Source organism: Perca flavescens, chromosome 12, assembly GCF_004354835.1.
Source record: "Perca flavescens isolate YP-PL-M2 chromosome 12, PFLA_1.0, whole genome shotgun sequence".
NCBI classification, from domain to species: domain Eukaryota; kingdom Metazoa; phylum Chordata; class Actinopteri; order Perciformes; family Percidae; genus Perca; species Perca flavescens.
The window spans coordinates 15,994,112-16,066,200 of record NC_041342.1 but is presented as its reverse complement, the minus strand read 5'-3'; the positions used below and the strand labels follow the sequence as shown (position 1 = coordinate 16,066,200).

At 40.3% G+C, this 72,089-nt stretch overlaps 3 protein-coding genes and 1 long non-coding RNA gene across 6 annotated transcripts; 2 read left to right on the top strand and 2 right to left on the bottom strand.

Annotated features, from left to right (window-relative positions):
* Window positions 1-5,940: 5,940 nt before the first annotated feature.
* On the bottom strand, window positions 5,941-8,602 carry LOC114565637 (uncharacterized). The gene is made up of 4 exons (XR_003693954.1): window positions 8,311-8,602; window positions 7,849-7,932; window positions 6,693-7,006; window positions 5,941-6,338 (listed from the first exon to the last, which is right to left on the bottom strand). It is a non-coding gene; the product is annotated as an uncharacterized LOC114565637 (long non-coding RNA).
* Window positions 8,603-9,438: 836 nt separating this feature from the next.
* Window positions 9,439-15,622, top strand: LOC114565636 (G2/M phase-specific E3 ubiquitin-protein ligase-like). Of its 2 annotated transcripts, XM_028593814.1 has the most exons (8): window positions 9,439-9,592; window positions 10,144-10,234; window positions 10,316-10,369; window positions 12,139-12,449; window positions 13,424-13,602; window positions 13,954-14,126; window positions 14,888-15,102; window positions 15,272-15,622. In XM_028593814.1, exons 1-8 carry the CDS (start codon window positions 9,442-9,444, stop codon window positions 15,520-15,522), a joined length of 1,425 nt encoding a protein of 474 aa, XP_028449615.1. In that variant the 5' UTR covers window positions 9,439-9,441; the 3' UTR covers window positions 15,523-15,622. The 2 variants fall into 2 exon arrangements, with proteins under 2 accessions (XP_028449615.1, XP_028449616.1); XM_028593815.1 differs by lacking the exon at window positions 10,316-10,369.
* Window positions 15,623-22,316: 6,694 nt separating this feature from the next.
* sntg1 (syntrophin, gamma 1) lies at window positions 22,317-56,383 on the bottom strand. 2 transcript variants are annotated; one of them, XM_028593158.1, is made up of 19 exons: window positions 55,808-56,383; window positions 46,014-46,258; window positions 45,297-45,346; window positions 42,978-43,112; window positions 40,457-40,513; window positions 40,199-40,256; window positions 40,070-40,113; window positions 39,644-39,685; window positions 38,256-38,358; window positions 37,563-37,645; window positions 37,143-37,273; window positions 34,648-34,777; window positions 30,929-30,967; window positions 29,083-29,199; window positions 26,413-26,484; window positions 25,655-25,807; window positions 25,377-25,469; window positions 23,379-23,489; window positions 22,317-23,240 (listed from the first exon to the last, which is right to left on the bottom strand). In XM_028593158.1, the coding sequence occupies exons 3-19, from the start codon at window positions 45,321-45,323 to the stop codon at window positions 23,058-23,060; spliced, it is 1,578 nt and encodes a 525-aa protein (XP_028448959.1). In that variant the 5' UTR covers window positions 45,324-45,346; window positions 46,014-46,258; window positions 55,808-56,383; the 3' UTR covers window positions 22,317-23,057. The 2 variants fall into 2 exon arrangements, with proteins under 2 accessions (XP_028448959.1, XP_028448960.1); XM_028593159.1 differs by having other exon boundaries at window positions 46,014-46,253.
* A 3,452-nt stretch (window positions 56,384-59,835) lies between these two features.
* Window positions 59,836-62,249, top strand: snai2 (snail family zinc finger 2). Its single transcript, XM_028593540.1, has 3 exons — window positions 59,836-60,065; window positions 60,253-60,774; window positions 61,178-62,249. Exons 1-3 carry the CDS (start codon window positions 59,987-59,989, stop codon window positions 61,357-61,359), a joined length of 783 nt encoding a protein of 260 aa, XP_028449341.1. The 5' UTR covers window positions 59,836-59,986; the 3' UTR covers window positions 61,360-62,249.
* The last annotated feature ends 9,840 nt before the right edge of the window (window positions 62,250-72,089 follow it).

The window sequence follows — 72,089 nt, the reverse complement described above, 5'->3', positions numbered from 1 at the left end:
CCGGAGTCCTTATGTTTCTTCTTCGCAGAGCTATGCTCTGCGATTCCCTTCAAACGCCCAGCCGCGTCCTGCTGCGTCTGCTGCACCCACCCATGCTCTGCAGCGCCACGTTTCATCCTGCAACATCCTGCTGTGACATTAACTACAACGACTACCTTCAAAGTCACTGTTCCACTATCTTTAATGCGACTATTATCGCCCTTAACACCCCCAACCGGCCCCGTCAGACACCGCCTACCAAGAGTCTGGGTCTGCCGAGGTTTCTTCCTAAAAGGGAGTTTTTCCTTGCCACTGTCGCAATAGCCACTGCTAATGCTTGCTCTTGAGGGAATTACTGTAATTGTTGGGGCTTTGTAAATTATAGAGTGTGGTCTAGACCTACTCTATCTGTAAAGTGTCTCGAGATAACTCTGTTATGATTTGATACTATAAATAAAATTGAATTGAATTGATGACCAAATGTCCTGAATCTTCCGACGACTTTGGCAGTGATGGTCCTTTAAGTAGACCAACTGCCCTTCTCTTAAGCCAGGGTCGCATGCATATTGATTATGATGTTGCTGGCTGTACTCTGCTGCTTCTTCCAGATTTCTCCGGGCCAGATTTCGTGCCAACTGGAGCCATTCCTGGTGCTGCTGGATCCACTCATCCCAAGAGCTGGTTGTTGCTTCAGATGTTTCTGTCCCCAAGAGAAAATCCACCGGAAGCTGGGGCGGTACCCCGAACAGTAGGAGATATGGGGAATGACCTGTAGAACGATGAGTGGAGGTGTTGTATGCCCACACCAGCTGAGAGATGTATTTTGGCCACACTCTCTTCTTCTCAGGGGGAAGAGATCTGAGCAGGTCATGGAGTGTCCTGTTAAACCTCTCACACTGGCCGTTTCTTTGTGGGTGGTATGGTGTGGTCCTGGATTTCTGAATCCCGTATAGTTAGCAGAGTTGCCGGATAAGGGCACTTTCAAAATTTCTCCCCTGGTCAGAGTGTATCCTTTTAGGCACCCCGAACCGGTTGAACCAGCTGTCCACCAGAATCTTCGCTACAGTTACAGCACTTTGGTCCTTAGTTGGCACAGCCTGGGTGTACTTAGAAAAGACGTCAGTCATGACCATCACATTCTCTCTTCGATCTGTTGCAGGTTCAAGCAGAGTGAAGTCAATGGCCAGTACTTCCAACGGCTGACTGGCCATGAGAGCGCCCTGGTAGGTTTTCCTTGTTTGGGGGGCTTTCCTTCTCTCCAGAAAACAAGGAAAACTTTTAGAGTTGGGTCAGTTCTCTGCAGGGTTACCAGTTCAGCCTAGGGCTGGGCGATATGGACCAAAAGTCATATCCCGATATATTTTGGCTGAATATCGATATACGATATATATCCCGATATTTTTTTCCGCAAAGTGAGAGCAAATGTTCAGTCAAAGCCAAAATCAAATATGACATGTCACAAGTAGTTTCATAGAGACAGTTGCAAAATCAAATAAATAATAAACCGGTTTCTTCACCTGGTTCATGATTAAATGCTCAGCTGTTCAAATAACAATAAAATGTAAACCTAAATACTGTATAACAGGAGTACCTTTTTTGAAATCAAAGCTCCATATTTGTGATTCGTTCCAAAGGTCAATTAAGCTTTTGATATTAATATAATCTACTTTGTTCAAAATGTAATGCCTCATGCCTGTAAGCCTAGGTTTATAGTCCCATTCTTCCACTTGATACTGCTTCCACTTAAGTAAACTAAAAGATGAACTATCGACTACAAAACAAAGAAACTAATTAATGTGTTAATACAAAGAATATTTATTATGATCGGTTCACAGATCTGAGTCCAAACGGAAACTTCACCCTTCTGAACTAAGAGTTTCTGCTTCAAGGTGAAGTTTAAAACAGACTGAAATGTCCAGGCTCATTCCTTCACTATTTATTTCTGTATGTATTTATGCGTTACATGTAATTTTAACGGGCACTGAGCTCCAGATCCTGTAGCCGCAGACGGTCTCTGCTGCCCCGCTGTAGCTTCTCTCCGTCCGCCTGCTGCCGGCAAACTTATTGGAACTTTCCGCCGATATCGACATACAAGTCGTCCTGGACTACGTGTAAGATCCTACCGATCACCACTCTGTCTTTGGCTGGTCCGATCTGGATCAGCGGGGACCGGCGCAGCAGCGAGGCAAAGCTGTGTTTTTCCCGGGGGAAGAGACGCTGCGGCCGGCCACGGAGCTCTCCGCCTCCCGCTGCCGCCGGAGCTCAGATTGCTGGTCGAAGGCGGCATACATAATCATAAAACACATTGTCACCTGTTAAATGTTATTCATTGCTGTTTGTTCTTTTCATTTCCTCTATCGAACATAATTAAGCAGTACAAAAGTCCGGCATCTTTAGCGTTGATCTGAATGCTTCGGACCCCTGTTCCAAGATGGCGGCGGTTTTGACGTATGTTTAGAACCTCAAGGCGACATCTGTGTATATATCTATGGGAGCAAGGATCACATTTGAACTATATCGATATATGCGATATGGTCTAATTCCATATCTCATTTAAAAATATATCGATATATTTTTAATATCGATATATCGCCCAGCCCTAGTTCAGCCCCAGATCAACTTGGAAAAGCTGCAATTTGCTGCTGTGTCACCACCTCAGATTCCTCTGAATCATGCTGGATGGCTGGAGGGCTCCTAGTCTGCTGGTCAGCCTCCTCACATTCTGCCTGGCCACTGTACTGCCGGGAAAGAGAGTCAGCATTACCATTGTTCCTTTCAGGTCGATAATGCACAGTGAAATCAAAGGCCGCTAGTTGGGCTGCCCATCGTTGTTCAGTGGCGCCCAGCTTGAGGTTCTGAAAATGACTTAGAGGGTTATTGTCAGTGTATACAGTGCACTTGCTGCCTAGCAGATATTCTCTGAATTTCTCAGATATCGCCCATTTAAATGCGAGGAACTCCAGCTTCATTGAGCTATAATTCTCCATGTTGCGCTCAGAACCCCTCAATGAACGGCTGGCATAGGCAACTGGCTTTAGCTTGCCCTGCTGTTCTTGTGAAAGGACTGCTCCCAACCTCTGATGGCTAGCATCAACCTCCAAGACAAAAGGCTTTGTGAAGTCAGCAAAGGCCAAGATGGGTGCACTTGTAAGCATAGTCTTAAGGCCACTAAAGCTTTGCTCACACTCCTCAGTCCACATACTGGTCAGTACTGCTGCTGGCCTTGTCCTAGCTTGTTTGGCTACTTTAATTACGTCAGCCACAAGTTGGTGCAGGGGGGCGGCTAACTGTGCGAACCTTTTTACGAAGCGTCGGTAATAGCTACAGAAACCAAGGAATGACCTGACCTCTGTGACATCCCGGGGCCGTCTCCAGTTCTCCACAACAGAGACCTTCTCCGGATCAGTTGCCACTCCCTCTATGGACACACGGTGTCCAAGATACTGGACTTCCTTCCTGAAGAAATGGCATTTGCTCAGTTTGGCTTTCAGACACTTCTGTTGAAGCCAGCTAAGTACCATCTCCAGCCACTGCAAATGCTGCTCAATGGAAGAGGAGAAGACAATGACATCATCCAAATACAGCAAAACTGATTGGAGACTCTGATCACCAAATATCCTTTCCATGAGCCTCTGAAACATCCCAGGAGCATTACATAAGCCAAAAGGCATTCTCTCAAACTCAAACAGGCCAAATGGTGTACAAAAGGCTGTCTTGGCTTTGTCTCCTTCAGCTACAGGGACGTTGATTGTAGCCATTTGCCAGGTCGAGTGTAGAAAACCATTTAGCACCAGCAAGGGCATCTAAAGACTCTTCGATCCGGGGCAACGGATAGGCATCCTTTCTCGTTTTGGCGTTCAGTAGTCGATAATCAACACACATCCTTAGCTCTCCCGTCTTCTTCCGCACCAAGACAATCGGTGATGCATAAGGACTGCTGCTCTCCCTAATCACTTTACTATCCAGGAGCTGCTGAATACGATCCTTTACTGCCTGCCACTGTGTTGGGGGAATTCGGCTATACCTTTGACGGACTGGGACCTCATCAATGAGTGGTATCTCATGTACAATCTCACTAGTGCACCCTAGATCTCCCTCGTGTTTGGCAAAGATGTGATTATACCTCTCCAGAAACTATTTTGCCTGTTTTTCTTCTACAGGGGAAAGTCCTGGCCAGTCTAGAGCTGCAATAGCCTGTGCGCTTACTACGGTCACCTGGGCCACCTCCTCATTCCCTTTCTTAAAACACAACAGCTCTTCCTCTATTCCTTCTACTAAATGCAACATTCCCAAAACCTGTTTTGAGTGAACAGTAGCCCCTGTGGCTCCCACATTAACCACAGGTACATAAGCCACGCCATTGTTGACGGTCACAAGACAGGGGGACAACAACAGGCCAGGTGCTAGATCTGAGCCACCGGGCTCCAACAGCATTGTGGTGGGTGGGATGTATGGAACTTTTGGGCAGGTAACCTTAACAAACTTAACTGACCCAGCTGGAATAAATTCCCCGGCCCTTTCAAAGACACGGACACGACCCTCTGGAACACATGGGCAAGCCTCTATCCTGTGACAGTGGCGGAGCGCTTGCTCCCAACCTGCCTCTGCCTGAATGGCCGACAAGGTGGCAAATAAGGCATCCCCTTGCTCGGCAAACAGCTCTTTGTAACATTCTATGATTACATTCATTCCCAAGAGCCCCGGAACAATGTGTTGCTGTGATGTACAGGGAGTGTCTTTCACCACCAAAACCCCACGACCTGGAATCTTTTTACCCAGCACTTGGATGTCCAACTCCAGATATCCTACATAGGGGATGTCTAAACCATTTGCTGCCTTCAAAGCCAACCACCCACATGATTGAAGTTTCGGGGCACCCCATTGCTGGAACACTTCTTTGAAAAGTGACTCAGTAATGGTGGTAACCATAGAACCTGTATCTAGCAGACATTTCACCCTTGGCCCACCCATCTCCACCTCAACTATAGGACATCTACCTATGAGGGGTCGTGAAGCGTTTGAAAGAGGGGGAATCTGCATAGAAGGATTATTAGGGCTAGTCTCATTACTACCATTTGCATTGCTGACAGAGCCCATACCTGAAGGTCCTGTAGAAGCTGGAGCAGGGTTTGCATCCAGATGGATCCCGGGCATGCTGGATGTTGGTTGCCTTGGCCCCTGGCGACACTGGCGAAGGACATGTCCCGGCTTCCGACAACGGAGGCAGATGGGCAAGCCTTCTGTAGTGAACTGATAATTGGGGTTACGAGAGCGAGAACCAGCCTGGTCAAGTGCAGATTCCATTTTAGATAGACTTATTATAATGGTTTCAATCTGTAACTGTTGTTTATTTAACTGTTCTTGCAAAATGGAAAATTCAGATCCCTTTCCAAGTCCTACTGTATGACAGGCCCCCTCAACATTTACATCAACCCCACAGTGGTGAAGTCCAGCTCGAGTTTGCCTAGAAGATCCCTCACCCTCTTCCACTCACATAATTGCTTCCTGTCGCAGGGCTAAGAAAGAAATTGAGGGACGTTGTCGTAAGAGACTCTTTAACTCCCTCCGCAATGACACATCACGCACATGTTCAACAAACTGATCTCTAACCAGAATGTCCGTGTCTGTCAACCTATCAGGGTAAGCATGCTGAAAATCTTCAATCAATGCCCACAAAGAATGGGAGAATTCCTTTAAAGACTCCCCATCTTTTTGTATGCGATCAAAGAATTGTTTTTGCAGGCTTACACAGGAAACGGAGGAACCCTAGAGCTCTTTCAAAATTGCTAAGATGGTGTCTGGATCCTCTCGCTCTGCCAATGAGCGATATCTGATCTCTACTTTTGCGTCCCCTTCCAAATGATCATACAGGAAGAGGGCCTTCTCTCGGGTGGTCATCTGCCTATCTCTCAAGCATGACTTTACATTTTCTATTCAATCATAAATCGTTAAATCAGAAGTGAGGACACCTTCGCTCTCTTTGAATGTACACAAAACGTTCTGCTTGTGTTGTAAGCAAACTCTGTGGAGCCAAATTGTCTCTAGGGGTTAGCCCATTAGCATTAGTACTAGTAGTAGCAGAAGCAGTACCTGTATGAGAGCTGGCGCCTCTTCCTTGACTGAGTTGTTCATTAGCCACCCGTAACCTCTGTACCTCCTCATGCAGAGCAAACAGTTCCTCCACTTCCCCATCCACACTCATTTCAGCAGCTTAGTTCACACTTTAAAATTTAAAAAAATTAAAATACAATAGAGGGAGAAGAAGCAATGAGAAATTTGTCATCACAGGCCTTTGGTTCCGATCACAGGTTCGTCTCAGCAATCCATCCTCTCCTGTAGTCCAGCTCCAGCCACTGTTTCTATTCCAACAAAAAATAAACAAACAAAATACATACAAATACTCATGCCTCATAAAAAAGAAATCCTGCCGACAACGCCAGAAATGTAGTGCCGGAGCAACATAAAACCTTTCAAACCTGACAACGCCACCTCTTATTGAGGGTTAGGAGGAACCCTTTGAACCCTTACTATATTAATTAGTATGTTGTGTGACCAACTCTGGTTTTCCCCTGACAGGGACAATTTACAGGAGGCAAATATTGTACAAAAATAAGTTTGGTTTATTACAAAGAGTTTAAAAGATTTCCAATTAAAATGGCAATTTGACAGAATAATAAAACAATAAATTAGATGGCAGATACATATGGTCTTACTCTCCTCAAAGTAGGAAGGTCGGGTCGGCACGCGCACACCACTCCGGGAGACGACTGCGGGAGACAGAAAGAGGAGACAGAAGGCCCAGCACTGACAAGGACATGCACTACACGCTTATTTCTACACAATTCACTACAAAGTATCATGCAAATCACTACAAAATATCATGCAAGTCACTACAAAATATCATGCAAGTCACTACAAAATCTACAGTGTCGAGGCTACATACACACTGTAACCGAGTGTCACCCAGTGCAGTCTCACCACGAGGAGGCAGTGTGTCGACACGGACCCAGCCTTGTACAGGATCAAGCTGTGAGCATACATAAATTGAGGAGAGAAACCTATGTCAAAACTTCCATAAAAAGTATATCTAAAGACCACTTGTAAATGAAATCACAAGAAAATAATCAACCAAGGAAAATAACCAAAAAGAAACAAAATGGTAAAATAACCGTAGAAAACAGTGACTGGACTGGTCCCCTTTGCAAGGACACAAACTCCTATAGCACACTTAATGCGGGAGGAGGAGTATTTTCCGGAGCTCTACAGCCACAGCAGCTCATTTGTCAGTGGTAAACGTCAATCTGCCCCAGTTCACTGGAAAATTTTAAATATTCCATATTTTAAAGCATCAATCTGATGCATTTTGAGATGCATTTTTTGCCAATCAACACTGTAATATTTCAATATGCACTCATTAAAGTTAATTTGACTGGCAAAACAGTTAAAGTCCTTCTGACATTACACAATAATAAAAGTCTAAAAACTAAAAAGTTTTGGATACATTTTTACTTCTTCCAACCATATGTTAAAGAGTCAATGTGGATATACATAATTGCAATAATATCATAATCCTACAATGAATCATTGTGAAAACTAAACTTTACTACTTTGGCCAGGTCATCATCAAAAAAGAGAATTAGTACATTCATGATTTTGTCCATGTTGATATTAGCTGCTTTATTTACATTTATTAAAAACGTTGCATTGTTTATCTTTTCATATAGCTAGACGTATAGACTCTGGGACAAGGCCGTTATGTTTAAATACCTGCCATGCTGATTCCAAACAGACAGCTTTGTCAAGGAAGTTTGGGCTTCAGATCAGATGTTCAACAAACTAAAATCACCTCACCCTTCATGTAACACCTACCTGCAGCTCTGCAGTGCTGGCTCTCCCTGCATCACCCTCACCAGTTTCACCACTGTTAGTTTCCAGCTGAACTTCATCTGATCTCTAATATGAAAGCAGTGGAAATAAATAAGGTATAGAAAAATACTGATGGGAATGTCAAGAACAAGTGAAAACCCATACAGACAGACTAACTCCTTTCTAAATGTGGGAGATGTGTAACTTTACTCGTTTTCAAGTTACATGGGTTAAGTTAATAGAAAACTCATGTTCTTTTACAATCATCTTAAATACTGTTGTTAGTGTCAAATCGCTGCCAACGTTGGCTAAGTAACGTTACGTTAATAGTAACAACGTTTACCTAGCAAGAGTGTACTAGTTAGCTAGATGTTGAATCACAACATCAGCTTTACATCAACAAGTCTAACGTTGGTTAGACAGAAAATATAATTATCTTCCTGGACAAAATTATTACCAACTCACATTTCCCTTCTTTCTTTTCTTCCCCATGAGAAAGAAATCACTTAAACTGAGCTGCTGCTGTCCTTTCATCTTAACTTCTGACTACCTGTCGCCACTGCCAGCTGCAGACTGCGCTTCCCAAACAGTCTGCCGTTGAGGGGGCGGGCCGGTGGCAAGACGCTGTATTGCGCTTTCAAAATAAAAGCATGCGAGTTAAATATTTCAAAATAAAATATTTGTCTCCTCCGCGGTATAATTTTTGGGTGGGACAAATGCGACTGTCTCCAATATTGGAGGGGACACGTCCCCCCCGGTTCCTACGCCCTTGCCTGGCTATCAACCTGGAGAATCAGGAGAATCCTATGGGGTTCCATTTGTGCCAAAATTAAGTCGACATGCTACCTGTCTATGCTTTGTGTCGTCTTCCATGTCTATGTGTCTATTATCTGTCTATGTCTATGTCTGTCTGTCTATGCTATGTGTCGTCTTCCATTTCTATGTGTCTATTAACTGTCTATGTCTATGTCTGTCTGTCTATGCTATGTGTCGTCTTCCATTTCTATGTGTCTATTAACTGTCTATGTCTATGTCTGTCTGTCTATGCTATGTGTCGTCTTCCATGTCTATGTGTCTATTACCTGTCTATGTCTTTGTGATTGCCCACATGACTCAACTTTTGTCTGTGTCAACTCAACTTACTCCTGTCGTCTGTCCTTGTCGTTTGACCGTGTCGTCTTGCTGTGTCAATGCTGCATGTGTCATGACAATGTGTTGTTTCACTCTGTCGTTGCTATGCGTCGTTGCTATGTGTCGTTGCTATGCGTCGTGTCACTCTGTCGTTGCTTTATGTTGTTTCACTCTGTCGTTAGCAAGAGCTAACGTTAGCTAGCAAGAGTTCCGGCAGTTGATGTCACGCGATCCCAGCATGCACCAGTCAATATCAAAACACTCACTGCCATCGGAGCTGAGCCAGAGTCAGCTAGCTACGTTACTAGCTAGCTAGTTGCACCTATTGTAGATAGCTAGCTAGATAAATGGATCATTTATTGATCCCAAGGGGAAATAATTTGCTGCCTATTTCAATAAACGCCTTGATTCAGCATGGTGGATAGCTGCTGTGCGCCGGGATGCCAGAACCATCGGAAAAAGATAATGGATAGCATGAGATTCCTAGCTAAAGATCCCGAGAGAAGAAGTAAATGGATTGCTTCCATAAAACGTGCTAGAAGCAGACGGAACCAAACCGAGCCATGGGAGCCCACAAACAATGGATTTCGGTTATGCTGTGACCACTTCATATCAGGTAACTTAACAGAAATATCTTATTTATGTAGCTAGCTAACGTTAGCTAGCAAAAGGCTAAAACGGTTTCTAACCGTTGGGGCTAGTAGGGATACAGCTAGCTAGCTACGTTACGTTCCTTTCCTTTCTAGCCACAACCGTTCGTTATTACGAAAAGGCAAGTTCTACCTATGCAGTATGGCATGGATTTTGTGTGGATTACAAAGGCTAACGTTGGCTAACCTCAAAGAAGCACTGTATTCATATTTAAATCATAAAATCTCAGACTATACTGACTGATATTGCACATTTCCTTCCCTCGCTTTTGTATATTTTTTGTTAAATGGTAAGTTCTATTGTATTGTTATACTGTACACTTAAGAGTATTTTTTTTTTTATATATATATTTCTTACTGTCCTCTGTTTTTATTCTTTATAAGTTAAGTGAGTGTTGTAGCCTAGCCTACTTTAGAGCAAAGATTAACCAGAGTCAAATTCCTTGTTTGTTTACTCAAACCTGGCCAATAAAGCTGATTTTGATTCTGATGTTGTTTCTATGTATTTATGTTTTAGAGAAAAAGAGTGACAACCCTCTGTCACCTGACTACGTTCCTTCAATCTTCAATCATGTTCCATCCCAGGAGAAGAGAAAAAGAAGAATGAGGTTAGATGTATTCAACAGAAGAGCAAACTTCAAAGAATAGAGAATCTGATTGCAAGCTAATAATGCCACTTTCCTTGGCAGATCCATGACTTTGCTACCCAGTAATGATACATTGGATGAGGCTCTCACCATCGAGTAAGTACAAATTAACACCACAAATTTCAGGGTTATTCCATGTGTAATCTGACAGAATTCAGTAAAGCGATAGCAGCAACATCTCAGTTTTTTTTTTTTTGGGTCTCAAAAGTAAGGGCTCACCCACTGCAGGCCTCCAGTTTTCACTTATTCATTGCACCAAAACTGTTGTGACATTTCGACCACCACTACTCTTCGTTAGTATGGAATAATATACGAAATAGTAATGGCCAAATGTGGTCTTAACAGTGAAAGTCTTTCACGATGCCTCGGAAGCTTTGGAAGAAGTGATGAGCGTAGCTTTGCTAACTGGAGTCAATTGCACACAGGTTGATTGATTTTGCCCTGAGTCAGTGTTCCTTTTAAATAGGGTGAGAAAGCACTGCCCTATTTCTATTCCACCAACCGGTCTTGTGTGCCCTGATGCTGGACACACAAGTACATAAGTGAGTTATTCTTTAATATTTTGTTTTATAATGGCAACTTGTAGTTCCACTTGTGAGTAATCCCCAGTCTATATCCACGACATACCACTTATAGGGTTGGTCAGGTGCTGATGGAAATTACGCCTGATTACGGTCTTTTCGGCTGGATGTCCGTCCCCTTCCTCTGTCTTTGTTGGCGTTCTAACGTCCGGTGGATTTCTGAGGACTATTGTTAACTGCTCCTCAGATCTCTGCAGGGTAAATTCAGACAGCTAGCTAGACTATCTGTCCAATCTGAGTTTTCTGTTGCACAACTAAAACTACTTTTCAACATGCACATCTCCCACCCAGACAAATTCCTTTCTGAAATTATTTTGCAGAGGCTGCCCATGCTGATTGTGATTGTTTTAAAGAATTGCCAATATACCAGAGCATGTTTTTCCACCATATGGGAATGCTGTGTGGACTCTGCAGCGCTGTGGAGAATTTCCCTTGTTGAACTGATGTAGTGTTTGTTGGAATACTTAACTGTGAACCAATGAGTACTTGAGATGATAATTAACAGGATTAAGACTAAGTACAGTACATGAAACTTTACTTAGGCTGTAGCATTGTTTCTTTTAATAAATGCAGACTTGAATACTAGAAAATATAAATATTGATATGAAAAATAAACTACCTTTTTGTGGAATATGCGGCCACACTTATATTACCTCATGTCCAATTTGTGATGTCCTTACACTTCTGCCCTCTTCAATTATTTATACCTTTTTTAAATCATACTAATTGAAATGATAATGGGCTGGAACCATAGGGGCTTATGGTTTTAACATTCTCTGTATAGAGGTCTTTGTTATAAAGACATGATTTGACCAATCTCAGATGTTGCTGGCATGATGCCAAATTCTTCAAATTGGCATGCACTATGAATGTTGATACTTGCATTGGAGAGCCGTTTTTCAGTTTGTCTATGATCACGGTCTGTCCCTATAAAGTAATTGTACCAATGCATTACTACAGAATCCAGTGTGGCTGAGGCATGAACCCACATCAGTAGTGACTGTAATAGGACAATATTGTGAAAGTATCCTATTGAAAGGCTTACCTTTTTAGTAAAGAAATGAAAGTGCATGTATATTGACAGCGTCTTGGAGTTTATGCACATTGTTTTTTGTCTTTTTTTCTCCGCCTGTTTTTTGGGAGTTGGTCTATTTTTTTATTTATATTTTGGATCACAATATGTTATTTCACACGTTTGTTATTGTAGTAGTAGTAATAATAATAATGATAATAATACACTTATATAAAAGTATTTCATTGTTGAAAAAATTTTATGTTTTGCAGGCCTGATTTGATATCTGTCTTAAAAAACATCACCAGCCGGCTTGACAGTGGAGTGCCTCCACGGTCCAACAGTGTGAATGTCATGAGGGAGTCTGTACTGGAGAGTGCCTTCAGAGCATTCAGGAGGCCAAGGTTTTCTCCAGATCATCGCCTCAATGTTGTGTTTGTTGACGTTGATGGCACCACAGAGGGGGCTGTAGATGACGGCGGCCCTAGCAGAGAATTCCTCCGCCTGCTGGTCATGGCAATCAAAGACAGCATGTACTTCACTGGACCAGAGGACAAGAAAAACGTGTCTTTGATATCCCGTGGTATGCAACACTGATAAAGCAATTATGTTTTTTAATATATAACAATTATGTTTTTTTTTAATTTATGGTTTTTGCCACTGATGTGATCAGATTAATGTCCCAAGTGTCTGACAACATTATGGAAAGGAATCCTCTGGAGGTTGAGCTTTCTGTTAGAGTAAGATCCATTTTTTTCCTTAAACATTTTCTGAAAAAAAAAACACACCAGACTCCATGTAAGTAAACACATTTTTTGCATCATAAAATACAAATTCAAAGTTGACAAACAAAATGGAACTATGAAAAAGCTGTTCGCCTTTCCCATCAATCACTCTTGTTTTGGTTGAAATTAACAGATACTCTACTGATTGAAAATAAGATGGATCTTTACATGCTAAAATTACTGTTTATTAATTTGGGTTCTGGTGGGTTGAGCCATACCGATCTATGAGGTTTCTTGTTTTAAAAAAAGCTGATTTTACTCTAAAGAAAATCCTCTCTGTAGGGATCCTTTATTTTATGTTGGCAAACACTTAGAAGAATAAGCCTGTCCTTTGAACTGCTGCAGCTCTGAGAGCTGGGGTGTTTGTAGGTCTGTCTGCTTCGCTGCTGCTTGTCCTCTCTGTCAGCATGGCTTACCTTTTGTGAAATGCCACTAATAACACTTTGCTTTCATTAGTATAAATTACATTTATAATAAACATTCAGTGCAATTCATTGAGAACATACTGTAGGGCTTTTTATTTTGTAACACAAGGGAATGTGAGTTAAGAACATGCCGTTATTTCTCATAGCCTATGGTCAATACTACGGAATAATATAAACCAAATATCTTCATATAGTCATAATGGCCAGCGTGTGATTTAAAATTTGTTTTACTTTTTTTTTTTTTAAGTGACAGCTTAAATACACATTTGCCTAGGTTTGGCACCTGTGAATTTAAGTCCTTGACTTTGTTTAACTTTTTACTGTTGTATCACAAATTTCTGTTTCAGCTTTGGATTCTGGAGAGTACAAATATATTGGAGAAATGCTCGCTTTTGCCATTGTCCACGGAGGCATCAGGCCGTCCTTTTTTTCAGAGCGCCTCTACTGCATGCTTGCCCATTGTCCAACTCCACCAATTAAGATTGAGGAGGTGGATGACATGGAAATTCGGGAGAAGTTGCAAAGGGTAAATGGTAGCACACCTTGTATACCAGGGTGCAGTGATTGCAGACATTCATCTGGTTAATTAAAAACAAACTGAATATTTTATAAGCAATTGATTTGAGAAATTTGTGTATGGCAAGTTCATAATCCCAGATTTTAGCAAACTCAAATGTATGCTTATGTTAGAATGTAGCGTATGCCAGATGTCAATTTTATATTAACAATAAGGTGTCACATTGCATTTATTGTGCCCTTAAGGACTTGGTGTAACAAAACATTGCTAAATATACTTTTATATTTATATATATATGTATATATATATATATATATATAAAATTGTGTTGTTTTTTTTTTGTTTGTTTTTTTTAAATAGATAAATGATGCAGAAACACTTCTGGATGCTCGTGAGGCACTCCTAGAGGCATCAGGCATTTTTTCTCTGCTTGGGTGCCCTGGCTTCCTTCACACTCTAGACCAAAGACAAGCCCTTGTGGAGGAAGCGGCAAGGACCTACATTGAGGGCCGAACCCACAAGGCTGTGGAACAGTAAGTAACAAATGACCAAAGTTTCCCCTTCCAAACCCAGTATCAGCTCATGTAAGATTTGGCAAAAAAGACTTGCATTAAAAAATAACTAAACACTGCATTTTAAAGAGTTAAAATAAAATAGTACAGTGTATATTTAGTGCCGGTCTATGTACCTGGACTTAGAATAACAAATGCCTTTACTGACGTGGTTCCTTGCTTTATAGCTGCACTTGTCCTTGTAATAGTACCCTTCTTAACAAAGTAATGCATAAGCCCGTTACATTTAGTTTTGACAAATATTTTGAACAAGGGCAACTCACCAGGGCTCCACATGAACGTTTTTCACTTGTATCACTGATGCTCCCTACTGAAATGTATGAGCACCAAACTTAATGCAACATTCAAAACTACACATTTAGTGCATCTAAACTATTATTGTAGAGTAATTTTGTATAATAGACATGAAACTAAGAGCCAAAAATAAGTCCAGTGGGGCTTTAAAATAATGTAAAATGTTAGGTTTTAATGTCACTGTATAAATCTGGAAGTGAAAATATAAATAAACATAAGTCTAAAATCTGAATCGTCAAAACTCTATTGTAGGGATGACATCTGTGAAAAATCTAGCAAATGAGGACATATGGCCCAAGATCACTCTGCCCATCAATCATGTGTCCAAGATAAGGTGGAATGTGTGCAGGTAGTGGGAATGTTGTTTGGCTGTTAACTTTTGAATAGAAACACTGCATTTTCTGAGTATAATACTTGTGTTTTTACAGGTTGGAAGCGGGACTTCAGCAGTTTGGAATTGCTGAGGCAATAGCAAAGCATCCGGAGGTAATGAAACCTCTTTTTGTTGGAGGCCCCAAAGGTGTTGATATGGAAGACCTTCAGAACCTCTTCACCGTAACTTTTTCTGAGCCAGGGAGCAACAGGCGCAGACATGAGAACCAGGCTTTCATGTTCTGGAAAGACTGGCTCCTGGAGGTGGATGGTATGTTTTGTTTTGTATTATGCTATCCTCAAAATTGGTCAAATAAATGCTAATGGTATAGTTTTAAAGTCAATATTACACATTTTACCATTTAAGTTTATTGCTTAACATTTGCGCCGTTTTAAAGTGATGGCATATTAATAACTTTATTTTTCTGCTTCTCCTTTAGAGGGAACTAGACCTGTGACCCTGCAACAAATATTAACATTTGCCTCAGGGGTAGACACCATTCCACTGCTTGGGTTTCCCTACCCACCACAGCTGGAATTCTTGCATGGCGACAATGACAGTAGGAGAGTGTTCCCAGAGGCTAACACTTGTCAAGTTGTCTTAAGGCTGCCTCTGCACACCTCTTATGACAACTTTATCCATTTCATGGAGTCTGGGATACTGCAGTCCCCGACTTTTGGAGTAATCTAGTCAATATATATACATATACACGATGTACCACTTCCGAGTTTGTGCTGCCGGATTTCATTTTTTTATTTTTTTTTTCTCCCCTTTTTGGATGCCTTCCGTTTTTTTTGTTGTAATTTTAAACTCTGCTCGATTTATGAGGACTATGGTTAACCTTTTCTCAGATCTCTGCAGGGTAAATCAAGACAGCTAGCTAGACTGTCCAATCTGAGTTTTCTGTTGCCCAGCTAAAAATACTTTGGAATGTACGTTTCACCAAAACAAGTTCCTTCCTGAGGATGTTTTGCAGAGGCGCCTTTGCTCTGTATGGCGTTTAGTGCCGCACCACAATGATTGTGATTGGTTTACAGAAGTGCCAGTAAACAAGAGTACTTTTCTATGCTATTAAATATAACTACTGTAATACTTATTTGTTGTCATTGATCGCCCTAGAACAATGAATCCTCTGTGGTTTAGGCATCTTACATTCACCAACACTGTACCAACAGTCCACAGTATTACGCTATACGCATACATAGCAAGTTGCACATTGGCACCAAACTACTCAATACAGTGTTTGAAAAGCTTTGAAACGGTGGTCAAATCAACGTCAAAATAATAAGCCAAAAAAATCAAAAGAAATTAATTCTCATCTTAATCAAAGCCAGCATGTACTGCTAAAATGTTAGGGTGGACTTGCATTTTAGATGGAGAGCTACTAAATGAACACTGTCATTAGTAGTGAATATATTTGTAAACCAGTGAGGATATTAACCTTTTTATCATTGTTTTGTAGATTAGTCTAATAATACATTTTATTTATATAATATACAGTAAAACCAGCACATATAGCACATTAAAAAAAAGATAAGTAATAAAATCCAACATATAAAACAAGCCTATTAATAGCAATTAAAAACAATAAAACCAGTAACTATCAGGTGAGAAATATGAGTACTTTTCTTTAGTTGGATGATGTATACAAGCAACGTGATCAAAAACATTGATTTGCCATTTCTATAGTTATGTTTTGCACCTTTTTTTTTAAATCTGAAATTTAACAATGTTTACAGATATGAGTAATTGGGTTTGCAACATTTATTTTTCTGAAACTCAGTTAATTAAAAACAAGGTGCTTATCTTTTCTCACGAGTTGTAAAACTTGATCAAAATACAACAGCAAAATATTTGTGCTGCTGTGGTTGTATTTTAAGAACTCGTTCTGGTAAATAAACTATCAATACTTCCCATGTTACACTAAAGCAGGTATGCTGAAAAATAAATATTTCAAACGGGGAGATTTGTATTTGTGTCAAATCTCCTGTAAGTGAAGTAAAGATGGATAGCACTGGTTATCATGCTACCTATTATCAGATTTCTGCCTTGTTTAAATGGTGCAACATCAATGCAACAAGTTCCAACAAGTAAAATCTAGATGTGTTTAAATGTCACATTATCGACAAATACATTATGACAAAATGCATGCCAAATATATAGGCTTTATCGAAATACACCTCATCTGTAAAGACTTATAAGAAACCAAAAACAGAAGTAAGCACATGTAGCAGTTTGTGAGAGCAGCAGTTTTATTTACTTAACATACTGATGTAGTTTTCCAAAAAGAGCACTAAGGCATGGTACTGAATGGGGTTTTTTACATTGAGGTTTTGTTGACTGTTTTAATGACTTGTCAGATCAAAAACCTAGTAGCGCTTAAAAGGTGAAGTAGGGGTGGAGTGTTAGATTCTGGTCAATACACATGTCACTTTATTAGTTAGTGGCGATTTCTTCTTCGCTTAGCAAAGGGTGGGTGACATCTGTTTTTTACAAATTAATTCTCATCTTAATTAAAGCCAGCATGTACTGCTGAAATAATGTTAAGGTGGACTTACATTTGAGATAGAGAGCTACAAAATGAACACTGTCATTACTGGTGAATATGTTTGTAAACCAGTGAGGATATTGACCTTTCTATCATTATTTTGTAGACTCATCTAATAATGTTATTTATATAGCATACAGTAAAACCAGCACGTATAGCACATTAAAAAAGATAAGCAATAAAACAAGCATCTTAAAAGCAATTAAAAACAATAAAACCAGTAACTATCAGGTAAGAAATGTAAGACTTTTGTATGTGGAAAGCTAATCTGAAGAGGTCAGTACAGACACGGACGGGTATGGGTAGGTAGTTCCAGAGGGATGGGGGCTGCAATGGTGAAAGCTCTGTCCCACCAGGTACGGTGCGTGGTCCTGAGTGGTGGGGAGAGGAGGTTAGTGTGGTGGTGGAGCAGGTCTGTGAGGAAGGAGCCTGGTTATGGAGGGCTTTGTGGGTGAAAAGGAGGACTTTAAACTGGATGCGTTGGGAAACAGGGAGCCAGTGGAGGCTCTGAAAGAGTGATGTGATCACGGGAATGGGTGTGGGTGAGGAGACAGGCAGCAGAGTTTTTGGATGTATTCCATTCTCATTCAGTGCAGTTGTATTCATCTTTTAACAACATATTCATATCAGAGCTCGACATTCCAACTCAAGAGAAGGGATGTGTTTCTTAAAAAAAAAAAAAAACTTTACTCTCTAATGGTGAAGTTGCTGGATCGTCATTTTCATGGGGAAAAGGCAGACTATTTTCATTTTCAAGTTCTTTGTTGATGTTAGATTCCTTCACCTGGTCTGCAGTAGGATGCTTGCTGTTGTCTTGAGGACAATCCGTTAGATCCATTACTGCTGCAGCTGATGGCTTTGCTGCTTTCTCTATTCTTTGAAGTTTGTTCTTCTGTTGACTAACCTCATTCTTCTTTTTCTCTTCTCCGGGGATGGAACATGATTGAAGATTGAAGGATCGTAGTCAGGTGACAGAGGGTTGTCACTCTTTTTTTCCCTAAAACATAAGTACATAGAAACAACATCAGAATCAGCTTTATTGGCCAGGTTGGAGTAAACAAACAAGGAATTTGACTCTGGTTAATCTTTGCTCTAAAGTACAACACTCACTTAACATATAAAGAATAAAAACAGAGGACACTAAGAAATATTTAAAAAATACTGTTACGTGTACAGTATAACAATACAATAGAATTTACCATTTTACAAAAAATATACAAAAGAGAGGGAAGGAATAGTGCAATATCAGTCAGTATAGTCTGAGAATTTAGGATTTAAATATGAATACAGTGCTTCTTTGAGGTTAGCCAACGTTAGCCTTTGTAATCCACACAAAATCCAAGCCATACTGCATAGGTAGAACTTGCCTTTTCGTAATACCGAACGGTTGTGGCTAGAAAGGAAAGGAACATAGCTAGCTAGCTGTATCCCTACTAGCCCCAACGGTTAGAAACCGTTTTAGCCTTTTTGCTAGCTAACGTCAGCTAGCTACATAAATAAGATATTTCTGTTACGTTACCTGATATGAAGTGGTCACAGCATAACCGAAATCCATTGTTTGTGGGCTCCCATGGCTCGGTTTGGTTCCGTCTGCTTCTAGCACGTTTTATGGAAGCAATCCATTTACTTCTTCTCTCGGGATCTTTAGCTAGGAATCTCATGCTATCCATTATCTTTTTTTCGGATGGTTCTGGCATCCCTGCGCACAGCAGCTATCCACCATGCTGAATCAAGGCGTTTATTAAATAGGTAGCAAATTATTTCCCCTTGGGATCAATAAAAAATATCTATTTATATAGCTAGCTAGCTATCTACAATAGGTGCAACTAGCTAGTAACGTAGCTAGCTAACTCTGGCTCAGCTCCGATGGCAGTGTTTTGATATTGATTGCTGCATGCTGGGATTGTGTGACATAACCTGCCGGAACTCTTGCTAGCTAGAGTGAAACAACATAAAGCAACGACAGAGGGACACGACGCATAGCAACAACACAAAGCAAGAGAGAGAATATGGAGAGAGAAGACGACACATAGTAACGACCATGGTAACGACAGAGGGAAACGACGCATAGCAACAACGCATAACAACGACGCATAGCAACGACAGAGTGAAACAACACATAGTCATGACACATGCAGCATTGACACAGCAAGACGACACGGTCAAACGACAAGGACAGACGACAGGAGTAAGTTGAGTTGACACAGACAAAAGTTGAGTCATGTGGGCAATCACAAAGACATAGACAGGTAATAGACACATAGACATGGAAGACGACACATAGCATAGACAGACAGACATGGACATAAACAGTAAACAGATACATAGACATGGAAGACGACACACAGCATAGACAGACAGACGTGGAAGACGACACACAGCATAGACAGACAGACGTAGACATAGACAGTTAATAGACACATAGACATGGAAGACGACACACAGCATAGACAGACAGACGTAGACATAGACAGTTAATAGACACATAGACATGGAAGACGACACATAGCATAGACAGGTAGTATGTCGACTTAATTTTGGCACAAATGGAACCCCATAGAATCCACACAATTGCAGTGCGCTCAGTGAGAGGCAAGGGGACTAATGACTACACCTGGTGAGCTTTTTATCACTTCCCGATTGGCAACCGGTCACATGACCGCATGCATATATCAGCTGGTTTCCCACATAACAATTGGGCAACAGATTTGTTTATTCATCAATTTAAATTCATTCATTTTATTTAAATTAGCACTGATTCAAATGTATAAAACAGGAATAATATATTTAACAAACAGATATTGCAACAGCACAAATGGAAATCACAAATATCTAATTTTATTTTCATTTGCGTCCTATGCAGGCTAATTACGACGTTTAACCTGTTATCATAACACTGAACAACTAAACAGCGTGACATAACAGAACTCTATCGCGGGTACAGTTGATCCCCCGCATGAAATATGCCAGTTTTTAGGGCACAGAATAACGTTTGTGATGATATCAGTTACGTTTAACAGTCACATCAGGATAATAAGCTATTCGCTGTGGAGAGTGTGCATGTTGAAGTGAACGTCTTACATTAGAAAAAAAACTTTTGCGGATATCTTCGGATCGGAGAAGCGTCCGTTGTTCAAATTTCCCACGATCGAAAAGGACACTAATACGCATGTGCACAGCAAACATCACAACTTGTGCTTGCTGTGCACGCAAGTTAGTTAAGGTGTCTCAACTGTACACGTCTCAACTGTACACAGTCTACCCTACACACAAAAACAACTTTGTTACAGTAACAAGAGTAACTTGCTACCTTCACCCTAATTGACAAAACGTGCACTTGACTGCTAATTTGAAGGGGAAAAAAACTAAATTGTAATAGCACTTTTGCATAATTTTATCATACCATGTATTTAAATATGTAAATATCATACCTGAAATATCAATTTGAGTACACTGAAGTTCTGTTGTAAGTAGGCCTATGTCAATATTGACTGCAGATACTGTTTAAATAGCTTATTTAGAATTTAATGTCAATGTGCTTATACCAAGAAAGGAATAGTTCGGCACTTTTGGAAATGCACTTTATTTCGCTTTCTTGTCAAGAGTTGGAGAAGATCTATACGAATTTTACAATGGAAAGTGGTATCAAGCTCGGTATCAACACTTGAGTAAGAAAGCAAATTAGTGTATTTAAAAAAAGAAAAGAAAATGTCAATCTATTCCTTTCAGTGTCAAGTATATTTCAAGATGTATGGCCTACTGCTTACAAGTACAAAAACAGTATGACAAAAATATCACCGTTTACTACAGAAATTATAGCACACTTTAGAGTACAAGCAAAATGCATTTTTTCACAAATGAACATTTGAATAACGTGAAATTGTGATTTGAGTACTCTCTATGACATGCAAACTGACCTTCATGTGTTAAATCAGTGTCCCAAGTCCCATACATGAAAAATAAAATCCACCACAAGTGAGCCATGTTATAAAAGGTATTATTTATTAATTTATTATACAGCATATTTGTTAATAAAACATCTGCAAAAAATAAAATAAACCTCCCTCTCTAGATCCTGTGTTATATGGGTGTATGCAACTGAGAAAAACTTTAAAGCACAAAAGCATCACTCAGACTTTCTTTGCATAGACTGCACCACCATTAGTCTCCCTCAGACACGTGTGTCAGCTTAACAAGCCTGCACGGTACAAAGCACTTTACTGACCCCATTTAATTTGCTATCCTCTAGAGTTTACTTACCCACGGGCCTCTACTGTTTGGAGTCTACTCTGTAAATGGAAGGTAAGAGCGTGACTAATTGCGCTAATTGACCTGAACTCTTTTTTGAATATGATAGTTTAGTTTGTCACTCTGCTGCATTTATAAACAGTTTAATACAGACTGAAGTTTAAACGGTCATCGTAAACCTTTGGAGGCCACAACATTCTATATTTTTGTTTTCCTTGCAGGTGCGTTTTCTTAATTGTCAATGAAAAGTTGTCATATTTACAAGCTGAAGTAAAACAAATAATCCAAAAATACACCATAGCTGATTGTATTCTTCTGAATTGGTCCATTTAGTAAATGATGAAGAGAGCACAAGGTTATGAGCTCCATCTACCTGGTCATCTCTGGTGATCAAATTGACAAATGTCATAATCCCTACAAGTAATCCCTTTAATTCATAATTCTTTGAGGTCATTTGAATGTCAGTGTTTATTTACATAATCAAGTTTTGGGGAAAGAAATGCTACAAATGTTATGGAAAGTGTTTTCTTAGCATGTTTAGAGTTGTATTGTCAGATTATAGTTGTGTGGTTAGCGATGATCAAAGTGTCATTCTTTCATCCGTACAAGAAAAACTACACCTTCATACAGCCTTTCTATCCAGTAATCCAGGAAATAGTCATATTCTGACCTCAACCTGTGGGTAAACGTCATATACAGAGAAACATAAATGAGGTTACTCCGTATATTGATACACAAATACATCTAAAGCGTTCATTTAATCCTACCAAAGATGCCAGCAAACGTCTGTGTAATTGTTGTCAAAATTCCGATTCATTATCAGATTTATGTCGCCATTTAGCTTTTAGTTGGACTCTCAATTAAACTCCAGTGGAAATTAAATTGTACTAATTCAAGTATGACTGTAAGTAAACATTTTAAACTCAAAAACACACAAAGAAATAGAAATATAGAAAGCCTCATCATATGCAGTGTCAAGACAAACAAGAAGTTCAAGTCATGTACCGTCCGACGTGGGAAAAAAAGGCTAAAATCTGATTTGTTTTAACTCCCCAAATCTTGAATAAAATGACTTAGAAAAGCAGACTACCTTGGGAAAAGAACGGCATTTTTCTTTGTGATGTTTTGATCACCGTGGTATCTGAGGGTCAAATTCACTTAAAAACATTTTCAATCACACATTTTGTGTCCACAGCGTCTTTGTGTGAAGTTTCCCAAAGTAGAGGTTGATGGTTAGGTCCACAATTATTCCAGAAATCCTAGGAATCTGAAACTTCTACCAAGATATCAAGTATATCCCTCTCAAAGAGGTTTTTTATTCCACCGCTGTCCACCCTTAATGTCATGATTTGAACATGTTCCAGTTCTCCTGTTCACCACTTTAGGCCACTGCCACAATTTAAGTGCAGCATCCTTTTAGAAGGGCCTGTCAGGTGGTATATTTGAGTTTAGGTGTCTGTGAATTACACGAGATACTGGAAAGAGAAGGAAACCCAGTGGTAGTCGCGGTGCCTTGGCTCTCCACAAACATCGGGTCCAGACAAGCGACTTTGGCAGCAAAAAAAGCATGAATACAATGAAGCACGGCGAAGAGGTTTGAGAACTCCAGCTCCTGAAAGAGAGAAAAAAAAAAAGTCAACACTCAAGTCAAATGCAAGTAATTCATTTTCTATAACCCTGTTGCTTTAAAGTCTTGTTGAATAACCTTTTCCTTGACATGCATCTTTAAATACATCTCAAAGAGAATTACCTTTGCTTCAATAGATTTGGAGTCTTGATTTTGGAATAAAAACTTGATCTTGCTTTTTCCATCATCAGATGATCCTTTTAGTTGGGAGAACTTGTATCTCCACAGGACCGCCTGAAATGTAGAAATTACAAAGATTATATGAGTCTAACGTTAAACTTGAAACAATTAAAACACAACTATAAATCTTTATTTTCTGAATGCTTTTTCTATGTCACTATTTCATGAATAATTCACATTAAAAATCCACGTAGACCCAGTGAGAAATGGGGCACGTCAGTGGATCAACCAGACAGAACTTGTTATTTTTGCCATGGGGAAATTTAACAAGCCACAGTTATTCCACCCGATATAGCAGAGCTTCAGTGATTCAATTAGTGTTAATCTGAATAAACAAAAGCGGCACAGTAAGCCAGTTTCCTCAGGTAGACAGCTGGCCATGCTTTCACATGAATATGAATCTGTAACTGTTCCTGGCACTGTAATACTTACTGTGACATCAATCTGATTAATTATGGCATAAGAAATAATGTGTAACATTCCATATACAAGAATTCTCACTGTGATTTTTTTGACAAAACAAATTACAATCAGAGCAGAAATTCATAAAGTGAGTTTTCCTTTAAAACCCAAATTTGACTCGGACAGAGATGAGGATATCACAATCGCCCTCATGTCAATCACAAGCACCTACTGTCATATTATATCAGTATTATGGCCTACATCGAGAAAGGCTGTATTAATTCGGTTTTCTCATATCCTCACGAGGCTGCATCTGCAATAAGTTTCATTTTAGTTAAAGTAGGTGTTATGCTATCTTATATCTAATATTTCTATGTTCCCACATTTAAGTGCTCTATTTATTACTTTATGTGACTGCTGCAGATACTTTACAGATTAGGATCCCATGTAAAAAAAACACTTTTCAAAAACCAAATTAAAAATCCAATAATATATAATAAAATAACAATGACTGCAGCCAGTCTTCTCTATAATGAGCATTTTTACTTTTAATAAGAGCTCTTTTTTATATGTTTTGAGTATTTGATTTGTTCTAGATATTGGCTTGATGTAAATACAGTTTAGATACTGTATTTACATCATTTCATATATGAAATGTCTTTTAATTCTTTAACAGTAAGTGTTTTATCCATTACATATACTCATATACTGTCAGAGGAAACAATGGGCATGGGAAGAACATGCAAACTCCACACAGAAAGACACCAGCCAGCTGGCAGCTTCAAACTCAGAGCTTAAATAATTGTGCTATATTTGTCTTGGTTCAGTCATCCTTGGTTTATATGTTCCAATTAAGTTTTTCTATTTTTATATTGTGCTTTATATGGGAACAATAAAAACTAGAGCCATGTGGAACATCTCACTGGGTCCTGAGCCAGCATATTACAGCTCAACTTGTCGAACAGAGTTATAGTTGTGCTGTTTCCGATTGAAACTAACTCTAACATGCTTTTCGAAATGTGCCAATAGCAGCTTTTAATTAGAAAGTAATCCCACCCAGTGTATTGTCTGTGATTGCAGTTTACATAGGAATTGCGTTTTGTGCATTTCTCTCTGTACACAATACGCTGGCAACATTTTTATCGTCCTTGGGGAACATTGTTGCTTCACATTGCAGGAATTAGGGCCAAAATCTTAGAGAACAATATGGCAGTGCTTGTGTCCTGCTCATTCACATAATGTGTACCAGTGGAGTAGTCTGCATGGCTCTCAGACTTGGGGAAAGGCCAAAATGAACTGCAGGAAGGAGTGAGAGGTTTGAGCTGAGGGAGGGGGACCAGCCGTCCAAACAAATGTACTCATACTCCCAAAATGCATACAGTGCAGAATAAGTTAGCAGCACTAAAAAAAGAAAAGGGGAGGCTGAAGCATCGTGATTAGTTTCATCACACTGTGTACAATACAGCTGTCTGAAATCACCCAATGAAAAGATCTCCCTTTCACATTTGTATTGATGATAAAGTAGTGCCCCACACTCACCTTTGAAGCTGCATCAAAGCACACAAAGCCATTGCTGAAGTCAACTGTCAGTCCCATAAGGTGGCTCTCCATGATACAGGCATACGTTTTACACTACAGAATAGAAGAACAAGATGTTACCCACAAGAGCTACGCAAGCACACAAAAGCCTCTTTTGTTCTGCTGAAAATGTCACATGAACGTTATCAATCTCTGTACTAAAACGACTGAGCTGGAACTGTGTGCTAGATTAAAATCATCACAATTCCCTGCACGTTGTGTACTGTTCAGGTGCAGACCTGTATCCTCTCCACCTCAAGAAAAGTGGCCATCTGAAAAGCCTTTTCCCAGATCAGCAGCTCGCACTCCAGTTCCACGCTGAAGAACATGTCCTCCCCGCTCTCCGTCTGGACGCTGAAGCAGTGCTTCCTCTTGTCCAGAAGGTCATTATCCTAAGATAAGACAGTACGGCTGCCATGCTGATCAGGTACGGATGGGCAGAGTGACGTGGAGATAAGACAAAGCAACAGCAATGCAGTTTCCTTAAGCTAAGGGGAGGTTTATTTACTCTGATGAGAGTGAAGACTGCAGACTGCAGTTTAACTGTAAGAGCACTTGAGTTGTTTTTACTCTTTATTCTCCACACATACATGAAGGCAATGCATATATATGCAAGCTGAACCACAGATTGTTTTACCCTAATGTATGTTTTTATGGCTTTATGTAACCTAAATGGCACAGTGTAATAGGTATGGCAAATTACTTCAAACTATATTTAACATCTGAATTTACATGAATAGAATTGCAATCCCGTTTCGAGAAAATTAATTGCAGATCGATTCTCACAATTAAATTTAAAGTGGCCTTGAACCTCCAGAGAATGAATACAGTCTGAACCTCGAGTGGTGGGATTGAAGTAGAACACATGCAAATTAATCAGGGAGTTACGTATATAAGTGAATTTCCCAGTTTTCTACGTTATATTTTCTCAATGTATCCAGTGTGAGGGGTTGCTTCTCTAAATGTTCAAGAAATGAAATGGAAGCGGTTGTCTTACCTTGAAAATCTTGCACATTATCTCATACACAGTAAAGCTCTTCTCTGCTCTGGTCCAGTCCCATGTTGTCACCTGTTTGATTGGAAGGATGGCTTGATTAAAAAGGGAAAGAATACAGTCTCTAAAATTATTTTATACCCATCTTATTCTATTTTAGCTGTTTTTATATTCTCTTTAACAAATATTTATACTGTATATTATTTGTTTTTAACTGCTCTTTAATGTTTTATGTAAAGCACTTTGAATTGCCTTGTTGTTGAAATGTGCTACATAAATAAAGCTGCATTGCCTTGCCTAAAAGTAAACCTGATGCATGTTTTTGTACAGATGACTCGTTTAGAAAATACCTTTAAATAAAATTAAAAATTACCATTTGTGAAATCCCACCACCCCTGATTACTGTTGCTACGCTTGTTAAAATCTTAGTTTACAGTTTAAAGTGTATCTATTGAGATTTAGCATTTTAAATTAGCTAAAACTGTGAATTGGTTAATGATCCATGAAGCTATAGGAGATATACAAATGTAGGAATAACACTGTTCATGTATTGCAGGGTAGAGATAGTCTGACAAATAAAAATGTCAAAGTGTTATTTGTGCTAACATAACCCTTAGAATGGTTGGATGGTACAGAAAAACAACTTGGACAAGCAACACAATATATTTATGCTTTAATGTTTGTATCTTCTAACAGTAGCTATGCCTTATCTTTAGCAAGAGAAAAGGATTTGAGGATGAGGAATAATCACTGACTTTGGCAAACAAAGTGCTATTGCAGTGATTCTCAAAATGCGGTCCTGGGACCCCTAGGGATCGTGGCACTCCGTCAGGGGGTCTGTGAAAGGTTTTCATAGTCATTCATTTAAATGATGATGATATAAAAACAAATATTTTCCTTTTTAAATTTATAATCGTTCAAATATTATGTTCTAATCTAACAATTATATAACTCTTAGAATCTGTTTAATACATGTCTAATATCTTTCTAATACATTTCTCAAGTATTGTTCTTTCACTAAGACTATGATAGTGGGCGCCCGGATAGCTCTGGCCCGGGTTCCACTCCCACTTGCGGCCCTTTGCTGCATGTCATTGCCCGTTTCTCTCCCCTTTCATTTCTTCAGCTGTCCTGTTAAAAAGGCCTAAAAATGCCAAACGACCGGGCCAATCAGCGTTGGTTTTGAGGTGGGTTAGGTGGTGATGGACAGATGGTTTTTCCAATCAGCTAACCAGTATTTTCAGACAGCGGTAGCCCTAATTCTGTTAGCCGCTCACTAATGCTTTTTTTCTCTTGGATCCTTCTTTTGGAATATGGTCCGGGAACCTGAAATGGTGACTTTTATTCCTAAATTCTCGTTACACAAACGGCAAATATCCTTTACCGACACGTTGCTTGCATGCTGAGCTAACGAGCTATGCTTTGCCTGCAGCAGCAGGGGCGGGCTTGTGGTTGTATTTTCATACGCTTTGTGGATCTGATTGGTTGATTTGGCCCGTCTATCACCAACATAGGTGATAGACAGATGATTCATCCAATCAGCTAACCAGTATTTCCGCCCCTTCCCAAAAGTTCTCCAACGGAAAGTTCCCAGATGGATATGCCGAGCAAATGCGAAGCAATCCATCTGGCGGAGTCAGGTTAAAAAAAAAGACTATGATAGTGTAATAATTCAATTCAAATTATTCCAAGGGGCGTGGCCTACATGAGGGGGGGGCTCCGCCTAGTATATTCTCTATCTTGTAAGGGTTCCTTGGCTGAAATTGTTTTTGAGAACCTCTGCCATTTCCTTTGGAAGAAACACTAACGTTAGGTTTCTACTGTAGGCACAAAAGCCGGGCATGCTAACTTTGACAGCTGACGTTAGAGCAGATAAATACACTGCATTCCTTACACTTTGGACCTTGTGTTTTTGGAAAGGTAACAATAACAGACACCACCCTCCATACTCTTTGGATACCTAGTTGAGTATAGAGTGTGGTCTAGACCTACTCTATCTGTAAAGTGTCTTGAGATAACTATTGTTATGATTTGATACTATAAATAAAATTGAATTGAATTGAATAGTTGGCCTAGCCTATAGCTCTCACTACAATTCCATGCACGTCTGCCATGCCTATGCTAAGCAGTGGTTGGACAATCACTGTTCGGGGGCGGGATTTAGCCAAGGGTCAATTTTCTAATGAATTGTTATTGAATTGAAAACTGTCATCTTGCCATTTAAGGGGAATATTCCTCAAACTGTAGGTAAGTAGTCTTCAGTAATGACGAAGCTTGTCACATTGTCTAAAAGATCAGGCTTCTATTTTCCACCATCCACTCACATTAGCATATTGCATTTATATCAGCACATTCAAGTTGAGCAGGCAATTTCAGTTTTCTATCAATCTTTCTCACCATCGACAGCTTATCCCTCTTGTCATAATCACTTAAGCGGCTGGCAGAATGTAAACAGATTTAATGATCATTCTCAATCAAGAGGAAGATCAATGCAGCACAAAGGATTATGAGTGAGCTGCTTTGCTCTTTTTTTTCCTAACAGGAAAGTGTTTTCTCCCTCAACAATACATTACCTTGAAATCAAAAATCTCCCGTGGAGTTGAACAACACTCAATTCAAACACAGATGTTTGATGGTTTAAAGAAGAAGTTAGCATGGTAAGTGTAAACTTACAGGGGGTGCTGAAAACTTGAAGAGTGAGGAACCCCTCAAAGCGAGGAACTTTGGTGAATACATTCGGTCCTGAACGGAGTCCTGCTCCTTCTCGTCGACCCAGCCCATGTAGATAATCTATCAAACAGTGAAAAAGAGACATGTGGTCATGAGGAATGCAGACTGTACAGGGGTTATAGGCAAAAGTAGAGGGGTATGACATGGAAGATACAAGCATGTCATTTTATATCATGGGTGAACATACCTAAAGTATCTTTACGGCTGATACTAAGCTTTGTTTTTGAGTGTCAATTCTGCATGCTGCATGCATGCATGCATGCAGCAATCAGATTATTAGTTCAAAGGATTCACACAATAAACATTTGCTATTTCACCATTAAAAAGTATATTTTGTTTTATCATGTATGTGATTAAGGAATTGACTGAGAAAAGTTTTAAAAAATAAAATAAAAAGACGCCCACCCCTAGTTTTCGTTATTTCACATGAGATTTCTGTATTTGTGTTTGTGTGCAGTACTCAGTTGAATAAAAAGGATACAATATATACAATGGATAAAATATGTAATGGTACTTGTAGCAAAATTTGTTGGGTTGTTTGCTTACATTGCTGGATCAAAACAGACCCACAGAGTTTAATAGTATTAATAAATAATAATGTTTTTTTTTCTCTCCAAATTATAACTTTAAGAAATACTTGAGAAACCAAGATCTCAGGGGCTTTAAAGATTAATGCGGGCACATTGGCATTTGGTTTATCCAGCAGACTACTGTAAAAACCTGACAAATCAAGGTACTACATAACACTGATGCAAAATGATATAAGATTCCGATGTTATTTATGCATTTAGCAGTGCACTCTTGCTCACTGATTTGTAACATTGCCCACAATGGTCTAATACACATAGAGGTACTTAAGACATAGCTAAAACAGTATAAGCAGTGTGTGGCACGGTATTTTTCTCTTGTGAAGCACTTTGTGACTTTGTCTGTAAAATATGCTATATTAAATAAACTTATGTATCATTATATTGCCCACTCCTACTTGAAAGCAAATGGTATAAAATGAAATGTCTCCGCAGACCGTTCCCCCATTATGTGACATACCTACTTTTTTCACGACCACATGCACTTAAACGTGGCCGGACCGACTATCAAAACAGAGAACAGATTAGCTTGAATTACACAGAGTGAGTGTGACTTCCTTCTCTGTTTAGGACGCCATTACTCCACCAGATCTTTACATAGCAAATATTTGTTTACTGCTATATTAATGTTCTGAATGTCAAGTACAGCCCCTTTAAGTATTAAGGAGAAATTGATGGAGAAATGAATAGAAAGAAAGCAAAGCGTACACTTAAAATGTTCTGATACATGATTTCAGACAGTGTATGTCAACATCAGTAATTCAGTGTGATTGCAACCCAAGTTAAATGTTTGCTTTCTTTTCTGTTTGGACTTTTTTGTTGGATGGCAAAACAAGATTGTGAAAGATTTGGGACAAGCAGTCTTGTCTCATCCTGCTTTATTTTTTAAAAGAATTGTCAAGTGAATTCCCACGCTTTTGTGTGGCAGAAATCAAAATAAATAAGTAATAAAGAAGGAACCCCACCGTCGCATTAACTCCACATTTGGACTGAAGATGCAAGTTAACTGACTGAAGGCACTCAAGTTGCTTTCTGATCATTTCTCAGTGGATGGACTTAAATGATGCAAACATTCTCCTTGTGTTGCAATAGTTGGCAAGATATGGCTGACAGACCTGGTTAGAGATTTACTTGTGATCTTTAAGATAAGGATAAAATACACAAATTAAAGTCAGTCAAAGCCAACCAGAGAAACATCTTACCTGCTGGTTAACTGGAAAATTTCGGTTAATCTTCTTTACCTGTTAAATTGAACAAGAATATCAATAACTCATTTAAATACATCCTGCTAACAATCAGACACCAATTACTGGAAGAATGTAAAATAGTTATGGGACCCCGTAGGGACTCACAATCAGTGACGATGTATCTAAGAACTATAAATCACAGTATCCATGCTAATATGTTAACACAGCACTGAATGAACACTGTTAGAGCTATACTTCATTTATTCAATGCATGCAAATTACAAAATAAGATAGATAGAGTCATTTCCACAAGGACCCGAGGCTCTTCCTTTAAAAAAAAAAAAAAAAAAAAAAAATCCATTCTCTCTGTGATAATAAAAGCGGGGAAACTAGCGAGAGAGCAGTCAGGCTTTAAATTAAAACATTTTGCTCAGATCACAGGTATCATTCACTCCTAATCCACACTATACTATCAATATAACTCTTTCTTAGCAGCAGTACACCAAATTAAGCCATCCTATACCCATCCACCTATAGAGGTGAGAACAAGTCATAGCTGCTTGTTTTGAAATGTTACTGAAGTTTGGACCGAGGGAGAAAACAGGATGTTTTTTCAGTGGAGGAACTGAAACAAAACAGCCAGATAACAAGACGGTATACAGGAGCGGTGACGGTGGGTCCGTTCAGATTCAGCTGTTGGTTGTTGTGAACAGTCACAGCGACTGCAGGTCTAACCAACATCTTTCCACACAAACAAGGAAAGGCTGTGGGGTCCAGTTCTGTTATTACAAACAAATCACGCATCTCATCATCTATCCAAAAATAAGAACTTTCACTGGAAGTGATGAGTACCAAAAGTCATTAACACTTACTCTACAAGTGCTGTACTTACAAAGAATTGCAGGTGCTGGTACTTGACTGATGTATTTCAGTTTTGAGAGACTTTCTAATCCACAGCATTTTATAAACATATAAACATAAACATTGAGTTTCACTCCGCTGCATTGATGCTGCAGTTATCCTAACAGATGCACCTCCTTGTTCATTGCCGTTTTCATCACTTATACAGCAATATACCCTCAACATAAAACATCGTACCCAATCCACTGCAGTTAAAGCCTATACTGTTTTATCATATTTGCTACTTGTAGAGTGATGCAGCTGTTATTAAACCTTTGTTTAATCAGGTAAGTCTTTATTATAATTAAGGTCTCATTTTCGAAGGAATCCTGAGGACATGTAAAATAATGCAAGATACTAAAGAACAATATAACAATATATATATATATATATATATATATATATATATATATATATATATATATATATATATCAGATTTAAAAAAAATAAAATACATGCAAAAGAGAACATGAAATGAAGTAAAATAAATAAATAAATAAATAAAATCGACATCCCTGTTAAAACACACTCAAAAACATTGAGATTTGAAAGCATGTTCCTAAAATGCCCCAATGGTACCATACTGTGGTAAGTTCATACATATGCCACATTTCTATGCCAGTAATTTGTACCATTGGTGCACCTTTTTATCTAGATTCTGTACAAATGTTTTATTTTAGGAAAGGAATATATTTACTGTTTTATGTATACTTTTATGGTATACTAAGCATCTTTGGCACAATTTATTTGATCAATTCTTATCTCAAGCACTAGTTAAGTTACAGAAGAACATTTCACCTTTGTAGAGAGCAGAGTGGACTTCCTCCTCAATCACTTAGAGAACTAGAGGCGTTTTTCATGACAAACGGTGTAATATTTGACTGCAATCAGCTCAGTTCCATTTCATGACAGTTATCAAATAAAGACTAAAGCTGCCCTAGAAGCAAATAATGACCCTACTCTTAATTAGGTCTTTGATTTTCATATTTTTAGGTGTCTGTGCTATTTTTGTTCAATCATGTGCAAGATTCCCCTGTTTAATATGTGAAGCTCATTCATTTTCATTTTTCTTTTTTTTTAAAAGGGCTATCTATGAATATTTATTTTGACTTTTACAAAATGGGTAAAAATGTGTTAATACAAGCCCCTTCAAATACATTCCCTGGTTTTACAGTTTATTGTTTTTTTAAGGTCTTTGCGGGACTCTGGCTGATCCTCAGCATGATACGTCAATCAATAAATCACTTTATTTGTCCCAAAAAGGCCATTGGTTGTGGAGCAGCAGAAATGAAAACACAAAGCACAAAAACACATTGGAACAAATGACACATCATACAAATAAATAAGAGTAAACATATGTGTGTAATACAGAAGCCGTGAAAGGCAAGGTGAAAAAAAAGTTTTACATTTCGTGTAGAAAATATGAAATTATAAAATGTGTTATTATTTAGTATCTGATTGGTGCAATTTAGTTGAAAGAGAGCGAATAAAAGAGTTCTTGTATGCGTTATATTGGTTTTTAGCGTCCCTCACAGCTTTAGGTCTGTCTGTGTGTCGGTTCAGACTGAAATATCTCAACAACTATTAGGTGGATTGCCATGAAATTCCATTCAGACATTTAGGGTCACTAGACGATATCCTACTGAATTTGGACATCCTTCATCTTTTCTTTTAGTGCCACCATGACGTTCACACTTTTCAAGTATTGAGATTCATGTCCAACGAATTGTAATGAAGCTCAGCGCAAATTCTTTCAGGAAGTTACTAAATTACTTCAATCACCACTATCTCTCCATAAACTATTCAGCTGTTAAGAGGTGTTCACTTTTCAGTAAACCAACCAGAATTGACCACGAAATTCATGATCCAATCACAGCATGACATCCTACTTTAAATGTCTTCTCTCCTTGCTATCAGCTACGTTTTCAAGCAAACGTGCAACCCTCCTCCTCCCCTTCCACCGCCGAGCATCGTTAACCACTGCAACCCTTTCCGGCAGACAGTGAACAGTGTGCTTATACTGTATGCAGCAGGAAACGTAAAATCCAGAGCATCAAATAAAAAAGATGCACGATAACATAACATTCAGGTGTCAAAGACTGATCTACTTCTTTAAAAAAAAAAAAAATCCAAGTCATTGTCTGAAAAATATTGAAGCTTATTTATTATCACTGTAATGGTTTGGCCATAATAAAATCATATAGTCTTTAGGACATCTGAAATCTGTGTATCCTACACCCATCTAGTTTGCCAGCTCATTTACACACCTCAGTTAATGCTGAGGCCAGAGAGAGAAATACACTCTCCATTGTTGAGGCCATTCTGGCAGTGAGCAATCAGGGTTATGTTTGTACGTCCATGACTTTGTCCAATTAACCAGGGCTCCATTATTGCCCAGGACACACACACACACACACACACACACACACACACACACACACACACACACACACACACACACACACACACAGGTAAAATTAGACACTCTTTGTTAGGTTTTGGATGAGCCACCACACATGATGGAGCTTGTTAACAGTATTTGTATTTGACCACCTCGCTGAGCATCATCACCCATCTGGAAACATGCTTTGATTTCTTTAGAGCAATATGCTCACAACAAGAGAAAGAATACAACATTATTTATTTGTTTCTTGTGGCCTCTTTCTTTCGTTATTGTATTAAATAGTATGTTGAATCATGATTATACAGTAAGTGCATGAGTTTGGCTAAGCTACAAAAAGTCTTTTGCACTAACTCCTAACCCAACATCTAATGGGTTTACATGGGGGACAGCGAGAGGCAGATCTAACAAGTGTTATTATTTTATACTCACATTGTGCTTGGTGAGACTGGAAATGTTGCTCGCTATTGCCTGAAGCCAGTCCAAGCAGTCTTCAGCTGTGGGGAACTGTATAACTCCGCTGCACACTCCGTCCACAGCTATGACATGGAAAGCATTTTTCCTGAACGAAGAGAAAAACAAAAGATTATGGGGTGATTTTGCATTTTTTAGCTTACGAACTACAAACAACACACTGACATAACTCATTACTCATTTCATTGATTTACAATGTTTAAGGAAGCCATTAGTTCATTATTTTCCATTTATATCAGTAGGGGATAAGAAACAGCTTGCAAAGACTAGAAATGTACTTGCAATATGTATTTTCCTCACTACTACTTTATTTTAGTTGGTCAAAGCTGAATTATTCCATTTTATTTCATCTCAGCATGTAAAACTCTGGGCAGACTCTTTCACAAATAGAAACAATTCACATCTAACATCTAAAGCTTGATTTATGGTTCTCCGGGTGCTCCACGCAGAGCTTTCGCCGTAGTCTACTTAAGTGGCCGGATGTTTATACATGTGCTTTGGTGTGTGCGTCGAACCGCCAGGTGTGTGTGTGGGGAGTGGGTGATAGAGCGAGGGAGAAAGTGAGAGAGTGACGGCGACTAGCTTCAGAGCGAGTTGTGACTCTAGAGTCATAGTGAGAGAAACAAAGTGTCTCCCCTGTGCTTTCTGAACACAGCCTGTAGCAGGAAAAGTTAACCCTCTCCTTGATTTCATGTTTATGGAGAAGGAGAACCAGGAAATGAGTAGGGGGAAATGCAACGCTACCAAGCAACGGCCGAGCGTTGTACGTCGCCGTGATGTGTAGTTAAATGTTTTGAGAGGTGCATGCCAGGCTACAGCGTAGGGTCCGGTGTAGGTTCGTGTCTCCACGTATCTACGTACGTAGCAACGCCGTAGATTTTACGCAGAAACATGTTTAACTATTCCTTTAAACCTGAAATAACTGGGTTTTTTTGGCCACTTGGGGGCAGTGGAAGCAATTTGTAAACACAACAAGTCGGGTATGGCTGCAGCCTGGAGCCTCCCATCTCATGCCTGGACGTGTCCAACGGTAAATTCAGAGCCTCAAAAATACAAAACTGAGATGGAGGTGTTTGCACGTTTGTTGCAATCATTTGAAAACCATTTAACGCTATAGTGCGTAGTTTCTGTCTCCCCCATGAGGAATTCTAAGTAATGACAACAAAACTGTCGGCACATCCACATGATACAAGCCTTCCATGACCGTGCACAGCCCCCACCCCTCCTCCACAAAATTGCTAGTAGCCAAGGAGGAAACGGAGGATTAAAAAAACATGATGGACTCTTCAGAAGATGTATTTATCTTCACTTGAAATTCTGCGCGCAAAAGTCACCAGACGACACAATCTTCTTAACACATCCATACTGAGAAATACAGAGAGAGTTGTGTGGAGCTGATAGTCTTAATTAGCTTTGTATCAACTCATTTGGCAATGGCTTGAATGTAACGGACGTTCATTAATATCAAAAAGTTACGCACCTAAGCTTTAAGTTGATATGGCGAACTTGCTAGCAAACAGTTGCTCATTTACATATCCAGCAGTTGGATGTTTCTGGCCAACTGAATGCAAGTTAAATATTACGTAACTCTCTTTTAAGCTCTTTTTAACTCCTGAGGGAAATATTTGGCCCTTTAGCTGCTGAATGCGCCACTAAGTTCGGCAGCTTGTCACTAACTGTGTCTGTCTGCTGTTTGGAGCTGTGCAGGTATTGTATAGTGTTTGTTTTTTTATAGCTTTTTTTGCCCTTTTGCTGCCTGAGCTGAAAGTTATAACGCTCTGTAAAGGGGAGCAGCAGATTCACGTGAAATTCTCTGTAAGTTCATCACTGTATGGCTTTAAATGTATCAACAAGTTTTCAAAACAGAGCCTACTCGCACTTTCATAACCAAAATAAAGCAAACTAAATGTTTAATCTGGTCCGCTTTAAGTCTGAAGTGATAAATGATGCGAAGTTGATCTTTATTCTGTCATAAAATAAACTGAATTTGTAGCCCACTACATGGATAATCAATCTAAAAAGAAACGTCCCCTTGTGTAATTTTTTTGTTAATGGGCTAAAACATGCCAAACCACAAGTGTGGTCCATCAAGAGTCAATCCACAATATTACTGTTTCTATCATCCACAGAGTAGCAAAATAAAAATGTATTTATTGACAGCTTAATGACAATCTACTATTCAGTAGGTCTGTCTTCCTGCAGAACTCCTTTGCTTATTTAATTTTGTTAGGGAAAGGAAAGGGATATACTTAATAGGAGAAAAAAATATTTTTATAGATGAAGGATGGCGGTCTTCTCTATTTGAAACCCCCTTTCAAAATAAAGATTTGAAAGCATTTAACAAATGATCTTAACACGGCAGGCCTGTAGGCCCATCTCCTTACAGGAAGATACCAGCTCTGCAAGTGAGAACAGACACCACTGACCCTTCATTATGAAGTCCCGCAGCTCACCTGCAGACGTCAGAGCCCGGGTTGTACTGCGACAGGCGTGAGTGAAGCAGTGGAATAAGGCGTAGGTCCACCCATCTCTTCTCCCAGCGAAGCCCCGGGGACGTGGGCCAGGACGAGCAGGACAACGTGTCCTGCAGAAGTGTGAAACGCTATTTAGAAGTGCTTGTTGTTTCCCACTCAAACAATCGACATGTCAACAGTCCTGCTGCTGTTGTTGCTGCAGGTGCACAGGCAGGCCGAGCGAGCACGAGCGGCAGAGAAAAGCTGATTCACCCTCCTCAAAAGATAAAGATAGAGCATCCCGGTTATCAGCGAGTGGCAGTTGCATAGAAACAACTTTCTGGCACCAGGAATGCTGCTGCGTGGTTACAGAGGGACATTTAGCAAATAATTGAAAGAAGAGGCTAATGAAAAGAGTACCGTGTTGTTAGGATGGTAGTTCAAGTGCAGGCCGCTATCACACAGAGGAGAGGAGGTCCCACTACTGTGGTCGCTGGGGATGCCTGAATGTACAGCAAGGACACACACACAAAAGGCAATAAAAAATATATTAAAAACTAAAAACACCTCCATATATTTCAAGGTTTCCAATTGCAGTGAATCACAGATATCAACACAAAGCGTGCCACTTTGTTCTCCTCCAGTGTGGGCTCCTGCTCTGTGCCAATTTGTATTCAGTTGACTGGTTGGATGGCCAGTCAACCTGGCCTATATACGCGAATGAAAGGCTTTTATGAAAGCTTTCATGTCTGATGATGGGGCTGAAGCTTCCCCATGCAAGAGCAATCAATTGCACCACAATGAGCAATGTCAATTCTTTCAGATTGGTCTTTAGCATCTTTTGTGAAGCTTAAGATGCTACCATTCCTCTCTTTTTTCCCCTCTCTTTAGCAAAGCGGCATCTTTATTTAGTGCTGCTTGTCAACATGAGTATACAAAGTCGAAAAAATTAAGCAACTGAACTTATTCTCAACGTGGCTCTTCAGGCTCTAGTTTATCGTCACCAGGACAACCAATCCTCAGACTGACATTAATACAAGCTATAAATACTCTTGGTTAATTATTTTGCACTGTGGTAATGGTGATTAAAGAGTGTGTGTAGATGTTTCTTACATGTGCAGTCCTCACACAGAGGCAGTTTCAGAAAGGCAGGAGTCTTCTTTAGGAAAGAGACGGTAAGAGTCACTTCTTCACCAGCATTTCTCAAAACCTGGACCTGGAAGTTAAAAACGCAGGATTATTTTCATTGAAGGAAGTGTGAACTGTGAGGTTTTCTGATGATTGCTTGCTGTGATGAAACATGGTGTGCTAAGATTGGAAAAGCCAAGGTAAGAGATTTACACAGACATCAGTGGTGGAGGAAGAATTTAATCTCAATACTTAGTACAAATAACCAGAGACATATTAAGTACCACAATGACAACCCTACTTAAGTAAAAGTAAAACGTACCTGATTTTAAATGTACTTTAAGTATTAAAAGTAAAAGTACTTGCATAACAATTTATTATCTTAATGTCTATATTCTAATAATAATAAAAAAAAACAGTATGGGCTGCGGCATTTTAATTAAGTTAGTTTTAGGTTAATGTAATTGTGCTTACCATCTGTGGCCCAGCTTACATTCTGACTTACAATTCTGGTTATCTATCTGGGTGATCTGCATGAAGCTCGACTATGCATTATTTCCCACGGGACAGTGAATGCTGCACACATTTATTTTGCGAGAACACACAGGCTTGGACAACAAGTAGGCTATGTGGCTTTACAGATGAGGAGGACCAGGAGTGTTTTTAAGATAGATATACAGGTTGTATATTAACCCTATGTGAACGGATGCTGCACATATGACCAAGCAGATTACTTGGTCAGTAACAGGAGCAGCGGTAGTACCGGGAGCAGCGGTAGTACCGGGAGCAGCAGTAGTACCGGGAGTAGCGGTAGTACTGGGAGTAGCAGTAGTACCGGGAGTAGCGGTAGTACCGGGAGCGGTACGCGCCTGGCCAATAAATGCTATTGAAGGGCGGGTCTTGGCGTGGCCATATTGGGATTCGTAATATTTCTAATATAATAATAATCTATATATAATATCGCTGCAAACGTGCGACGGTCAGAAAGACGTTTTGGCAGGCGGAAAAACTGATTAGAAACTTTAACGAAAATGTAACGGAACGTTGTAGAAATGTAGCAGAGTAGAAAGTATAGATAATTGCTGCAAAATGTAACGAAGTAAAAGTCAAAAGTTTGCACTATTGATTCTACTTAAGTAAAGTACAGATACATGAAAAATGTACTTAAGTACAGTAACAAAGTATTTGTACTTCATTACATTCCACCACTGACAGACACACACACATATTTCTTGCAGTTACATTTAAAAAAGCATGAAACAGAAACAATTGACTTTGCATGTCAAAAAGATACAAATCCTAAAGGAAGAAAAGATCAGCTGTCGACAGAGCTGTTGCAGTGTAAGAAAATGAGATATGAGATGACAGCTTACCACTTCCTCGTGGCGATAACTTCTAACGTTTATTCCATTTATCTGAAAACAACAGTAACAGGGTTACCCTAAATAATACTGCTGGCATCACATCACTGTAGCTGTATCTTCAAAATGATTAATGAGGCAAGCACAATAACTGTTATGGCATCTGCGCTGAACACTGTAAACAACAGAGTCTCATCCACAGTTGCCATGAATACAAAGCGTCTTTGGCTGGCTTATAAATGTATCCTCTGCATCAGATGAGCTGAGAGAGATATGAGTTGTGCTGGAATACATGTAACAAATGAAAGACTTGGGATGTGACATTTACCTATAGGGATGCAGTTTTGTAGACATGTGGCACATGAATTATTAAAGATGCAGTATGTGTTCTTGTGCAGAGTAGGATGAGATGTGTAGACAAGAGTTTTGGCATCTAACCTGAAGGATGCTGTCTCCGATGAAAAGCAGCCCGGAGAGTTCAGCTGGGAATAAAAATCACATTAGTAAAAAGAAACTAGAGGAGTCAAATGGACAGAGTTGTAAAACTTTTTTTTTAAAACAATATACCTTTTTGTTCTTTTGATATTTTTGATATCACAACAGGGATTTTATGCTCTGCTCCACCCTAAGGAGACAAGGTATAACAAATACAGAATGAGTCAAAGACAACACAATTGTCAGAGCATCCCTCAGCTATCGCCGTTATTGCAGTTTTGACAAGAAAATAAGCATTATTGTGGTTTGACAAGAAAATGATCAATACCACTTCAGACTTAATTTAAAGCAGGTAGGAGGAGCAGCCTAATCAGCTGAGATCTAAATTACCTTGATGCTCAGGCCAAACCCTCCAATTGTCTGCCTCCTGATCGTTACAGTCCTCTCCTGGAAGAGATTCAGTTAGAGCCGAGAAATGAGTTCAGTCCAGTTCCTGTGGGATCTCTTACAACAGAGCAAGTGGGAAGGGCTGCTATTGTCAGAACTTAAATTTTATCATAATGAAATAAAATGGTGCAAGATAAAACCTAAACAATTAATTGATACACCCTTATTTGTTTCTTATAATTTGTAGACATTTCTTTCATTCTACAAATGTTTAAATTACTGATTATGAGCAACATTTATGTAAATTCATTATTAAAAAGGAATAGACATTTTGGAAAGTACGCTTTCGTTTCAAGTTTTGTCCATGTCGCAATGATGTCCGTGACGTCACAGGATGTCCTCATTTTGGTAGTTTTACATGACTTATTTTAAGCCAATCCCTGATGTTTTACTAACTCAAAATATTTTTGTTGCCTAAACTTACCTAGCTCAGTTTCACAATGTTTACTACATGTTTAGTCTTTGGAAATCGACCAATAATGTTGTCTAGGTATGAGGATGTGTTGGCATAGACATGATGTTATGGACATCACCTAACATTTGGCAACAAAGAGATTAAGAGTACTTTCTAAAATGTCAAACTTTTGCTTCACATGTTACACAAAGTAGAACACAGTTAATTGCTTTTAACATATGTTTGATGTTGACACATTTTGATGTGATTTTGGATACATTTGCAATATCCTGACATATAGGCCTACCTGTTTACAAACTATTTCATGATAATAATTTCAGCCATATCACCCAGCCCCAGCTATACAATACATTGATGTTATCAGTCACTTAATTGACGATTAACAGTACTTACATCCATCCAATATGTGAGACAACATTTAGATTATTTTTTTTTTTTTTTTTTTTACAAACTAGTGATGGGTAAATGTAGCCTAGAAATTTAGACACACCCTAGCGGCAGCAAATGCAATTTACAGCCAGGGGGTCTAGCAACTCTCCGTTGGCTTGCGAGCTGGAAAAACCAAACTCTGGCCGGGCCAATCACATTGTGTACAGAGTTGGTGGGCGGGCTTATGGCTGCTGGTGAACAGCGGTCTTTTGAATCGGCTTTGGCCACGACTCTGGAAGACTTGAAGTTAAGCTTTTCTTTGAGAAAAGAAGAACAAAGAACAGCACTGAAGTCATTCTTAAAAAAGGAAGATGTGTTTTGCCGACCAGGTAGGCTACGGCAAAAGTTTAATCGATCAACTAGCTCCGCTACCTTCTTTGTTGCTCTGCTTGGTTGTAGCGCTATCCTACTGCGTGCAGAGAGAATTTGAAAGACAACTGTCTATCCCGCCCCTCGGATTGAGCTCCGTCAATGGTGAGTTCCCAGACCCAACATCTTGATGTGGGTCTGGCTTGTCAGGCTAGGGTAAATGTAAAATGACAAATAAAGTGTTGGCTGGTGCACACCTGGTAGACAAGTACGAAGGAAAATAAAATTATACAAGGAAATTGTTAGATATCAGCACTACGTTCATTGAAAATGCAATGCTTCAGTCATACTGTAGACCTCCGCCAGGCAGTGAATTCACACAACAGAATCTTAATTTTCCACAGCGAATCAGTGTTCAAATTATGAACACCTGTGATAATAACATTATATCAGAAGACTATTTCAACTTTGGATAGGAATTTTGGAATGGTTGTTGTCCGATCCTCTTCCCTTTCTCTTCTTATTCATTAAAATATATTTCTTTGGTCTGTTTTCTATTAAATTCTATGGATTTTAGATCTCTGAATATTGTTTGTCTCAACAATTATTGATTATCTAATTGTCTCAGGTGTTCCATGACTTGACTCCTTTTTCTAGCGGTTGTTGCAGCCTGTGGCTCTAGTATAAAGATTTCAGACACTGAAATTCAATACATTTAGTGCTAACAGTGTGCAGGAACGCAACACTTTTTATTACATTTTTGTCACAGAGACTACAAATGTCTGCACTAGGACTTCCTGACATGCTAAGGTTGTATTACTGTAGCAGGTCTTCACGCTTTCTGTTAATACAGTAGTTATCACAATCATGTTTCAAAGGACACAAGTGCTTCCTCTATTTCTCTTCAAAGATTTATCCAGCAACATTTTACTGAATGAATAGTTAAAATAACATTTTGGGAGAGGTCATGTACTGTACTCTTCTTTTTTATTGCGAACAGTGAATTTATTATTCATTCACTCATTTATTCATGTGAAGAAAAAGTTGTCAGACGTGATGTGTGGCTTAAAGATTACACTCTATACACCATGATCCACTCCAGTAGGTGAATCACTATTTAATAGCTACACCTGATTAATGAGGAATAGATTAACTGATGTAGATTTGTCATTGACATGCAGTGTCTCTCTGTAGGTTGCTGTGTTGTAACCTTCATGTATTGTGCTGTACATGTTACTGATTTCAATGTATGAGCATGTGAAGTGTGGCATGACGGCATTTGGTAATTATGAGATGGACTGGGTTACTTACACTTGAATAAAAGGGCTCTCCTGACACACAGATGACATCTTGTTCTTGAATGGTCAGAATATCTTTGGCCAAGTGTAGTCGAATATTAAAGGGCTCCTCATTACCTTCTTGCATCAAATAAATCCCAGTCTTTGTCTGCGAACAGTCAGAAAGATAAAATCATTCATCATCCCTCCACAACCGAATTAACTGGCCATGAAATGAAAATGTCGTTGAGAATACTCGCTGCAGGATGCATGGAAATTAGGATAAAGGCTGTTATTTACTTTTTTTACTACTTTCCTTGTTTCAACAAATAACCATATTCAGCACTCTGAGTAATAATAATCACACATTTAGATACAAAAAAACATAGGACAAGTGCAGTATTATGGTTTCAAATAACAAGCAGACCCTCTAAGAAGCAGCTTTTTAGGAGTTGTGTGCTTTGTATACATTCACACTGAGAGAACACAATTAAATCATCTCATTTGTTTTACTGCACGTGTAAGGCTGATGAGGATGATGGCAAATTAGGAACCTGTGAAACCAAGTATCTGGAACCAAGCTCACCCTCCACATTTGAATTCCCCTGCTTCATACAAGCAAGTGTGAGGACTGTGTCAGTTTCCAATGATCCATTAGAACATGCTAATCCGCATAAATTTGCATTCTGCATATCCTTCCTTCTCCCTGGCTAATTGCAATGCCTGCGCTGTCCTTGACTTAAAAAGGTCTAACTAAAAGAAGCACCTTCACCTGACAAGACTGCTAATAGAAAATAAAGACACCAGTGTCAGCATCCTTGTCACCCGGGACACGCCGCTTATCAGTTAACAAGACAGTTGGTTGCACGGTTGCTATTCTTAGACATAGTATCTCAACTACAGGTCAAACTTGAATGAAAGTCAGTTTACGGAGCATATTATCTTTCGTCTGTAATGAGTAATGTGAATAAATAAGCCTCCGCATGCAGCTGCAGCATGAGAATTGCAATGAGTTGGGCATGAATTCACATTATTTGAAGTAATGTGTGCGCAAGACTCATTAGCCGAGCAAAATGAGGGCAGTAGTGTCATAACTGTTTATAGCTGGGTGAGACAGCGTCTCACGTGATTGAGCATTGTTTGACCTGTTGTAGCGCTTGCATTGTACATAATTACACATTGTACATATTGTAGCCTTATCTCTGATCCTATTTTATGTCTATCTATTACCCTCACCTCAAAACATGCCTCTATTATTATCTACATCATCTATCTGATCATCACTATAATTTGTGCATAACACACTTAATTGTAAGCCAGGACGTGCAGGGCTGCTCTGAGGAGGAAGTCAGGAGGTGACTTAGTATAAAGATCGACAAAATCCGCGTAGGGAGGAGGTCGGGATGGATGGATGGGTCAAACGCACACACAGGAACTTTCACCTAGGAGACCGCTGTTCGTGTCCCATGTGAAAGGAAGTCAACTTTGACTTATTTTACTTTTTTAATGCTTAACTCCACATATGTGAGTTACGAAACCGTAATCATTTCCTAAACCTAACCAAGTAGTTTGGTTTCCTTAACAGGTTCTGCACTGCAGGGGAGGGCAGGCACACTGATCAATTGCTGGACATTCGTAGTATAACATGAAAAATTGAGTATGACTTTTCGTGAGATATCATACGAAACGTTGTATGAGGATACTTTTGGAAAACTATTACGGTTGGCTGACCAAAAAGTTTGATTATTTCTTGTATTTAAAACAATATTAGACCTCCTCCCCCTCTGAAAGCTGCACATAGTTTAGTGCACTCCTGCCGTCATATGGGCTAAAGTTTGTAACCAAAGCAGTAATTATGCTGATGCTGAGGACTTGGTGAATTTTGAAGCAGCCATGTCATTTTAAAAAATGAATGAATTACCAAAGGAAAATAGAAAGTCAGGTGCGAGAAGGAAAACAATCAGAGGGAAAGCAACTTGCTAGCAGTATGTCAGAATGGTTTATCAGTGGTATATAACTTTATAATAGTTAGCTGATAATTGATGCAGCACTGGCCTCAGTTTGACAAACAGCCACAGAGTGGATCAGCTGCAGGTCCATCATCACCATCCTCTCCTGTTAGTGTGGCACAACACTTGGCACAAGTTTAATTGTATGTGTTTACTTGTTGATTACATTTGTGTGCAGGTGTGACAATGGATGTATTATAAGGGCAGGTGGAGCCACTGAGGCTGCATACAGGGCCCCAGATCTATGTGCTGTTCTAGCCGCATGCTTTCAGTGATGCTATTTCAGGCACTAATGCCAAGGCTGTTTATATAATACTAATCAACATTGATTGAATCCTACCAACCTCTTCATTTGAAGTCTTGAAATCCATGTGCTACTACGCAGTGAGAGATACTGCAATGGAGAAAAGATTTAGTTAGACTGCAGAGGAAAATGCTTAATAACAAGGCAGGCTTGCTGCAGCAAAACCGTACAGCCGATGTAAACTAGCATTGTTAGCAGGTTACCTATTTTCATTAAAGTTCCAAACTTAGAAAATGAAGACAAATAGATTTTTTACTGAAATGGGCTTATTCTATCTCAACTTAACTGCTAGACACTAAAATCCCCATTGAGCAATCTCGGGAGAAAACTCGAGACCATTAAGCGTTAATGAATAATTCATTAGCAAAGGTGAGAACCCAGGTATCCTAATAAATGTTTCAATATTGAATCCAGCGCTCCCAGAAATAAAGTGTGTTGCCATATCTGATGTCTTGTCAGAGAAAGCATAAAACTGGGCCACAGGAGAAATTAAAAGTACCACCACAACTGAGTCGTACTGTGGTTTTACAGAAAAGTCACAATAAATGCCACAGATTATCTGACTTGCTCTTTACAGACAGATATACAAGTATACAGTCTTGAGGAAATGCTATGCAAGAGCCTCATTTACATAAACCAGTTCCACTCAGTTTTAATCAGACACGACTGACACTTGACTTGACAAAACGAGTACAGAACAAAAATGGCTCACACTTGAATAATAAAAGCTGTGCTGCAGAGGAAGTCAGAGACTAACCTCAGTAGAAAGGCCCCCAGCTCATTGTACGGTGAGATCTAGCCATCAAGCAGTGAGCTGATCCCTGATCTGAGCTGTAGCAGAGGGCCTCCCCAAATCATGGCTGTCAGACTTGGGTGGTTGGAGAGCAGTGCTGTCACCTCTCCTGGCCGGCTGTGAGTGTTGAAGAGCTGGTCCTGAAGAGCAGAATGAGGCTGTCGTGTAGCAAGGGTTTCACTCCTGGCGGTCCCTGATCGGTGGCTGTGCTGCAGTAACAGAAGGAGGATGTAGTTAAGGTATCATTCTGATACTAAACCCACTTGCAGGCGAGGAGCTGCTATTCAACACAAACAAAAACAAAACATTCAGTCTTTAAATAAAGCTCAAAAACAGAGCTGAATATTGTTGATTCAAAGCTTCTGACTACGAATGAAAAGATGTAATCTACAGTTGCCAACTACACAGATGAGTGTGAGGTCAATATAACAACTGCATTTATGTGGGAGCGGATCAGACGCAATTCACGGCTTTATTCCCCAAATAAACATCTAGAACAAAAAAGGAAATTCAAAAGCAAACTCAAAACTGTGAATCCCATTCTTCAGCCTGCGATGAAGGATCCTCTCAAACACCTCACTCATAAAAACCTGTGGATTTGTGCATATGAATGCCAAAATGCAATTAACGCATATTCTTCCATTTTGTATGCCAGGCCTAAATGACTCTTTAAAAAGTGTTTATTAAGTTACAATAGTAGACCCTTGAAAAATCCTCCTCGTTAGTAATGCATTGTTGGCTCGATGCCACCTTTTTGTTGAGCTGTGGCGTTAACCGCTATGAACACTGTTCTGCGGGATAAAAAAAATAAAAATAAAAAAAAAACTTACAGGAAATGCATTTCAAGATACATGTAATGCATGAATCATGGACTCCTGGTAAAGTAAGTACTGTCTAAAGTAACAGCAGCCTTAATAAAACCTCATGTATTTGTTAAAAATAATATGTTACCATCAATGCAGAAATCCTCTAGATGATGTGATATCAGATTATCTTAAAGCAGCTACAAGGAGTTTTTAATTGGTTATGACAGTCTCAATTTAATACTGATGCCTCTATATGACCTACTGTACATATGCAAAGGAGACCATCAGCGAGAAGATTGTCTATATAGTTATTTTTAATAAAAGGGAAAAGACAGAGATTGAGCTGGAGAAAACACAAAAAACACATCTTGGTCTCTCATTAAACAGATAGAGAGAATTTGGGGATTTGAAAGGATTGTAAAGTAATCCTGAATTTATTTATATTAAAGAAGAAAAAAATAATGTAAAAATAGTAATAATAATAATATAGTAAAAAATAGTAATCAAAATATCATAGGATAATGCTGCAGGCTATCTTGAATATTGTCAGTTGTGCATCATAAGGTCTAAACTAGATTTTTTGTAATGGTGATAAAGTTAACTAAAGTTAAACTGACTAATTTGGGGGGGATCTAATATGTTGACATACTTTACACTCAGTAGCCTGCTTATTATTAGAAAGGTATTAGGGAAACCTATGCAGTCTGTTCTGCAATGAAGGTTATAATGTACAGTTTGTGTTTTAGAGAGATGTTGATTCAACTTTATGATCATTATGGAGGCTGTAGTTCAGAAAGTTAAACAATAAATTGATTATGATTAACATTTTGTGCGGAAAAATGCCAAAAATCTGTCCAGCTTCTAAAAATGTTAATGCTTATCTGATTTAATACCATTGGGCTCAGAACTGTAGTTGGACAAAACAAGCAATGTGAAGACATCACCTTGAGCTGATGATAAAGGTGATGTGAATTATTATTTTTTATAATTATTTGACATTTTATAGATCAAACTGAACCATGAATCAACTACTTCACAAAGAATTCTGCAGACAATCCATAATTAAGATGTACTCACATTTCTATTAAGTTAAATATTAATATGTACAAGTATATGAAAAAAACAATGTTGCACATTTTGCAATATAACTGAGAAAACTATTATTGATATGCATTTCAAAATATATATGGAATCCTTCATGTATTTTTTTACTATGTGAATGTATGCGTGTTCCACACATTTATTATTTAAGGATTATTGACTTTAGAGATACAAAGATCAGAGTTCTCAACCTTTCTCCGAGGCAGCTCTGTAATGGATGTAAGAGAAATCCTGACATCATTTGTGGACCTGCTTTAAAAATGAATGTCTTCACATGGTCAGCTGAAAATGTGTCTGCAGCTCTGAGATGAGCACTTTGTCTTAGCAGGTGCCCTCCTGTACATCCTGTCAGGCACCAGCACTTCCTTTTATTTTTCTGTGAGAATCCACAGATTAAATAGGCCGAACCTTTTGTGCCTTTTAAGTCGAGTCAGCGTAACTCCTTTTACAACCACGCCATCAGATATTTTCAGTCCTACCAATTTGCAGAGCAATGTTTTTCAAATAATGCACTTGTCTTTGACACAATGGCAGGAAACCGAGAGAGAGGAGCAGAGTTAGATTGCCTGGATGATGTGAAGATTGTAACAGGACAGCTCCATCTCTTGAGGACAGCTGTGGCACGTACACGATGATGAATGGCCGTTTGTGAATGCAGGTGGAGCAGCTGTTTGCAGAGTGCTCCAGCAAATGTAGTTTTACTACTCAAAAAATGTTGATGGGTTTCACTTACTGTACTGTTCACTTGTTCTGCGACCTGGAACATATAGTGCCTGGGAGTGCAGCTTTTTAATTTGGCATGGATGATAACAGATATTATGTTACTCAAAAGAGTCCTGCCTCAACATCAACAGTCAAGTTTCACAGGATCTGCTCAGTTTATGTTGGAAAACATGACATTTCTATTGCAAGCTGCCAGCCTCCTCTGTAATGTACACCTTCCTTTAATCTTTCTGTAGAAAACACAAAGAATAGTAATCATGATTACTTGTTTATTTTTTACTCATTTTGTTATCTTGACAGGAAAACACTCCTCCAACATTTAAGTTATTTCTTGATCAACTGTCACAATTTTTACCTCTCAAGAAATTAACTCTAGAGAGGCAAAATTGGTAGTGTGGGTTGGATTAGAGGCCCAATTTGGAAAATGTTGTCCCCGTGTCCATAATTCCTGACAGCGGGCCTGGCTCTGAGGAAGTGTGGATTTATCTAAATCTGGAGAGGATGCTGAATTTTTTGGCAGAATTTTTTTACATTACATGTCATTTAGCTGACGCTTTTATCCAAAGCAACTTTTATCCAAAAGGTGCAAACTCCAATTAAGTGCACCTTCAACCCTGAAGGTGCATATATATATATATATATATATATATTCATATATATATATATATATATATATATGTACATACATACACACACATAAAATTTATTATCTGAGGTGTAGTCGGAAGAGAGGTGTTTGAAGACGCGTAGGCTTTCGGCCATCTTGATGTCAATAGGGAGCTCATTCCACAGCAGACACGCAGGACAGCAAACAGTCAGGATTTCGTTGAGTGATTAGTTGTCCTTCGCTGTGAGTGGGGCAGCAAGCAGGTTGGCTGAGGCAGAGCAGAGTGGGTGAGTTGGGGTATGGGGTTTGACCATGTCCTGGATGTATGCTGGGGCTGATCCATTTGTGGCCCTGTATGCAAGTACTAGTGTCTTGAAGCGGATGCGGGCAGATACGTGCTGCTACTTGAGTTTCAGACTCCAGAAAGGAGAGAATTAGTTGGGGGTCATCTGCGTAGCTGTGATAAAAAAAAAAAGCTGTGCGAGTTACCCGGTAGGTTCGGTCTGTCAGGTAAGATGTGAGCAAAGAGAGCGCAGAGCCTGAGACACCCAGATCCTGGAGTGTCGAAAGGAAGATCTGGTGGTTCACTGTGCCAAAGGCAGCAGAAAGGTCCAGAAAGATGATGATGGAAGAGAGAGAGGTTGCTCTAGCGATGTGAAGCTGCTTAGTGACAGCAAGGAGGGCAGTTTCTGTTGAGTGGCCAGCCTTGAAGCCAGACTGGTGGGGATCAAGAAGGTTGTTCTGGTGGAGATAAGTAGAGAGTTGATTATAAATGGCACGCTCAAGAGTTATGGATAGAAATGGAAGAAGGGAGACGGGTCTGTAGTTATTTACCTCAGATGAGTCAAGTGTTGTTTTTTTGGGTAGTGGGGTCACTATTGCCTCTTTGAGGTCATTGGGTAAACAGCCAGTTGACAAGGAGATTTGGATGAGATGGGTGAGGAAAGGAAGAAGGTTCAGGAGCAATAGACTGGAGAAGGTGTGAAGGGATAGGATCAAGGGGGCAGGTGGTTGGGCGGGCGCAGGTAATCAAAGTAAGAATTTGATTTGGGGATAGAGGGGTGAAAGAGGAAAGAGTACGGGATGTGATGGATGGTAAGATGATTTCAGGAAGTGCGGTGGAGAATGAAGAGTGTATGTCATCTATCTTTTTTACAAAGTAGTTGACAAAGTGGGTTGGTAGGAGGGAGGAAGGACGAGGTGGACTGGGGGAATCTAGGAGGTTAGAGAAGATGGAAAAAAGTTTTTGGGGGTTGGAGAAAGAGGATTACATTTTGGTTTGATAAAAAGAATATTTGCTATTTGCTGCAGAAATAGAGGCAGCGAAGGAGGAAAGAAGAGACTGATAGGTAAGCAGATCATCTGGGCGTTTAGATTTCCGCCATTTCCTTTCTGCTGCCCGTATAGTTGATCTTTCAGCACACACTGATTTTGTTCAAGGTTACAGGATTTAGTTGGTTTGTGTTCTTTGTGTGACAACATAATAGGATTTATATTGTTGTTGCTAGTTATCTGTTACTTTAGTTTCTATGTACTTATTTTGAAAAGCGTTTCAATACTGTAGAAACGGTAGCTAGATGTATGTATGTATGTATGTTGTAGCTGTGTGTTTGCCTGGGTTTTTTGTGTCGATCTGTTTTGAGTATAACATATGCCCTGTTCAGTGAGTGAGAGTGGCAAAGAAAGAACATGCTTTTACTATTCCTCACTTGGCTTGATGGCTGCAGCTAACAATTACTTTCATTATTGATTAATCTGCAGATGATTTCCTATAATAATCAGTTGAGGATTTGGGCTATAAAATGTCAGAAAATAGAGAAAAATGTTGATAAAATATTCCTACAGCCCAAGGTGAATAGTACAGATTACTTATTTTGTCTGACCAATACTTCAAAATAAATGGTGCAAAGATAATAAATGTACTATCATGGAAGAAAACATGGAACATCATGTAACCAGTGATTTTTTTGCTTAAAAATGCACATTTGTGTTAGGCTTTGTCCATCAAAAATTCTAAGAGCCCAGGGCGGCATCTTCAAATGTCATGTTTCATCTGACCAACAGTCCTTAACCCAACAATATTCAATTTACAGTGAAAAGCAGCAAATCATCACATTTGAGAAGCTTGAACCAGAGACAGTTTGGTGCTTTGTCTTTTTCCGTTTGATTATCAAAGGTTTAATTTTCTGTTGACTAATCGTTTCAGCTCTACATGGCTTTAATCTAAAGAATAGTGTTTAAACTTGTGTGGTGTGCAGGTTCCTCATCACCTGATAATTCCTGACACATTAATAAAGTCAACCGTCACTCACTCCTGCAGTGAACGGCTCGTGGAAAGAAGCAGCTTGAACAGTTTTGCATTTGCAGAGCACATCTTGTGTTGAACAGAGCCTGTTTTGTGTGCTGCTAGAAGTGCTACTTATCCTTCTTTTCTGTCAGATTAAGTTCAATATGGATCATTTAGACAAGATAAAGTATCTCATGTTTTCAATTATTTTAAGAAGCATTTATCAAAAAATAAAGTCTTTCACTATACCTTGTAACTCAATCGATACCTGAGCCCCGGCAACAGCCAATGGGGCTCTCTAGGCCAGATGCTCATGAATGATAGGAGGAGTAAATTAGTGATGGACACATTTATAGACTGAGCTCTTGACCTTCCGGACTATGATGTATGTTTTTTGGCAACAGGGAGGCTCCAGATATCAGGTGGTTGCCAACTTAACTCAGCAAGAATTATTTCACAATTGTCACAGTTATATTGCTGGATATCAGGGAGCAGAAATAGACATACGCAGGACATTAAACTATAGCTAGAAGACATTGGTCCTGTAGCATGTTTGATACTGTCGGGTTCCTTAATTAGATTGTAATCTTTTTTTTCTTTAACATATGATATAATAGGGCAGCGCCTGTGGATAAATGGATCGGACAAGTCAAGCATGTTATCTTACATGAGGGTCTTAATTAAGTTCAACGGATGAACATGCAGCCGTTATACTACATTGAATTACTTAATTCACTCTCTTAATTATACTTTATATGTATACATAGCAGGGGAAGACTTGGGGGCCTGGAAATGGCACCATGCTGTGTGTAGAGTACATGAAAGGATTAAAAAACTCAGCATATTGCTAAAGGCTATAGGCTACGTCGAAATTAAGCTACACAGTCGAGAGGCACATCTGCTCACTTACTAAATATAAAGTAGGGAAATGTAGAACTGTCTCTCAATTGCTCAGGCAAATTATTTATGAATTCAAACTGTGTGACATGAAACAAATGACTGTCTTGGGATATAATTTAAGTTCTGTAAATTCATGAACCTTAAATAGTAGTACATTTTACTGGAGATTAAAGCAGCAGTTAGAAACTAATGAAGTTTATGTTTACTTTATTTCCTGGAAAATTTGCATGATTCCCTTAGGGTCATTTACAGCTGCAAAATGTGATGTAGTCACCTGAAAACTGCCCCAATATCTGACACGTGTAAGGACGCAACTAATTATCATTATCGACTATTCTGTTGATTAATGGTTGAATCATTTAGTCTATAAAATATGAGAAAATAGTGCCCATCACAATTTCCTGGAGTGATGTCTCTTCAAAATGCATTTTTTTTGTTAGAACAAAAGTCCAAACGCAAATTCAACTTATTGTGATATAAAACAGAAAACAGCAGCAAATCACAAATGACAAATCAATTCTCAAAACAGTTAGAGGTTACATTTCTTTCTGTTGATCTACTGATTGTTTCAGCCCTGCATACATGCTTAACAAATGCTTGTGGCGTGTTCACAACTGGTAAAGTGCACAGAAACATATGACGGCCATTCAGTCTGTTCTGCTGCTCTCGGCTATTTTACTATTCACAGGTTGAATGTTGAATGAATTTGTTCAAAGGAAACACAATAATGCAATTTACAGCGTACAAGAAGACTGCCTTCCATCAGGGTTGAGTTGCTTCTCTAGCGTACCGTCAAGGCAGCGGTGCTTAATGAATAAGCAGACTCTCCACATTAATCAAATGTGACCTAAAATTGTCTGGCCTGGGCTACTTACATGTTGCAAAGCATAAAGGAATCAACAAAAATGCAGTGTTGGAGCTATAGATGTTATGTCTGAGGGTCTTTGTCGCTTAAGCAGTGTGCTAGTATCATAAATCATTATGTGTAATCTCACCCCTTATTGCTTTACTTAGGGCAGTGATCACTTATGTGTAGCTTTCAGTACGTTGGGCTATGTTGCAGTCCTGAACCTCTAAATCAGATGGGCTGGTATATGTGGAGCATATAAATGAGAGTTGTGTCTTCTGTCTTCCCCGCCATGAGACTTTGGTGTGCATTCGCTTCATTAGCCATCAGTCTCCACTAAGACAGACTAATGGTTTTCTTGTTGCATGACAGTAAGTGACTTTGTGGCACAGACTCTGCACTCTCTGAGAGAGATATCCACACTTTCTTTTATTTGTGCTGCTCATATATCACACCGTAATAAAAAAGCATATGGCTTCTCCTCTGTGAATTCAACATCTGGAGCAGTTTGTATGGATGGTCGACCAAACAGTTGCTATAAAAGCCCCAAAGAAACATCAGGTGTGATACATTTGCCTCTCTGCTGCCGGGCTCCGGGGCTAGATTGTAATGAAGATGTCCAGCTCTACAGTGACATACTGTACACTCTCCTAGCAGCCCTTTAGATAGAACAATCGCTGCAGGGAAATGTTAAAGGATCGCTCTACTTTGAGGACTGTTTTCTTCACACGCACAAAAATCTGCAACGTCATGTTTTAGTTTCTACCTTTTACTCCCCCGAAACTCATTGCTACTTTTTTATTTTTTTCTGCCAGCCTTGTCAAGTTGTTTTGTGCATCATTTTCAGCACAGCACTCCTTTTCATGATCAAAATAGGTCAGTGAATGAAGCCACATGATATTAAGAAATGAACTCATGCTTCTCTCAAAGCACTGACAGTGTAACCCTTGAATATTCCCAACATCACTTTGAATGTGTTAACATACATAATTGATGTCACTGTGTACATTGAAAGCTTCCAGTAATGCCTTTAGGACAACATATCCACTTGTGTGTTTCAAGACATTTAACTAGTTCAGATTCTTAAACGACGCGATGGGATTCAGTTGCAGGAGAAACAGCAGATTATTGATTACTTAAGTAGGGAAGATAAAGTGTGGAGGAACTCTTTGTTGTGCAGTGTAGACATTGTTTCCAGATCATGATCGATGCCAGTGTGCTTTAGATCGTGATTATATTGGGTAAAACTTAGTGACAGTCTCCTTTTTTTCCAATTATCAGCAGATCCTGCAACCCATTATGGAGGATTCAAACAAGTTGTCCCTGGCTCTCTTTCTTCTTTCACCCATCTGACATATTGACCGGACGTGGCTGACACCATTTCACTCAGGCCTGATTTTCTGCCAGTGTACCTCTGTCACTTGGCCAAACTGCTATTTGATTTAGGACATAAGCAGAAATAGGGGGGAGGGGATGCATGTGCTAGGGCATAAAATTGTCAATGACATGTCAACGTCTTTCCCTGTGTGGGGAAGTGAGACCTCCAGTACATCAAACAGATTGCTCCTGACCTATGACCAGCGAATGGACCTGCTCACCTCAGCTCAGCTCGACTCAGCATGTGCTTCTATGAGCATAGAAATCTTTGATGGGAAGTCTGATTTCTACATCTCAATGGGCTTCTTAGATACAAAGTGATTGCCTTTCATCTTGCAGCCCATAATGAGAAAGAAACAGACCTGTGCATATGTGCACCCTGCAACACCAGTTTACAGTTAAAGAAGCAACATGAATTCTGTCAAACACTGGAGGATTCAGCTTTCTGCAAGGCTATAAAACACACTGGACCAGGAGCAGCAGCAGGCTATGCTGAAATACTCTTCAGGTTTATTACAGATGGATGTTGCCTTGATGCTTTTTCCAAGAAGAAGCTGCAGATGAGTGATTTGTAAACATAAAATGGCCTATTTTGCAAAAAATAAAATAAAAAGCCTATGTTGTTGATTATTGGCATCCAGTGCAGAGAGAGTACTTTAACGCTGCTGAATAGCACTATGGATGAAAAGAGGTCTGCTGCCACTGCCTTGGCAGGAGGAACTGCGGGTGCTGCTGTGTATAGGCTACCTGCACTGAGGCAATGTGAAGGTTTCTAAGACCCCACATATCCCCTGCAAATCATACAATAATGAAAAGGTGCTTCATCATGAGGTCCATTATAAGAAAAGTGTTCAGATCAGTGCATCACACAAAATGTGTCTAATAGAGGGTGGGATGCTTTATTATGCATCGGAACATATAGGCTAGGTGATTGGTACATCAATCTTGGTGCGCAGCATCAAGGCAGATTACATCTCAAAAAAGTACATTGTAAACGGATTAATGTTTCGTTTCATGGGTGTTTGGCATAATAATTAACTACCTACGTTCGTCGTGGACTGTATTAGGAGGCAGTGTAAATGTAAACCAAAAAAGGTCTATGAGGCTTACCTGATTTTCTAGTAACAGGTGGTGATGTTTTAGATCCTTTGGACTCCAATCCCTTGTGTGACGATCTTTCTTATTTTAATTTATGCAAGGGTTGTTAAAACATCTCTGCGAAATCACAATGTATCCCTTGTGGCAGCATCGCCCACACGGCATCCTGGTCCACTACACTCTGTAGCGATGTGCACAAACCGACAGAAAAACAGCCAGCACTCGCACAGAAAACCAGATTTGTCCATATTTCCTGGGTAGCGGCGGTTTCAGGGATTCCTCTCCGTCGACATCTCTGGCAGAGGGTCCAGTTTCACAGCTCCGTGTCTGTCTCTCTCTCGCATCGTGCTGCCAAAATGACTGAAGCTGGAAATCACATGCGACTGGTTTAACGCGCGCGTCAATCGACTTCGTTTACCCAAGGCACCCGCACAACTCTGGATCCATAAATATTAAATGGTTCTACTTTTTTACTGTTTCTAGGGACGTCTGCTGCTTTGTCCCACATAACACCCGTGCTAAAGAAGACGCACAAACATCTCACAAAGCGTTTTTTCATGCCAATTACATTTACGTGCACTGCGGTCCTCTGCGCGCGCGTGTGCGTGTGTGTGTGTGTGTGTGTGTGTGTGTGTGTATATATTTTCACTCAGGATTCATACCAAGGTTTGCCCGCTTACAGATGAGATCTGCGGCAAAAGACGAAAAATAATATTTGATTTGTTCCAACGCAACGCCCATATACTTCAAAGTTATTTTCACATTAAAGGCCAGTGTTGCATGCATGTTACAACTTTCCTGAGCTAAATGGCTTTTAAAAGAGAAAATATAGCATGGGTGGATTTTTCAGTCTGCAAAATCAGACTCTCATGACTCAGTTTGTGTCGTCAATGAACACACCTTTGCATCTCCTCTAAACACACACACACGCACACACACTACGTAGGGTGCAGTCACTCGGTAGTATTAGGACTATTTCCCTGAGGCCCTGGTGTGAGCAGCTGTGTGAGTTGACCAGGTGCACCTCACTTCCCATGCTGTCATGATGCCAGCTGAGGAGTCCCGCTGTTTCCCCACAATGATGCAAGTTGCTGCTTCCACCTATACCAACCCTAGCTGCATGTCGTAGACAGCCCTTATTCACAAACTGAGGAGCACATGCAGCATTTAAGTCTATAATCCAACACAGACCATCTCTCTTATTCTGAAAGGGTTGTTTAATCAAAGGAGAAAACCTCTGCAGCTCTGGATCAGTAGGCTAAGGCCTATTCTGCTTCCTGTTGGTGCTGCGGCCTACACCATGTGCTCAGTGTTATCTGCTGGTATGATTAAATGGAAGGGCTCAGTCACATCACACTTCGCTTTACAACAGCAACCTCTCTAAGTGTAATTCCACTGTGAGGCTCTCCACCCCTGTCCTTCCTAGGCTTAACTGTGATCCATTAGCAAACCAAAGTTAATTCACACCCAGATTATAGCCCTTGTGAAGCCTTCAGGTCTCACCAGAGGCCTTGTAAGAGTACTACATTTGACTTCATTGTACCTTTAACCAATCTGACCTACATGTACCAGTCAGATGTTCCTGATCTGATGCAGATATACTGGATTGAGATCAGCACCAATTCTGAGCCTAAAGTTAAGTGTTTTCAGTTACGTAAATTTAATGACTGGCTGCCTTAACCAACCATGTTCTCTTGATACCTTATAAGTATCCCAATGACTTCACACAGTGAGATATAGAGATTTTAAATTTGGGAAAAAGAGAGCACTGCTGTGGGATCGGACTTCGTCTTCGACACACACCCTGAGTTGAAGTATAGAAATTGGCACCAGAAAAGGAAAAAGTTGGATTGGTGCCTCCCTAGAAAACACATATTCTCAATCAGCTTCTTACTGTGAGCGAAGAGGTCCTATATTACCAAAAATTATCTAAAGTTGGATAAGTTTTGGTTGTGGTTGTCATGAATATTTAATGTTATTGGTAAACATGTCAAATTTGAAAGTTGGCTCCTAAAAACTCTGGCCAGATAAGTGTGGCTGCATTAAGAATGAGGAATAAAAAGGCAATTACAAAGAAAAAATGAAAAAGAAATGAAGAAATAATCACTTCTCAGTCCAGTTGTTCATCAGTCAACAGTGTAATTGGGAAGTTAACAATGTTTGTTCAAGATGTTTTTTTTTAAAAAAGATGATGAATGATGGAACTATGCAAACATGAATTCAACAAAACATCATGTTTGTAGATGAAAATGTAACCACATTGGTGAAATGAAAAGATGAAAGAAGATGATGTCTGGTAGACAATGCCTGGATGTTGCATTGAGCAGCTGCTGCTGCCTCCTCACAAAAGCAAATGTTATCATTTTACCTGTGCTTGACCAGAAATCAAAAGCATGTTCATGTTTTTATTGACCACATGTTTGCTGGAGTTTATTATCCTGCTATGACACAATGCAGGGCCAAGGATACACGGCTTCCTCTCTGTTCATTAATTTCAGAGTTCACAAACTACAGGGTTTTCAGAATTAGTGATATGATTTAAGCCTGCACACTGTGCTTTCGCTCCCCCTTTCATTGCTGTCAGTAGAATAGCATCCACATGCTCTGAATGCAGAAAAACTGTACTGAAGCATGACATCTGCAAAACACATTTTTTTTCCACCTGGCCATGCATGGTCTGCTTCTCTTGGATATGGTTTGGTTGGAGGGTAATTTTGATGTTGAAGCATTATCTTTTACAGTGCACAATGTTTTCTGCTGGATCACCACCAAACACCACCACTCCTCACACATCCTACAGCATGCTGAATGTGTGACAGTAGCCGGCAGTTATTATGCACAGATAACCTTCCCTTCCCTTTATAATCCAAGCGGGCACAAAGGGAAACTATTCATGATCTGCAATTATGTTTTCTAGATAAGATAAGCATTTCACAATTAACTTAAGGCCTGCCCCAGACATAAGGAGCTTTTCATATCTGCTGACCTAGCCAATCAAACTACTCCAGGAGCTGCTTTGCAATATTACCATGGCTAAGCCTTTGTGTTTCTTTTTTCCCCCTGCCTTGTTACTTTTAGATGTTCAACTCCCGGCCCTCTCAGAATAACTGAGTTGAACACAAGGGGGCGTAGACTGCTAAGTTTGCCTCTCCTTGTCCAAATCAGCTGCTGCTGCAGCAGGGATAAATCTGATTATGGTATCATGTCTGACCTTGAGAGGAAACTACTCTTAAATTTACATTTCAAGTAGGAATGCTTTATTGCATTATTGGTGAGGAAATATGTGGCTTTCTTCACACTCAACTGCATTAGGAAGGGTCATTCTCTGGCAAAGCCACAGAATAACAATGTGGATGGCAGCATTGGTCCAGTTGTTGGTTTGATCATGAAGTCACAGATTTGTCTGTTCAATAGTGTGTATAGGAAATGTGTATGAATACAGATGTAAATCTTCCTTTGTTGTTATGTATGTTATGTAGGTATGTGAAGTTGTTATCTTCATCATCATCAAGAGTTCTGGTGTTGGTAGTATTTTCAAATTCAAATATGCCACCGATATTAGATAATCAAGTCCCCAATCAAGAGGTTTGTAATATAACAATCATCAGTAGCACCAAGCAATCTGTGCAGTGATTGTATTAGTAATGGCGTCTGAAAAGCCCTGTCTATCCCACCCTGCATGTCTTATTCCTTTTCTTCCTTGCACTTCACTCTTCTCTCTGCAGTTGCTGGAGTATTTAAACTAAACAAAAAAATAGATGCTCTGCACTTTTTACGTTTAATTTAGGTAACTCTGCTGTCAACATATGATGCCATGTTCACTTGCATCCTTGCAACACACACACACAAGTATTGCACAAAGCACCTGTCTAACTGAAGTAAATTGCACTAAACCAGCCCCTTATGTGCTCCTATAGGCTAAAAGCGCATTAAACTCCGTGGTAAAAGCGAGATTTAATTGGTTTGAGGTCCCAGTATATGTAAATGGTAGTGGGTGGCTCCTCCCATGCACCTGATGGGGAGTATTTACAGCTCTTTACCGCTACTCACTGCACTGTTTCCAAGAGCGCAGCGCCGCACCATGACACTCACTGGACATAAGCATTAAGGATTTCCGTCTTCACAAAGTAAACTCGCCGCTATATTTTCCAAGAAAAAAGTTTGCCAAAAGTTGTCCACTTGTTTTCCAAGATGCCACGCTCTTTTCTGGTCAAGAAACATATAAACTCCGCAAAGAAGCCAAATTATAGTGAGCTGGAGAGCCCAACAGGTAAAGTTTTCAAAGTAAAAGGACCTGTCCGACTTTAAGTGTTTATGTTCTTACATGTAGTCGCGTTTTTGTTTGTTTTTTTATTGCAAAAGTTTTGAAACTTTATTGGCCGGCTTTGAAATCTGTGCTCTTCACTCCTCAAGCGATGACAGCCAACACATGACCATTTTACTTTCTTTATTTTCAGTGTTCATCACGCCGCACATCTACAGGAGTCTTCCCCTGCCTGTCATCCCCCAGCCGGAGATCCTGAGCCCGGCAGCGTACAGCCCCATCACAGTGTGGACTACCAGCAACTTGCCGCTGTCGCCGCTCCCTAGTGACCTCTCTCCCATCTCTGGATACCCCTCATCGCTCTCCGACACATCCTCTAAAGACCATAGTGGCTCTGAAAGCCCGAGGAGTGATGAAGACGAGCAGATGCTGCCCAAGCTGACAGACCCTCACGGAGTGGACGCAGAGAAATTCCAATGTAGTTTGTGTAGCAAGTCCTACTCCACGTACTCTGGACTGCTGAAGCATAAACAGCTGCACTGCGACGCCCAAACGAGGAAATCCTTCAGTTGTAAATACTGCGAGAAGGAGTATGTGAGCCTGGGAGCTCTCAAAATGCACATCAGGACTCACACGTTGCCTTGTGTTTGCAAAATATGCGGGAAAGCTTTCTCCAGACCGTGGCTGCTCCAAGGACACATCAGGACGCACACCGGTGAGTGGATGGGGAAATAACAGAGGGGCCTTCTGTGTGAAGAGGCAGAATGGGCTTTTGCAGGCACAGACTAATTGTGTTCAACTTAGTACATGATTGATCAGCCTTTAGACCATGTTTCACATCTTACAACAGTTTTGTAGTGAGGCTGATATTGCTGGGAAAATGTTCAACTCTCAGAATGGTATTACTTCCTGTAGGTTTGGCTGTGTGTTCAAAAGAAAAATATTGCTTTTTTTGGACAAATGTCACAATCAATCAGCAACAGAATAGAGTGCGTTTGTCTTACACACTGTGTTGCAACCAGCCAAAAGTAATAGGCCAATAGATGCCTGTAACATTTTTAGTCACATATGTTTGTGTATCTTTAACAGTGTTTTCTTTCTCATTTCCCTCTCAACAGGAGAGAAGCCATTCTCCTGCCCTCACTGCAACAGGGCTTTTGCGGACAGGTCCAATCTCAGGGCTCACCTACAGACCCATTCGGATGTGAAAAAATACCAATGCAAGAACTGCTCCAAAACCTTCTCCAGGATGTCTCTCTTGCACAAGCATGAGGAATCTGGTTGTTGTGTAGCACACTGAACTGGGATACTTTTCCACTACCAGAGAAAAAAAACAAACTCTGTTGCTTCTTTATTTTTCCAGGAGAACTGTCAGGGAATCACATCGAAGGGGCTTTGTTCCCAAATATGCTGACTTTTTCTTCTTCTAGGAACAGTCCATTTCATTTCAGAGTGAGAAATAGCTCGGTGCTCACGTGCTTCTCGTTTCAAGCAGTGTTTCTGTGATTGCAATCGCTGTCGAGCTTTGTCATGCCGTGTACTCACCTACCTGTGCTATTCATGCACTTTCCTGCATGTCTAGAATGTTTTATATGCCTTCACAATGTTATCTGCAGTGTTTTGTACAAATGTCTCTCAATGGCTGTTATGCAGTCCTCCACTTTTCTTTATACGCACCACACAAACGATACCAAAAGGCGCATTATGAATGACAGTATACATATAACTAGAGGAATACTGAAGCCATCGTTTCTTAGGGAACAAGTGCAAACTTATTTTTTAAGGTGAAAATATAACTTTTTTGCACATTAGAAACCAGTTTGCCAGCACTCAACCAGCAAAATACATTTTCTCAAGTGCCTCAGTTTTATTTGGCAATGATATGTATTATTCAACAACAGTTTCCTGTTATATTTTTATATATTGAATGTAAGCGTGACTGAGATGATTGTATATTTACAGTGAAAACTGTGATGCTGAATGATTTTGATATTTTCATATTTTCATGACACTTTAAGAAATAAAGTTTCATGACATTTTGTTATAATTTTTGGCATCCTTCAAATTGCTTTACATCTGTGAAGCTTTTGGTGTATGATCCTCCTCTTTCAGCAGGACTCAGCAGCATTCCGTGATTGTTACACGCTTTAAATGGTATAACTTGCACAAAAGTAAATGATATTTAATACAGCTTGCACCATCTCATGTTGTGGTTATGTAAAAATGAGGAGAGATGTGACTCTGCTCTGAATCAGGCCTGAACCTGTTCCCTGTGAACCTGTCCAGACATCAAACAATCTTGAAATTTAACACATACTAGCTATATTGATCTGCACTCACTTGTTATACCCTTTGAGGGCCCATGACTTTCTTTACCTAAGTGTGTGTAAAGTTTAAATGCAAGAATGTAGTTCTCTTTAGAAAGTAATCCTAATCTCATGTCATCAATATATGTAACATAAGGAAAATGTTTTTTAAATCTTTTCAATCATAACAATCACTGCAGGGGCACAGGGCATTCAGATTTTAATATGTTTTCACAAAAAGCTCAAATTTGCATTTGCTTTGACAACCTCCTTGAATTTCTGGGATGCTTGCCATCAAAGATTAAATAGACTTCCTCAGGCTACATTTTATTGTCTTTTACCATATGCTGTCTACTTTTGGCAGATAGAGATTAGAGCACAAAAAGTGCAACGCCTTAAGGGTTACAGTCAAAGTTGAACTCTTTCTAACAAACCCCGGTGTGTTCCCATTTGCCCTAATGCCCAAAAGTTGCTGACCTGAAAGATGTGATCTGACAAATAGACACTTGTTTTTCTCGCTGCGAGGGGCTGAACTCCCCTGTAGGTAGACACTCTTCGCTGTGAGTCATCGTTGTGCTATTCCAGGTGCTCACCGCCGCACTGTGGGTTGGGCCAGGTGGCTCCAGGGCTCTTCAGAAACTTTGCTGTAAAGCAGGTGCAACCAAGAGGATACAAACCACAGCCACAGGTCCACTGCGGAAACCTCAGCCATGACCTAATGTGGAAACATTACAAGCAGCAGGTCCTATTATTCAGATCATTTGCCTCATAAAAGGAAAGTGCCATCGAGAGGGGACTCTAAACTCTAATAGTGACGCTGTTTGTCCTCACTCACTTTATGTTCTTTTTTTTTTATAGTTTTATTCCATGGGCAACACTTTATCATACTAGTGTCAGAGCGGAATAACAATGAATACATAATGCCAATTAGCTTCATAATCTTGCGAGATTTCCCCTTTTACAACAACAATTAACTGCATGACTGATTTCTCAGATTACAACAACATGTTAAATGCTTTCCCCTCCAACATGAATATTTGATGATAGTGGGAGGAGAAAGGGAGGGGAAGGAGCAGGAACTCATTTGTTTTAAAGCATACTGCTATTAGAGGATGTGTTAACGAATGTGAGATCAAATGTTTGTTAGGTGGGGAGACTGTTAATAGTCACACTGTTATGTGTAAGTTGTGAATCCCACAGATGCCAAATGCAGGTACCGTAGATAGACTGTGGGTGTTTTGCAATTAGATTAAAAAAAAAGAGCAATCTCTGTGCTGAACTATTGTGAAGATAAGATAGATTGATTTGTTCATGCCCAAGAGTAAACTAGAATTAACTTATTTGAGGCCTTAATTGAATTGTTTATTATATTCAGTGCAAATAAAATATGGGTTTGCCACAGTTTACTTTAGCTGTCCATTCATTTTATTTGGCTGGGAAAAATTGTAAAGATGAGGTGAAATTCAATCAGTTCTTTGCCAAAGGTCAACTAAAATGAACATATTTGAGACCTGAATTAAGTAATTTATCGTTTTCAGTGCAAATAAGAGCTGCAACTAATGATTAATTTAATTATCGATGACTAATAATTAGTCTTTCAATTAATTGATTCATTTTTGTCTATAAAATGTACGAATATTGTGAAAAATACCTAAAATATCCCAAGGTGATGTACTCAAATTGTTTGTTTAATTTGACAATCAGTCCAAAAACCCAAGGATATTCAGTTTACTTTCATATATGATAAAGAAAAGCAACTAATCCTTACATGTGAGAAACTGGGACAAAATGAATAAAACAATGAATTAATTAACATGATAGTTGCGTCAATCAAATAATTAATTAATCGACTAACCATTGCAGCTGAAGTGCAAATAAAATCGGATTTTGTCACTTTACTTTAACTGTCTATACATTTTATTTGGCAGCATATTCTTTTGATTTTTGACTATTATTAAAGCCTGAATTCAATATACTCTTTATTTCATCATGTATTTTATATTACATGTGAAATAAATGTCCTCACTCTGCACATATTGGTGCTTGGAGGCGACATAAAAATCCAGAGAAGCCTCAGAGAGCAGTGCGTTGGATGTAAAGGAGGGCACAGCTCTCAGAAACCTGCTGACTTAATGGCGAATCAGTGAGTATGATTCCTTTATGACCATCAAGTGGAACAAATAAAGTTAAGGGCGTCCTCTATGGTCTGATTGTCCTAGCCGGGAAGTGAGCCCCATCCCTCCTCTCTAACCCCACCACATCAGAAAGGAGATGATTGTGTATTCCCCTTTACTCCGAGCGCCCGGAGGAATGTTTGCCTTTTTATTGAGCTCCCGCATCTTGTTAAAGACTATTCTCTTTCATTTCAGTTGTCTCCTCAAGTGACTGGGTAGCTACTTAGAATGGCTCTGCTTTTCAGCTGGAGGTGCATATTCTCCAGATAAAACTGTTTGCCTCTAATTGTGTGGTGTCCTTTGCATCGGCGCTCTGTTGATAAATTAGATTTATGCAGATCGAGCGAGCATAATTTAATCACCGGGGAAGATGGATTCTTCTTCTGCTGTCTTATAGTCTTATGTGTTTATCTCATTAAAGTACAAAAAAAAGGTTTACTGTGAAGGGGTTGAACATCCATCCATCTTCCATCCATCTTCGTCCGCTTATCCGGTGTCGGGTCGCGGGGGGAGCAGCTCCAGCAGGGGACCCCAAACTTCCCTTTCCCGAGCAACATTAACCAGCTCCGACTGGGGGATCCCGAGGCGTTCCCAGGCCAGGTTGGAGATATAATCCCTCCACCTAGTCCTGGGTCTTCCCCGAGGCCTCCTCCCAGCTGGACGTGCCTGGAACACCTCCCTAGGGAGGCGCCCAGGGGGCATCCTTACCAGATGCCCGAACCACCTCAACTGGCTCCTTTCGACGCAAAGGAGCAGCGGCTCTACTCCGAGCTCCTCACGGATGAGTGAGCTTCTCACCCTATCTCTAAGGGAGACGCCAGCCACCCTCCTGAGGAAACCCATTTCAGCCGCTTGTACCCTGGATCTCGTTCTTTCGGTCATGACCCAGCCTTCATGACCATAGGTGAGGGTAGGAACGAAAACTGACCGGTAGATCGAGAGCTTTGCCTTCTGGCTAAGCTCTCTTTTCGTCCACAACGGTGCGATAGATTGAATGCAATACCGCACCCGCTGCGCCCGATTCTCCGACCAATCTCCCGCTCCATTGTCCCCTCACTCGCGAACACAACCCCAAGATACTTGAACTCCTTCACTTGGGGTAAGGACTCATTCCCTACCTGGAGAAGGCATTCCATCGGTTTCCTGCTGAGAACCATGGCCTCAGATTTAGAGGTGCTGATCCTCATCCCAACCGCTTCACACTCGGTTGCGAACCGATCCAGTGAGTGCTGAAGGTCGCAGGCCGATGATGCCATCAGGACCACATCATCTGCAAAGAGCAGCGATGAGATCCCCAGCCCACCAAACTGCAACCCCTCCCCACCCCGACTACGCCTCGATATCCTGTCCATAAATACTACAAACAGGATTGGTGACAAAGCGCAGCCCTGGCGGAGGCCAACCCTCACCTGAAAAGAGTCCGACTTACTACCGAGAACCCGGACACAGCTCTCGCTTTGGTTGTACAGAGATTGGATGGCCCTGAGAAGAGACCCCTCACCCCATACTCCCCGCAGCACCTCCCACAGTATCTCCCGGGGGACCCGGTCATACGCCTTCTCCAAATCCACAAAACACATGTAGACCGGTTGGGCATACTCCCAGGCTCCCTCCAGGATCCTTGCGAGTGAAGAGCTGGTCCGTTGTTCCACGACCAGGACGGAATCCGCATTGTTCCTCCTCAACCCGAGGTTCGACTATTGGCGAACCCTCCTTTCCAGCACCTTGGAGTAGACTTTACCAGGGAGGCTGAGAAGTGTGATACCCCTATAATTGGCACACACCCTCTGGTCCCCCTTTTTAAAAAGGGGAACCACCACCCCAGTCTGCCACTCCTTTGGCACCGTCCCAGACTTCCACGCAATGTTGAAAAGGCGTGTCAACCAGGACAGCCCCTCCACACCCAGAGCCTTGAGCATTTCTGGACGGATCTCATCAATCCCGGGGCTTTGCCACTGTGTAGTTGTTTGACTACATCAGTGACTTCCGCCTGGGAAATCGACGACAATCCCCCATTATCCTCCAGCTCTGCCTCTAACATAGAGGGCGTATTAGTCGGATTCAGGAGTTCTGCAAAGTGCTCCTTCCACCGCCCTATTACCTCCTCAGTTGAGGTCAACAGTGTCCCATCCTTACTGTACACAGCTTGGATGGTTCCCCCCCCCTCCTGAGGTGGCGAACAGTTTTCCAGAAGCACTTTGGTGCCGACCGAAAGTCCTTCTCCATGTCTTCTCCAAACTTCTCCCACACCCGCTGCTTTGCCTCTTTCACGGCAGAGGCTGCAGCCCTTCGGGCCCTTCGGTACCCTGCAACTGCCTCCGAGTCCTCCGGGATAACATATCCCGGAAAGACTCCTTCTTCAGTCGGACGGCTTCCCTGACCACCGTTGTCCACCACGGTGTTCGTGGGTTACCGCCCCTGAGGCACCTAAGACCCTAAGACCACAGCTCCTCGCTGCAGCTTCAGCAATGGAAACTTTGAACATTGTCCACTCGGGTTCAATGCCCCCAGCCTCCACAGGGATGCACGAAAGCTCCGCCCGGAGGTGTGAGTTGAAAGTCTGTTGGACAGGGCCTCCTCCAGACGTTCCCAATTTACCCGCACTACACGTTTGGGCTTACCAGGTCTGTCCAGAGTCTTCCCCACCCTCTGACCCAACTCACCACCAGATGGTGATCGGTTGACAGCTCTGCCCCTCTCTTCACCCGAGTGTCCAAAACATACGGCCTCAGATCAGATGAAACGATTATAAAATCGATCATTGACCTTGGCCTAGGGGTGCTCTGGTACCAGGTACACTTATGAGCATCCCTATGTTCGAACATGGTGTTCAAGTATAGACAATCCATGACTAGCACAGAAGTCCAACAACAAACAACCACTCTGGTTTAGATCAGGAGGCCGTTCCTCCCAATCACGCCTCTCAGGTGTCTCCATCATTGCCCACGTGTGCGTTGAAGTCCCCCAGCAGAACAATGGAGTCCCCACTGGAGCCCCATGCAGGACTCCAGTCAAGGTCTCCAAGAAGGCCGAATACTCCGAACTCCTGTTTGGTGCATATGCACAAACAACAGTCAGAGTTTTCCCCCACAACCCGCAGGCGTGGGAGGCGACCCTCTCGTCCACTGGGGTAAACTCCAACACAGCGGCGCTCAGCCGGGGACTTGTGAGTATCCCCACACCCGCCCGGCGCCTCACACCCTGGGCAACTCCGGAGAAGAAAAGAGTCCAACCCCTATCCAGGAGTATGGTTCCAGAACCAAGACTGTGCGTGAGAGGTAAGCCCCACCAGATCTAACCGGTAGCGCTCCACCTCCCGCACCAGTTCCGGCTCCTTCCCCACAGAGAGGTGACGTTCCACGTCCCCAGAGCCAGCGTCTGCTGCCCGGGTCTGGTCCGTCGAGGCCCCTGACCTTCACTGCCACCCATGTGGCATCGCACCCGACCCCAACGGTTCCTCCCACAGGTGGTGGGCCCATGGGATGGAGAGGGAGTTGCCACGTAGCTTGTTCGGGCTGTGCCCGGCCGGGCTCCGTGGCAAACCCGCCACCAGGCGCTTCGCCGACGAGCCCACCGTCTGGGCCTGGCTCCAGACGGGGGCCCCGGGCTTCCTCCGGGCAGGGTCACTCCATCTCTGCTTAGCTTTTTCATTGGGGTTTTTGAACCATTCTTTGTCTGGCCCCTCACCTGAGACCCCTTTGCCTTGGGAGACCCTACCAGGAGCACAAAGCTCCAGACAACACAGCCCTCAGGTTCACAGAGACACACAAACCTCTCCACCACGATAAGGTGATGGTTCACGGAGAGGGGGGTTGAACATCTTTAGAGAAATTGTATTTTAGTTCGAAAAAACAAGGAGGTGACCGCCTGTTTGATGTGTGGCAGGCTGCAGTTGTGAACTGACAAATGGTGGCTGACCCTCTATGTAGGTCAGAAATGATTTTTGTTGGGTGTGTCATTACAAGCACTGAAGTGAAGAGTCCAGCAGAGACAGACGAGGCTGTGTTGTCTTAATCAATAGCTCTGTGGTCTCTTTTTGTTGCCTCCTTGTTGAGCAGAGGTCAGCTGTCAAAAGATCCTGTGATCATATTAACTTGATTGTATTTCCTCCTTAATGTTCAACCCACAAAACCCCATGACCACAGCTATAAAAGATCATCTAAACAACACGGTCCTTTATGACCACAGGTCCTTTATGACGGTCCTTTATTTGATGGACTGCAAGTCGCCTATTTTTCTTGTATCTAGCATTAATAAGTTGTATATTGGACACAGAACACTATATTGTCGCTGTAAACTGAGATTAGGACAAATTAAGTAAGTGTTCATTAATGTATCCAAGCAGTGAACTATTTAAAGTCTATAGTTGCATGTAGGACTATCTGTTTTGCAGCAGCAACAACTAGAAGTTAATGTTATTGGACAAATTCTAAATGAGCACTTAAAATGTGCTTTTATCTGCTCATAACAACAGAGTGTTATAAACTAGTTATTAAGTGTTCATATAGGCCTACTGTTATTTATTTGAAAATGGGAAGGTTAAAGTGAAGTGTTAACTGATAAACCTGGGTGGATGGATTTTAAACCATTTTCTAAACTGTAATCTTTATCATTAGTTGTGAATGGTGATAAATTACACTTAACTTGGATAGCTAGAGTCAGATGGTTCAGTCTTGTCTTTCCAATTTGAATTCAATATAACTCTTTGAACTTTCAATTATTTTTTTTCATGATTCAATTTTCAGTACGATTACAAAATATGCAAGATGAGATGGGTTATGCATACTGTATAATAATAATAATAATCTTTTCAAAGAGTCCTCTCCACTGCATTTTCGGTGATGCTGGACAGACATCAGCGTTTTCAAATAAGGTACCTCTGAATGGTTGTCATTTACACAAATTGGTGCAGGAGAGTTTGATGTGAAGCTGCTGTCACACTAAGTGGGGAGCACCTGCTTTTATTTTGAATAATGATGATGTCATTCTTTGAAAAGTGGATGCAGCAAATTGCTCATTTTTTTTATCATTTTAGACATCAGAGCTGCCTTTGACACCGTTGATCATCAAATTTGAACACCGTAAGCACTGGGTAGTATTCACTGCTCTGCACTTGACTGATTAATTTCCCTCCACTTAAACAGAAACCTTTATTACACCAACTTCAAATGTTGCGTTAACAATTGGGTGGATTGCCATGACATTTTGTACAGACATTACTGTCCCCCTCAGGGTGAAATGTAAGAACTTAAGGGATCTCCTGACTTTTCATTTAGTCAGTAGAAAAATGTCATTTGACTGATATTTCATTCATGACCGAATACCTGCAAAACAAATGACATTCCCATCAGCCACAGTTGGGCCTTGTGTTTAGTGCTAATTAGCTAATGTTAGCATGCTAACATGCTAAACAAAGATAGTTAACATGGCAAACATAGTTCCTGTACATCAACATGTTAGCGTTGTAATTTAGTAATAACAAATTTAATATTTGAAAGTTCATTGTTTGCCTTGGAAACAGCAGTTGTCAAAAACAATCTTACCAAAAGAGCCATTTAGTAGCCGATCAAAATCTTCAGACGATCTGCCGTCTGCAGAAGATAAATTCAGGATAAACCAAGGTCCCATCCACATTCAAAAAGTCTTCTATCTTCTATATCAGCATTTACAACCACAGGAAACATATCTTTTCAAGGAGCTCTCTCAAAGTGTATAAACAATAAAAGACTGGGATTGTATTGTAGGCTAGTTTATCACTATAAATAGATCATGTGTATGTATTGCATTTCATTTTGAACTCACGACAAGAAGGATGTTTTGATCATTATTTTCAGCAGCAGGTTTCAAAAACATGAAATATTAATATTTCCCTCATTTAGTAAGACAACACAAACTTTGGTATGTCTCTTTCAGAGGATGTTTTGACAGCCATCAGAAGTTACAAGTAAATTGATCCCACTGGAGCCTCACATATACTGTCTGTGTTCAAACAGCTTGTCAGTAATTGGTTATCATAATGAATTTTAGGCACCAATAATTCCTTTGTCTTGAACCAAATTAAAAAGAAAAGCTCACAGTATCAGTTAATGGGGAAGATATAAGAGAACTAAAGACAAGTCTGGAGAACGACAATGAGAAGTTAGAGACACAACAAGTTTCAGAACCTCTAAATAAGCAGAGTTGGTAAATGTTTACTTTAATTACAGCACATATGGTTGTTTGTCCTCCAGTATCTTTAAGGTGACTCCATACAGCTTGTGTGTGTTACAGGCTGCTCAGAGACACCATATCCTCACACTGGATCTCTGCTTTTAGAGGTGATTATGGAGAAATTACACAACAGAATGCACTGGCCTTTTAAAGACAAATCATCGTCATGGAAACAGGATTAACTTTCCAATTGTACAGCTGTGTCCTAAGTCATTTATTCAAATTCATTTCCTCACTGTGTTTACCTGTTGTGGGAAGCGCTGTGCATCTTAATGTATGTATTTGCCAACGCATTACATACTCTGAATATAAAAAGTGTTACAGGGCACTTTTCCTGATGTCAACTGATGAGGCTATTATCCTTAATTGATTTCACTCTCTGAATCTATAACAATCACACAGGAGGAGACAGATAAAGAGCAGCAGATGAGTTGGAGAATGATTTACAAGTCAATAATTAGACATGGATTGTGCAAAAAGAAGGTTGCAAGTACTGTAAATATGAGAAAGATAACTGCACGTTCACAGTATAGTATTTTGATCAGTGATTATCTCTGAGCAGCGTCGGCGGTGCACAGTGGTGTGAGAGTGTGATTGTGAGATGATCCCTGAGAGGCAGCAGACCGAGCCAGTGACCTAATTATGATGAATCAGAGCTGGGAAAATCTGTCTGGCCACCAGCCGTTTCAAAGTGCTTTTACACTCCACAGCAACAGCATGAACAGCCTCAACAAAGCAGCTATGCTCTGGGCTCCACAGAAGCATTCAATATGGTGCTTAACACATATTCTTGTTGTATGAGCTGAAAATGAATTTGTTAAAAAATGTTTACAATCTAATGAGGAAGACAGGATGGGATTTTGTGTGTCTTTTTTAAAGGACTACTCCAGCATTTTGGGAACTACGCTTTCACTCTCATGTCTGTACAGTAGATATAAGGCTACAGCCAGCAGCTGGTTAGCTTAGCTTAGCATAAAGACTGGAAACGGAGAAACAGCTAGCCCAGCTCTGCCCAAAGTTAACTAAATTTGGTGACCAGCTCCTTTAAAGCTCAATAAATATGTTTTAACTTTATTTATGGTTATGGTTTAGGGTTATGGCCTGGAGTAATTCTTGGCCAGGCCCAGAGACTACTGTAGTCTCCGCTGGTCATAGTGACAAGACACCAGGAATTCACATATCCTGGCCAGGAAACAACCTATAAAAACACCTCCCCTCCTCCTCACCTCCCCCCATAAAACCACAACTTGTTTTTATATTATGTTTTTGTATGGATTAAAGAAGCAAGATATGTGAGTGGGTTAGCTCAGTTGGTAGAGCAGGCGCACATATGCAGAGGT

Coding starts and splice junctions, on each gene's coding strand:
- snai2 (XM_028593540.1), top strand. CDS start 59,987: ATGCCACGCTCTTTTCTGGTCAAGAAACATATAAACTCCGCAAAGAAG. Junction 60,066..60,252: donor TGAGCTGGAGAGCCCAACAG/GTAAAGTTTTCA, acceptor CTTTATTTTCAG/TGTTCATCACGCCGCACATC. Junction 60,775..61,177: donor ACACATCAGGACGCACACCG/GTGAGTGGATGG, acceptor CCCTCTCAACAG/GAGAGAAGCCATTCTCCTGC.
- LOC114565636 (XM_028593814.1), top strand. CDS start 9,442: ATGGATAGCATGAGATTCCTAGCTAAAGATCCCGAGAGAAGAAGTAAA. Junction 10,235..10,315: donor AAGAGAAAAAGAAGAATGAG/GTTAGATGTATT, acceptor TTTCCTTGGCAG/ATCCATGACTTTGCTACCCA. Junction 15,103..15,271: donor CTGGCTCCTGGAGGTGGATG/GTATGTTTTGTT, acceptor CTTCTCCTTTAG/AGGGAACTAGACCTGTGACC.
- sntg1 (XM_028593158.1), bottom strand. CDS start 45,323: ATGGATTTCAAGACTTCAAATGAAGAG. Junction 29,200..30,928: donor ATTTTCCAGTTAACCAGCAG/GTAAGATGTTTC, acceptor ACTGTTTGATAG/ATTATCTACATGGGCTGGGT. Junction 23,490..25,376: donor GCTTTGATGCAGCTTCAAAG/GTGAGTGTGGGG, acceptor TCTACATTTCAG/GCGGTCCTGTGGAGATACAA.